Source organism: Peromyscus eremicus, chromosome X (genome assembly GCF_949786415.1).
Source record: "Peromyscus eremicus chromosome X, PerEre_H2_v1, whole genome shotgun sequence".
NCBI classification, from domain to species: Eukaryota; Metazoa; Chordata; class Mammalia; order Rodentia; family Cricetidae; genus Peromyscus; species Peromyscus eremicus.
In genome coordinates, this window is record NC_081439.1 from 114646219 (window position 1) to 114717970 (window position 71752).

Genomic DNA, 71752 nt, shown 5'->3' on the forward strand with positions numbered 1-71752 from the left:
AGGAGAAGAAGAAAAAAAATGCAAACCATGTTCTGACCACAGTGATTAGTTCAGGAATGGGGAAATGTTCAAAACTAGGTCAGTGATATTCCTGCACAAGAATATTCTGCCAGGGCTTTGAGAAAAGACTGACTCAGTTAACTGAAGCTAACAAATTTGTAGTTAAGTCTAAAAATGAAATATTTACCATACTGCATTTAGTAGGTTCACTAAGACCCAAAAACAGCTCAGATAATGCCATGTGATGCATTCCGCACACCATTCAACTATGTCTGAAACTAACCTACCCACAATTTCTTTTACATAAAACTGAGTCCTTCAGTTATTCTTTTACAAGTTTCTGTTGCTTGAAATTGCAAGCATCTTAACTGACATCAGAAGTCCAATGGCTTTCACGGGCATTGTACGTGTCTATTTCTGTGGTTTAAGGTTCACCATGAATGGAACACAAAGCCAGTAACAGGTCTCAAAATTCAGCTCATTTTCATGTGCCTAATGCGAGAATAGCTACTCTACTTTCACTGAAGACTTAGTAATAAGAGATTAATTGTAACAGCAAATGTGATACCAACAGTTAGTTTATCTACTTGGTCTCCAAATTGTTTTATATCAAAATTCCATTGCTGAAACAGAGTTATAATTTGCTGAGTATTTTCAGTTTTAAACTGCTGCCTGTAAAACATAACAATGAGTGTTACAGTACATATTCAGATGAAGAGAATATTCAAAGAAAATTAAATTCCCATATCATGCACTATAAAAGAAAGGACATAATGTCAGTGTCTCCATGGGGTTCACTGCCTCCTCCATTTTAATGTCTGAGGTCTCCATGGGGTTCACTGACTCCTCCATTTTACTGTCAGAGGCCTCCATGAGGTTCACTGCATGCTCTATTTTATTATCAGAGGCCTCCATGGGGTTCACTGCCTCCTCCATTTTAATGTTTTAGGAGTCCATCAGGTTCACTGACTCCTCCATTTTAATGTCAGAGGCCTCCTTGGGGTCACTGCCTTCTCCATTTCATGTCAGAGGCCTCCATGGGGTTCACTTCTTCCTCCATTTTAATGTCCGAGCCTCCCTGGGTTCACTGCTTCTTCCATTTTTCTATCAGAGTACTGCATGGGGTTCACTGCCTCCTCCATTTTAATCATAAGCCTCCATTGGGTTTACTACCTCCTCCTTTTTAATGTCAGAGGTTTCCATGGGGTTCACTGCATCCTCTATTTTATTATCAGTGGCCTCCATCGGGTTCACTGCCCTCTCCATTTTTCTATCATAGGACACCTTGGGTTCACTGTCTCCTCCATTTTAATGTCAGAGTCCTCAATGGGGTTTATTGCCTCCTCCATTTTAATGTCAGAGGCCTTAATGGGGTTCCCTGCCTTGTTCATTTTAATCAGAGGCCTCCATGGGATTTACTGCCTCCTCCATTTTAATGTAAGAGGCCTCCATGGGGTTCAGTGTCTCCTCCATTATAATGTCAGTGTCTCCATGGGGATCACTGCCTCCTCCATTTTACTGTCAGAGGCCTCCATGGAGTTCACTGCGTCCTCTATTTTATTATCAGAGGCCTCCATGGGGTTCACTGCCTCCTCCATTTTTCTCTCAGGTTCTTCCATGGGTTTCACTGCCTCCTCCTATTTTCTATCAGATTTCTTGAAGGGGTTCACTGCCTCCTCCATATTACTATCAGAGGTCTCCATGGGGTTCACTGCCTCCTCCATTTTACTATCAGAGGCCTCTATGGGGTTCTCTGCCTCCTCCATTTTACTATCAGAGGCCTCGAAGGAGTTCACTGCCTCCTCCATTTTAAGGTTTGGCCCCTCCATGGGGTTCACTGCCTCCTCCATTTTAAAGTCAGAGGCCTCAATGGGGTTCGCTGCATCCTCTATTTTATTTTCAGAGGCCTCAATGCGGTTCACTGCCTTCTCCATTTTAATGTTAGAGGCCTCCGTGAGGTTCATTTCTTCTTCCATTTTAAGGTCAGAGGCCTCCTTGGGCTTCACAGCCTCCTCCATTTTAATGTCAGTGTCTCCATGGGGTTCACTGCCTCCTCCATTTTAATGTCAGAGGCCTCCATGGGGTTCACTGCCTCCTCCATTTTAATGTCAGAGTTCTCCATGGATTTCACTGCCTCCTCTATTTTAATGTCACAGGCCTTAAAGGGGTTCAGTGCCTCCTCCATTTTACTGTCAGATGCCTCCATGGGGTTCACTACCTCCTTTTTTCTATCAGATTTCTCAACGAGGTTCACTGCCTCCTCCATATTACTATCAGAGGTCTGCATGGGGTTCACTGCCTCCTCCATTTTACTAACAGAGGCCTCGATGGGGTTCACTGCATCCTCTATTATATTATCATTGGCCTCCATGGGGTTCACTGCCTCCTCCATTTTAATGTTAGAGGCCTCCATTGAATTCACTGCCTCCTCCATTTTAGTATCAGAGGCCTTCTTGGGGTTCACTGTCTCCTCCATTTTAATGTCAGAGGCCTCATGGGGTTCACTGCCTCCTCCATTTTACTATCAGAGGCCTCCATGGGATTCACTGCATCCACCTTTATTTTACTATCAGAGGCCTCCATACGTTTCCTTGCCTTCTCCATTTTACTGTCAGAGGCTTCCAAGGGGTTCACTCCCTTCCTCATTTTACTATCAGGGGCCTCCACGGGCTTCGCTGCCTCCTCCATTTTTCTATCAGAGGACTCCATGGGGTTCACTGCCTCCTCTATTTTAATCAGAGGCCTCCATGGGGTTTACTACCTCCTCCTTTTTAATGTCAGAGGCCTCCATGATGTTCACTGCATCCTCTACTTTATTATCAGATGCCTCCATGGTGTTCACAGCCTCCTCCATTTTAATGTCAGAGGCCTCCATGGGGTTCACTGCCTCCTCCATTTTACTCTCAGAGGCCGCCATGGGGTTCACTGTCTCCTCCATTTTAATGTCAGAGGACTCCATGGGGTTCACTGCCTCCTCCATTTTAATGTCAGAGGCCTCCATGGGCTTCACTGCCTCCTCATTTTTACTATCAGATTTCTCGACGGAGTTCACTGCCTCCTCCATATTATTATCAGAGGTCTGCATGGGGTTCACTGCCTCCTCTATTTTATAATCATTGGCCTCCATGGAATTCACTGACTCCTCCATTTTCATATCAGAGGCCTTCTTAGTGTTCACTGTCTCCTCCATTTTTCTGTCAGAGGCCTCCATGCGGTTCACTGCCTCCTCCATTTTACTATCAGTGGTCTCCATGGGGTTCACTGCATCCTCCATTTTACTATCAGAGGCCTCCATGGGGTTCACTGCATCCTCCATTTTACTATCAGTGGTCTCCATGGGGTTCACTGCATCCTCCATTTTACTATCAGAGCCCTCCATGTGGTTCACTGCCTCCTCCATTTTACTATCAGATGCCTCCATGGCGCTCACTGCCTCCTCCATTTTACATTTAGAGGCCTCCATGGGGTTCACTGCCTCCTCCATTTTATTGTCAGAAGCCTCCATGGGGTTCACTGCTTCCTCCATTTTACTATCAGAGACCTCCATGATGTTCACTGCCTCCTACATCTTGTTTCAGAGGCCATCATGGGGTTCACTGCCTCCTCCATTTTAATGTTAGAGTCCTTCATGAGGTTCACTGCATCCTCAATTTTACTATCAGAGGCCTCCATGGGGTTCACTGCCTCCTCCATTTTACTGTGAGTGGCCACCATGGGGTTCACTGCCTCCTCGATTTTACTATCAGAGGCCTCCGTGGGGTTCAGTACATCCTCATGTTTAAGGTTGGAGGCCTCCATGGGGTTCACTGCATCCTCCTTTTTTTTACTGTCAGAGGCCTCCATGAGTTTTGCTGCCTCCTCCATTTTACTGTCAGAGGCTTCCAAGGGGTTCATTCCCTCCCTCATTTTACTATCAGAGACCTCCATGGGGTTCACTGCCTCCTCCATTTTACTGTCAGAGGCCCCCATAGGGTTCACTCCCTCCTCCATTTAAATGTCAGAGGCCTCCATGGGGTTCACTGTCTTCTCCATTTTACTATCAGAGGCTTCCATGGGGTTCACTGCCTCCTCCATTTTAATATCAGAGGCCTCTATGGGGTTCACTGCATCCTCTATTTTATTATCATTGGTCTCCATCGGGTTCACTGCCCTCTCCATTTTTCTATCAGAGGACACCATGGGGTTCACTGTCTCCTCCATTTTAATGTCAGAGTCCTCGATGGAGTTTATTGCCTCCTCCATTTTAATGTCAGAGGCCCTAATGGGGTTCACTGCCTCATTCATTTTAATCAGAGGCCTCCATGGGGTTTATTGCCTCCTCCATTTTAATGTAAGAGGCCTCCATGGGGTTCACTGAATCCACTATTTTATTTTCAGAGGCCTCAGTGGGGTTCACTGCCTATTCCATTTTAATGTAAGAGGCCTCCATGGGGTTCAGTGTCTCCTCCATTATAATGTCAGTGTCTCCATGGGGATCACTGCCTCCTCCATTTTACTGTCAGAGGCCTCCATGGAGTTCACTGCGTCCTCTATTTTATTATCAGAGGCCTCCATGGGGTTCCTTGCCTGCTCCATTTTACTGTCAGAGGCCTTCATGGGGTTGACTGCCTCCTCCATTTTAATTTTAATGTCAGTGCCTCCAGGGGGTTCGCTGCCTCTTCCATTTTACTTTCAGAGGTCTCCGTGGGGTTCACTGCCTCCTCCATTTTACTGTCAGAGGCCTCCACGGGGTTCACTGCCTCCTCCATTTTAATATCAGTGCCTGCATGTGGTTCACTGCCTCCTCCATTTTAATGTCAGAGGCCTCCATGGGGTTCACTGCCTCCTCCATTTTTATGTAAGAAGCCCCCATGGTGCTCACTGCCTTTTTCATTTTAATGTCAGAGGCCTCCATGGGGTTCACTGCCTCCTCCATTTTACTGTCAGAAGCCTCCATGGGGTTCACTGCCTCCTCCATTTTAATGTCAGAGGCCTCCATGTGGTTCACTGCGTCCTCTATTTTATTATCAGAGGCCTCCATGGGGTTCACTGCCTCTTCCATTTTTCTCTCAGGTTCCTCCATGGGTTTCACTGCTTCCTCCTTTTTTCTATCAGATTTCTTGACGGGGTTCACTGCCTCCTCCATATTACTATCAGAGGTCTCCATGGGGTTCACTGCATCCTCCATTTTACTATCAGAGGCCTCCAAGGGGTTCACTGCATCCTCCATTTTAAGGTTTGGCCCCTCCATGGGGTTCACTGCCTCCTCCATTTTAAAGTCAGAGGCCTCAATGGGGTTCGCTGCATCCTCTATTTTATTTTCAGAGGCCTCAATGCGGTTCACTGCCTTCTCCATTTTAATGTTAGAGGCCTCTGTGAGGTTCATTTCTTCTTCCATTTTAAGGTCAGAGGCCTCCTTGGGCTTCACAGCCTCCTCCATTTTAATGTCAATGTCTCCATGGGATTCACTGCCTCGTCCATTTTATTGTCAGAGGCCCCCATGGGGTTCACTGCATCCTCCATTTTACTTTCAGAAGCCTCCATGGGGTTCACTGCCTCCTCCATTTTAATGTCAGAGCCCTCCATGGGGTCACTGCCTCCTCCATTTTAATGTCAGAGGCCTCCATGGGGTTCACTGCTTCCTCCATTTTACTATCAGAGTCATCCTTGGGGTTCTCTACCTCCTCCATTTTAATGTCAGTGCCTCCATGGGGTTCACTGCCTCCTGTATTTTACTGTCAGAGGCCTCCATTGGGTTCACTGCCTCCTCCAGTTTACTGTTTGAGACCTCCTTGGTACTCACTGCCTCCTCCTTTTTAATATCAGAGGCCTGCATGGGGTTCACGGCAACCTCCATTTTAATGTCAGAGGCCTCCATGGGGTTCACAACTTTCTTCATTTTACTATCAGAGGTCTCCATGGGGTTTACTGCCTCCTGCATTTTAATGTCAGAGGCCTCCATGGGGTGCACTGCCTCCTCCATTTTCTATCGGAGGAATCTATGGGGTTCATTGCCTCCTCCATTTTAATGTTTGACCGCTCAATGGGGTTCACTGCCTCTTCCATTTTAATTTCAGTGCTTGCATTTGGTTCACTGCCTCCCCTATTTGACTATCAGAGGCCTCCATGGGGTTCACTGCCTCCTCTATTTAACTATCAGAGGCCTCCATGGTGTTCACTGACTCCTTTATTTTAAAGTTAGTGAATCCATGGGGTTCACTGCCTCCTCCATTTTACACTCAGAGGCCCCCATGGGGTTCACTACCTCCTCCTTTTTAATATCACAGGCCTCCAATGTGTTCACTGCCTCCTCTATTTTAGTGTCAGAGGCCTCCTTGGGGTTCACTGCCTCTTCTATTTTAATGTCAGAGGCCTCCATGGGGTTCACTGCCTCCTCTATTTTAATGTCAGAGGTTTCCATGGGGGTCACTGCATCCTCCATTTTAATAAGAGAGGCCTCCATGGGATTTACAGCTCCCTCCATTTTACTATCAGAGGAATCCATGGGGTTCAGTGCCTCTTCCATTTTACTATCAGAGGCCTCCTTGGGGTTCACTGCCTCCTCCATTTTAATGTCAATGCCTCCTTGGGGTTCACTGACTCCTCCATTTTAGTATTAGAGGTCTCCATGGGATTCACTGCCTCCTCCATTTTACTATCAGTGTACTCAATGTGGTTCGCTGCCTCTTCCATTTTACTGTCAGAGTTCACGACCGGGTTTACTGCCTCCTCCATTTTCATATCAGAAGCCTCCATGGAGTTCATTGCCTCCTCCATTTTACTATCAGAGGCCTCCATGGGGGTCATTGCCTCCTCCATTTTAATGTCAGAGGCCTCCAGGGAGTTCACTGCCTTCTCCATTTTAATGTAAGTACCTCCATGGGGTTCACTGCCTCCTCCATTTAACTATCAGAAGCCTCCATGGGGTTCACTGCCTCCTCCTTTTTAATGTCAGAGTCCTCCATGGGGTTCACTGTCTCCTCCATTTTACTATCAGAGGCCTCCATGGTCTTCACTGCCTCTTCCATTATAATGTCAGTGCCTCAATGAGGTTTACCTTCTCCTCCATTTTAATGTCAGAAGCCTCCATAGGGTTCAGGGCCTCCAACATTTTAATGTCAATGCCACCAGGGATTCACTGCCTCTTACAATTTAAAGTCAGAGGTATCCATGGGGTTCACTACCTCCTCCATTTTACTATCAGAGGGCTCCATGGGGTTCACTGACTCCTCCATTTTACTATCATAGACCTCCATGGGGTACACTGCCTCCTCCATTTTACTGTCAGAGGCCTCCATGGGGTTCACTGCCTTCTCTATTTTAATGTCAGAGGCCTCCATGGGGTACACTGCCTCCTCCATTTTACTATCAGAGGCCTCCATGGGGTTCACTGCCTCCTCCATTTTCATAAGAGAGGCCTCCATGGGATTTACAGCTTCCTCCATTTTACTATCAGAGGAATCCATGGGGTTCACTGCCTCTTCCATTTTACTATTACAGGTCTCCATGAGGTTCACTGCCTCCTACTTTTTTCTATCAGAGGCCTCCATGGGGTTCACTGCCTCCTCTATTTTACTGTGAGGGCCCTCCATGGGGTTCTCTGCCTCCTCCATTTTATTGTCAGAGGCATCCATGGGGTTCACTGCCTCCTCCATTTTACTATAAGAGGCCTACATGTTGTTCACTGCCTCCTCCATTTTGCTCTCCTCCTCCATATTAATGTCAGAGTTCTCCATGGGGTTCACTGCCTCCCCCATTTTACTATCAGATGACTCCATGGGGTTCACTGCCTCCTCCATTTTACTATCAGAATCCTTTTATTAATGGCCAGGACAAGATCAGGCTCATGCCTCCAAAATGTCTCAGTGCACAAGGTCAGGGGTTTGGGGTATGGTGTTTTGAAAGAAAAAGGCCACAATACATCAGTGCTTTAGGGCAGCACATCAGTGATGGTTTTGAGGTTGCCTACTAACATCTGTTTTATTGCAAAGCTAAAAATTTCCAGATACTACATAGCAACTGTTTTTAATTTACATTTCCTTAAGAGGAACTAACTAAGGTTATTTTAATTTGATGTTTAAGCTTGCACAAACATCAGTTGTTTTGGTTAATACTTCTAGACTATGGTCAGGGGTCCTAGACAGTCCCCAAAACTTTCAAAGGCATATGTGGCTACTAGGGTTTGGGAGTCTCAGAAGTGTCTAGGTAAACACAAAATAAGATTGAAACAGTTTGAAAAGGTGTTTGCCATCAAGCCTGATGACCTGATTTCAGTTGTTGGGGCCCATATGGCAGGGGATAGCAGACTCTCACAGGTTGTACTGTGACATCCAGAAGAGCACTGTGACATCTTGGGTGTGTGTGTGTGTGTGTGTGTGTGTGTGTGTGTGTGTGTGTGTGTTTGCATGACACTACCAAATGAATTTAAATACAATAAAAACCTTTAAATTTAACTTCTTTATTGACTCTTTGGGATTTTCACATCATGCACCCCAATTCTGCTCAACTCCTAGTTCCCCTATATCCTTCCTTCACCCCTGCCACACATCTCAAAAGAAAATAAAACAAAGTAAGCAAAGTAAACAAACACACAAAAGCAAAAACAAAAATCCCCCCAAGTTAAACCAAAACCAAAACAACAACGAAAAATCTCTTCCTTTCTCCTTCTTTCTGTTAGGATCCTGGAAAAGTCCCACAAAAGACCACTATCCATGTATGCAATCAGCAAGAGCATTTATTATTCCAGCATGCTGGGGCCTGCCATCCCACACAAAAGCAAGATGGAGAAGTCCCCAAGAGGGATGTTTGGGCTCCTTTTAAGCATAGCCAAGGGGAGTTCCTGGAGCAGTTAGGTCATTTTAGATATGATTGGCTCAAGCAAGTGACAATCTTCTTAGAACATTCTAATTGGCCAGGGGTAGTTAGAGGCCGGTCCGGCTACAGTTTTCCATTTGGGGGCAGGCCTGCACAAGTCCCTGGCTTTGTCTTTGAGCTGCTGGGAGGCTGGCTGGCCTAGCATGTACTGACTGTGGGGGCTGGCTCAGTGGCCCAGGCTTGGTTTGTCTTATCTCCCTTGTCTCTGTTGTCAGGAGCTCCTGTGATTGATTGCCCTTTGTTTGTGGCTCATCCTCAGAAACTGCCTGTCCAGTCTCAGGAAACTGAAATTGAGGCCTGATCTCTAGAGGAGACTGAGCAGTCTGTTCTGATGTCTGCTCGGTCCTCTCACTTTCCTGCCTCTCCAGCACCTCTTCATTTGTCCTGGTGGCCTTGGGAACCTCGGTGTGTCACACAGTATAGAGCCTTTTGTCCAATCAGCTTTACTAGCCAATGTTCATTGCCGTGAGTCTCTGGTCTGGTTCCAGGCCTCTGGTTTCTGGCACACCATCATCACTGGATCCTCACCGGAACTCCTCTTGGATACCCTGTGGCCACCCTGAGTTTGGAGATCCTGCAGGTATTGTTCCACAGGACCAGTCCCTTCACAAGCTGCCGCAGGTCCTAGATGGGGCAGTTGCTATATTGAACCAACCCAAGGCCCAGCTGTGGGCCTGGGTGGTAACTGAGCTGGTTAGTCCAGGCCACTGGGCCACCCACCTCTGGAGGAGGGCAGAGTCAGCTCCCTTACATGCATGCCATCAGAGCGGGATCACCCTTGCCTGTAGTGAGTGGTGGGGCTATCTCTCACAAGTGCAGGGCCCAGCTCTCTTGCTCTAGTGTCCAGTGAGAGGCAAGAACAGCTTTCCCAGGGCCAGTGAAGTGTGGCTCTGGCTCCGCATGGCCCTCTGATTTCACTCAAATGGTGGCACAGGCCACAGACATTGATGCAGACCCCAGCTGCAGTGGGACCATGGACCTGGACATGGCCCTTGCCAACAACTTGGGCCTAGACAACATCCTGACTCTGGATAGAAGGAATGGCCACTCCGTGGGAATGGTTCTGGTGGCACCATGGCCAATGGACACCATCAAGGCCTCAGGTTGCGGCCCCAACCCTGGGCCTCTATGTGACTTTTGGTGGCAATACAGTTCCCGGACTCCACCACAGACCCCAGCCTCAGTAGGACCATGGATTCTGACATTGTCCTCAGCATCACCGCTGTGTGGCCCTGAGACACCAACATGGCCCTCGACCTCGGGTGTCTGCATGGCCTTTGATGGTAACAGGAGGCTCAGGCATCAGCACACACCCTGACATGGCCCTCAGCTGCAGCTCTGGCCCCAGTGTCACTACGAAATTGAGTAGCAGTGCAGGCCACTCAGTTTTGCATGTATCCTGGCCCTCAGACTCCAACCTGGACTCAGGTCACTGACGTGACCCTGGGCATCCTCATGGCACTTGATGGCAACAGGAGCCACATACGTCAATCTGGACCCTGGCTGTTATAGTACCACGGATCCAGACTTGGCCCTGGGCAGCAGCCTGGGATAGGATGACACCATGGCCCTGGGTGGTAGCACAGGCCACCCATGTCTATATGGTCCCTGCTGTGGCATGGCCCCAGACTCCAACCAAGCCACAGGCTCTGGTCCAGAACCCAGGCCTCTGTGTGGGCCCTAGTGGCAACCTAGGCCACAGACTTCAACACAGACCCCACCTGCAGCTGGGCCACGGACCCAGACATGGCCCCAGGCAGCAGCTTGGCCTAGTCGACATCCTAGCTCCAAGTGGCAGCCCTGGCCACTCACTGAAGGAGGGCTCTGGCAGTAACATGGCTCCTGGACACCAAACAAGGCCACAGGTTGCAGGCCAGAACTCAGGTTTCATGTGGCCTTTGGTGGTAACGTGGGCTGTGGACATCGTCATCAATTTTAGCTGTGGTAGGACCACGGACCTAGACACAATCCTTGCAGCAGCCTATGTCCAGTTGTCATTATGGACCCAGGTGGCAGCAAAGGCTGCCCAGATCAGTAAGGCCCCAGTGGCAGCGTGGCTCATGGACCACACACAGCCCCAGGAGGTGGCCCAGCCCACTGGAATCAGCGTGGCACTCAAAGGCAACAGGAGCCATAGATATCAACACAGAACCTGGCTACTGTAGGACCAGGGACCCAGTACATGGCCCTTGGCAGGAGCCTGGCTGGACATCACCATGGCCCTGGGGGTCAAGCAGGCCTCCCCCCTCAATCTACTCCTGGCCACCTTCACCATGGCCCCAGGTGGCAAACAGGCCTCCAAAATGTGCCTAGTCCTCGCCCTCTTGACTTCTTCCTTTCTATGTCTTTTCCACAGCGCATGAACTATTCCACTTTTCTCTCTCTCTCCCATTTCTCCACCACTTAACTCCTTATCACAATGAGGTCTACCTGCCTGGTGCCTTGGATGTCTTTCCTGGCTGGATAATTCCTGTCTGTGTGGAACTGCATCAGGCAGAGCTGACTGTCTTTCCAGCAGCTGGGGACTCGAGGACTTTGGCTGGCTAGTCCCCATCTGAACAGAACTGCATCAGATAATAAAAAATGTTAAAGAATGTGTGGAAATAATCAGTAAGCCAAAGCTAAAACTCAACAAGACATATCCTTTTACTATCTTCCTTTATTATGAGATTGAGCAGGAAAATTGGCTGGTGGGCAGGGGGGAGTAGACTTGTGAAGGAAAATCAAAGTCAAACTGTTTACTGGGGGCCAGGAAATATGGTCAACATATAGAAAGTGCACCAGGGGTGCAGACAAAACCACTCCTCAGTGACATCGAATCACTCAAATGCCGCTGACCCAAGGTTGCATTTATATTTCATCAAAGAGAAAGAAGGAATTTCATGGAATATAGATGTGAGGTGTTCTGAGACCCTTTACCATAGGAAAACCAACATGAACTTCAAGCAACAGGCTTTGATGTTTTCACCTGATTCATGTATACAGAAAAGCTACTCCTATTCCTAAATTTCAGGAACAGAACATATTTTAATGCATGGTAATGTTCTCATTTAAATGAGCAAATGAGCTCCTAATAGAACATTGAGCAACGTAATAATTATTATTGAACCTGTGCAACACTACTGCACAGTGAATTCAATTACTAAAGTCTTTAACAGTCTCCTGTAGTATTTACCAACTGCTGCAAGATGGAAAACACTCGCCACCTTTATTTATATGGAAGTGAAATACTAGCATAGAAAGAGGTAACATTGGCAGCAAAGTGCATACTTTACTTTATCGTGAGGGCAATTGTGAATGTGACCTGATGGTAAGTTGATTCTTCTACATTTAAGAACCAACTGGGCACATGTTTGAATGGATAGGGCATCTTCCAAAAGTGAATCCATGTCACCAACAAAAAAACCCAAGAGTCTTCAAAAGAAAAAGTCTTGATGCATATATATTTATTTTGCTCATCCATACTACTTTATTTAACCAGGCGTTTCTGCAATGCAGTAATATTAAAAAGGATTAAAAATGATTGGTATAGACAACATCTCCACGGGAATCACAGACACCACTCTACGAGTGTAATGTGATTGAATTCTGTCTACTACAATCACATTAACAACGTCATATAATGCAGGTGTATAACCAGGGTGAGAATGGAGAGAATCCAAAGTAAAAAACATACTGGCTTCCACCACACCGGTTCTTACATCAATAGTGGTAACACAGACCTATGATGGAAAATGAAGGCAATGAGTATGGAGAAGCATAACCCACCACAGATGGCCCTCAACAACCCCTTGGCTCTACTCAGTAGGTCCTTCACTCCATCACTGATTCTCATCCTTGACACACAGGGAAGGCCTGGGTACTGTGTTAATACAATGAGTCACCATCCCACATCACTCCTATTAAATCAGAGAAATAAGACAAACATTGGGTGTCTTATGAAACGATGTGCCCTGCAGGCTACCCAACATGGCCTCACACTCTATCTCTTGTGTGATGTGAAGACATGCCCTTCAGGCTACCCAATATGGCTCCACACTCTTGTCTCCTGTGTGATGAGAAGACATGATTTTCATGCTACCACATGACCTCACACTCTATCTCCTTTGTGATGAGAAGACATGATCTTCATGCTACACAATGTGACCAAACACTCTACCTCCCTGACTTTACATCTCATTCTCAGGCTGTACTGACCAAGGTCTTATCCACATTTATTAGCAGGCCGAACACTTCAAACCCAGTGCACTCAAAGTTTCCCCACAATGGCCTCACAGCCAAGGCGATTTCTAACTGTTGTCCACAGAACATCCTAACATCAAGTAAAGTGCACAAGCTAGGAGTTAACAATGTGTATATTCTACATTATTTTCCGCTTATTTCCTTTTCAATCAGTGAATTTGTCCACTTTGGCAGGGGATACACTACCAAACATACCAAACAAAATCCTGGGCAATAAAACTAACCAGGAAGGAAGAACAGGCAGCTACCTGCCCATGACAAGGGCAACATGGAAGCAAATTACCTCATCCGAATTCTGGGAGCTTAAGTGGCTCATGGTGTGGATGTTCATGTTTGAAGTGCCCGGCTTCATGGAATACTCAACCAGCAACAAGTCTCCTTTGCAAGGCATGAATTCTAAAACAGCCAAGAACATTAGAGGTGTAAATATTATGGCACTCAGGTCATGTCACAATACCTAAGACCCTCCATTACCGCAATATGCTGACAAACATTTCCTGAATGCAAAGTAACTTTTTCAAATACTTACACAGACATCTCAAATAACTTCCTACAGGAAGGGATGCTTAAGGCCCTTTAAACACTGGTTCTCCGACAATGATTTATTCACAGACATGGATAACTAAAAACCGTGTGTCTCAGAGTGAAAGTTACAGCTAGGAGTACTGGATTTTCTCATCAAGTGGTCATTTTGAGATCTCTTTTGGGGATGGAAGCCAGGAACACAGTAGGATCACATGCGTCAACCTTGGTACCTAGGCTAGGGACAAAATATGAGAGCCTATCTGATGAATATTCTGGAAAGAGGACACAGAAAGAAAGAGGCCTGTCTGCACCTTTGCTTTGAAATGGTGGATGTATGTTCAAGATAAATCTCTTATACTTGTGTGATGCTATCATTGATGATATTTTGCATGTATCCTGAGGCAGTGGCAGAAAGATTATGACCTAGGCACTCAGAAGAGTCAGGGATGGGTTTGCTAAGGTCATGGACAATTCTCAGATGCATAGTGAGTTTCAGGTAACTTAGAGGAACCCTGTATGAGAAATCAAAACAGCCAAATGAATCAATTGAGTAGTGAAAACCACATGGATGCATGATGATGGCATTGGGAGGACAGGACTGTTATGTGCCACTTAAAATATTGCCCATTTTCCCCATTTTTATGGTACCTCACTTTCAATTTCAAGGACACTTCCCACACTCTTGCTCTTTGCTTTTATAACTATAAATCTTACCTCCAGAAAAGAGATGGACAGGGAAAGATGTTTCCTTGTCGATATAGATGCTGTCCTGTGTGACGGAGCTGACACACTTAATACAAAGTTCTCTGTCAAGGTCTGATTGCTCAGTACCATCCACAGGGTTAGTCACAGTTTTCACCTATAAGAGAAGGAGACAGTGGTTGAAGGAAAAATAAAAATTACAGGCAGGAGACTGTACACTTACCAAGGATGCCCCATGAAAACAACAGCATTTTAATGAGTTGACCTAACAGAGTTGTAAGGGTGCTTGCAGGACACAGGATTCCTTGTCAGAGACCTGGACTTTATTAGTCATGCCAAAATAGCACTCCTGTGGCAGAAATCTTTTAAGCGACTGTTCTCAAACCTAGACCATACATTACTGATCCACCATGGATCTGAGATGATGACATCAATTGTGTCTGTGCTTGCTCCATGGATTGGCAAGTGCCTTGCAACTGTGAATTTCACACCTATGTTTAATGTTCTCACAAACTCACCTTCTGACCTTAAAAAGACAGTGCTTTTGCTTTCCAGGAACTCAACATCCAATAGTGTAAAATATACTTCTAAGCACGCTATAGCCATGGCTATAACTCAAATTAGAAAAGAATTTCGTACATTTCCACAGGTTAAAAAATTAGACTGAGTGACATTGGTGGTGTAATTGGAGAAATGGACTTTGCGGGGTATGCGTAGGAAGAGAAATGGGTTACCTGGGAGATGGGAGTGGAGTAGAATAAAGTTGACAGAGACAAGAATAAGCAGCACAATTTTGGAGAACAAGGAGGGAGAGCATGTTATTCCCTATCTGGGCCTGGGTACAGAAGCAGGAGATGAAGTGGAAGAAATAACCCCCATCACAAGACATTGCAAAGACAAGGCATGCCAGGGCTCCATTCACCTAAGTGTGGAAGAATACTACTATTCTGGCTTATTGAAGATTATGATTCTTACTGGAGGTAGTTTCCCTTTGAACATTTCTTCATTAAACAATGTACATTCTCTATACAAAAATATAATAGCCACATGAGCACAAAGCAGAAAACCATCTCCCACAAACCATACTGGATAATTTCACTGTCCAGAACAAGTGACTGGTTACCAGTTTTAAAATCAAAACTGAATATTGTGCATGCTATCAAAATATCACATAAAGACACAGCAAAAGGTGGCAGAAAGGGCCATCTGGAATCACAATGGGTACATGCATAATAATTAGTGAGCTGTGTTTCTCATCGTGTGATACTTTGGATGCAATCATCATGCTGGTTATTGTACTCAGAGCCGTGATGAAACTGGATCCACTGATGTCAAAGGCTGTTGCATGTCTTTTCAAAACCTAACTAATTGCTGTTGCCACCTGCCACTCGGTGTATGACCAGTTATCAGGACAGATGGGTGGTCCTTTCTCCAGGATCCTTTGCACTGAGGAGTGAAGAACTTGGCTCCTGTCTGAGAAATACCATTAACAATCATAGCAAAGAACACAGATAAATTCTTAGACTTGTAAAGAAAAATCCTAAGATACTGTTGGTACCCACAACCAAATGGAGTAGAGTGGATGGTACAATTCATGGTATAGGACCACTTGGAAGCCAGTTATAAAGCAAGGTGTGCATCCTCTAGCACCCTTATATTAAATTCAGATGACTTGTATGTTTACATGCCAATTTGTGTATAGATCCCTGAAAGAAATAGGAGTGAATATAGACAGTAGATGAGGCCTGTAATTCCAGCACTTGGAGTCAGAGACTAAGAGGATGGCTGCAAGATTGAGGCTAGCCAAGGGATCACACTCAATTTGAGGATATGTGATAGAGAGAAGAAGACTTTGTTACATAAAACTTAAATGAGCAAATAGGTAAGGCAAAAATCATTTATCAGGTGGTTTGTTTGTTTAAAACAAGGCCTTATATTGTATTCCTGGATGACCTGAACATATTATGTAAGCCAGTCGAACTTTGAACTCAGAGACATTCCATCTGCATCTGCCTCTCAAATATTAGGACAAACCTATGAAACTCACTCTATGTCTACATTAATGTCTGTCTTAATCCAAGGGAGAAATCAAAATTGCACTAGGTTAAGAGACTCTGGGTGAATTCAGGCATACCTTGATTGCTTTTTGGATATGAGTTGTTTCGTTTTCTTCCACGAGAGCAATGACACTTGTCCTAGTGTTCAGGCGGACATTGCCACACAACATGTCAGTATTGAAAAAGATAGATTCATTAATCCAGACATAGTCGGTACAGAGATAGGTCACAATTCCTCTGACAGACTTCAAATTGGAGTTATCTATGACACAGATAAACAAAGGGCACAATGGTTCATATCAAATGCAAACAGTCTCTACACAGAAGTCCTACTCTGAGCACCTGTGTAGATGTGAGCACATATCATCATTTCTCTGACCATAACAACCATTCCTGGGCCCTAAGATTGTGACTACTGAATGGCACCTCCATGGCATTTGTGGGTGGCCTGTCCCAGTAAGCCTCTTTAAACTCCCATTATTACTGGTATATGCCTGCCTCAGCAGCAGCAGCAAATGCATAGCCATGGCTCTAAATTCAGACCAAGCATTAAAGATATGTGCAGAAGTAAGGACATGTTTCCAAATTGTCTTTTATTCTTCATGAGCATAATGGGTAAGTAATGTTTTGGGATCTGGCTCCAGTATCCTGCTGGGACAACCGGCCACCTTCCTTCGTGGTACCCTCCTTATGACTGACTGCCTCCTGGCTTCAGAGACATGTGTGCATGGGGAATAAGGCCAAATTCAGTCTCCAAGTGAGATGTTCCCCTTTTCTGGGGAATACACAAAGGTGTCTTGCAAGGGGAAAGGCAGAGACAGTACAGCCCGCTAAGACTTGTGTCACGTGTTCTTTGAGTTGATCTACACACCCTCTTGCTTTGGCCCACCAAGGGAGCTTGGGGCACAGTTCAGTGTTGGCCTAACTCTTGGGAACTCAGGGACACTCTCATGCTCAACAGCCTCTCAGGATGGCCGCAGGCCCTTCTCTGCTATCCCTGTCCCACTGCACCTCATGGTGGAGAGAGACCCTTTTTGAGGAGTCTCTTGAATGACAGATAAAGGGACTCTAAGAGGTTTTTCCTGTGGTGTCTCTTCAGACTCTGTCTTCCACTGAAAGATGACAGAAATCCTCCATAGAAGGTTCATCATGGTGGTGTCACTACTGGCCTGGGCAACACTGAGGGTTACAGTGAATCACCAGGCCTGCTTTTCTGACTCTCAGGACCTGTGCAATGGTAGTGATTAGCTAAAGGGCAGTCCTCAGGAGAGCCAGGGACAGGGTACTGGCCTGGCTGCTGGCAGCTTCCCTTCAAGCTCCCTCTCCAGGAAGAGTCCACCTCTTTCCACTGCCCAGCCAATGAAAGCCAATGGGATGCTTACATCACTGCCAATGAGAGGCCCTGGGTGCAGGCATTTGGCCCTGCTCACCCATTGTGAGTGCATCAATAGGAAGGTCTTTGGGGGGGCCCACCACCCTATTCTTAATTATAAATGTCCAACCTTAGCTTGGCTTGTTTCTACCCATCTTTTCTTAACTTAACCTATCCTATTTACCTTTCGGCCTTAGGCTTTTTTTCCTTACTTTTGTGTATCTTACTTTCGCTCTGGCCTCTAGCATCCTTCCCCCTCTCTCGTTCCTAAACCTAGGGATGTAAAAAGAGTCTTGACCACTGTCAGAGCAGTCTCTCTACAGATAGCAAAGGCTTCCACCCATCGGGAGAAGGTGTTCACAAACACTAACAGTACTTATACTCCATGTGAGGAGTTTTCTTCTTTGTAAAGTCAATTTCCCATTGTTCACTGGGGGCAAGTCACTTCAGACGAACAGCAGGAACTCCTTTTACCCCGTGCTTTGGGTTGACCTGTGTGCAGGAGAGACATTGAGAGGCTGAGAGACATTGAGAGAGGTGGTCACCTCTCAGAGCTGAGGAGCTGGGGAGGGATCTATAAATAGGAAAAGTCGTGGGCAAGACAGAAAGGGGCTCCATAGGCATCTCTACTGTCTGTCAGGCTACCTGGTCTGCCTTACAGTTTCCTTGAGCTTCAGGTGTGCTGCCGTATGATGCCCCTTGTCATGGATAACAGCTACCTCCTTAGGGAGCCAGACTGCTTTAAGGACAGCTAGAATTTCCTCTCTGTTTTAGAGTTTTTCTTCCAGCAGTTAATATCTGTGGTGATATTTTGTTGGTGCCCTAACAAATAAAGCTTGCCTGAAGATCAGAGTGTGGAGCTAGCCACTAGTTAACCACAGAGGCCAGGCAGTGGTGGCACACATCTTTAATCCCAGCACTAGGGAGGAGGAAACAGGAAGTGATATGGCTGGGCAGAGAGAGGAATATAAGGCAGGTGGAGACAGGAACTTGCCCCCCTCCACCTTCAGGCTGAGGAATTGGCAAGGTAAGAGGTGGCTATAGCTTGCTCCTTTGTCTCTCTGATCTTTCAGCAGTTACCCCAATATCTGGCTCTGGGTTTTTATTATTAAGATCAATTAGGATTCATGCTATACACCTCTCCTATATAAATCATAACATGGACATGAAAGGTAGCAAAAACATACCTGCGGTCTGTATAAATGTTCACTTTCCCCAGCGTAGGGTCTGAGTGAGACCCATCAGCTCTGCGTTTTGGTTTGATGTGCCCTGTGGCAAGGCTTGTGCCCATATGGTGTCCCATTGGTTAGTTACTGCTGCTCCAGTACTCCTGACTCCATTAATGACTAGGCTGCTTCCATCAGTAAAGAGATCAGCCTCTGCCTCAGACAGGGGACTGTCCTGGAGGTCTGGAAAACTGGCCTGAGGAATTTCCAGCAAGTCCTCATAGTTATGGAATAGGACCTCAGGGTCATCATCAGGCATCAATGTCACAGGGTTGAGATTGTGCACAGCAGCAACTGTGAGATGGAGCAACAGACTCTGATACTGGCATTTGACACCCACTAGCCATTTGCCCCTCTTAAGAGGGTTTCCACAGCATGTGGAGCCCTTAAAGTCAGGACCTGGACCAGGGTGAGTTTGTCAGCTTCTCTTCCTGGTATAGTGGTTTGGGCTATGGCACACAAACAGGATGGCCGACTGGAGAACACCAGGGTTTTAGGGTCTGAGTCAAAATGCCCTTTGCAATGCTCTGAGTCTCATGACTGAGAAGGTGAAACAGTTTAGTGACATCTGGTCGGGCCAAAGCTGGGGCTTAGGTTGGAGCCTGCTTTAGTTCCCAGAAAGCTTGTTCCTCTGTTTCAGTCCACTTCCAAGAATCATCTCCCACAGTAGGAAAATAAAGGGGCTGGGCTATTTCAGCAAAAGCAGGAACCCAGAGCCTACAATATACAGACTCCCCCAGGAATTTGCATGCCTGCTTCTTGCTTTAGGAGTGGTGGTCCTGAGGATAGCTTCCTTCTGGGAAGCCACTGAGAGTTCTCCTACCTAGAGCAAATTTGTATCCAAGATACAAGACCTCTGTTTGTAAGTTGAGCCTTTTTCAGAGAGACACGTTGTCCCAAAGTCTGGAGCAGAAAAACCTTTGGTCTTTCGAACGTCTAGTGGTGTTGGCTGCTGCCAGTAGATCATCTACATACTGGAGCAGAGTTGAATGAGGATTGAATTAAGGATTTTTTGTATTCCATCCACAAAAGTCATAGGGGAACTTTTGAACTTTTTGGGTAGTCCTGTTCAGTTTAGCTGGCTAGTCTCAATGGGCATTGGATCATTCCATTCAAAGGCAAATATGGCCTGGCTCACTGGTGCCAGGGGAATGGAAAAAAAAGTATCCTTAAGGTCCAGGACTGTGTAGACCTGGACAGGGAGCCACAGGTATGATTAAGGACTATCACCACACACTTATAATAACAGTTTACCTGAGCCACAAACAGATGACTCATTCTTTCATGGTGGTCCCAGACTGCCCTTTCAACCTTCTAGGCAGAGATCTGCTTTGAAAATTAGGCACCAACATTGCCTTTACTCCTCAAGAAACTAAAATTTCCTGTGCAGCTGCCTACCAACTCAGATAAACTACCCCTCTCTCTGAATAATATTTCCCAACTTTCCAGACTCCAAAGCAGAAATAAATCCTGATCCAGTACTTGCAATAACAGTTTCTCAAAGTATGGGCTGAGAAAAATCATCCATGCTTGGAAGAGCACCGCCCACCACTCCTGGGAAGAATCGTGACTACTGCCACACCTATAAGGATCCAGCAATATCCCTTTAACCAAAAGGCTAGACTGGGAATTGCTCCTTGTATCAAGAGGCTGTCAGATGCTAACATTCTCACCCCATGCCAGCTGGCTTGGAATATGCCTTTCCTCCCTGTCCATAAACCAGGGACCTCAGATAATTAAGACAGTTCAGGATCTCTGGGAGGTAAATAAATGGACTGAAATCATTCATCCTACTGTTCTAAATCCTTACACTTTGCTCAGTCTCCTACTGCCAGAGGACCACGTTTTTAAAAACCCAGTAAGTCCAGTTACCAATGAAAACAGCTCTGCCCCAGCATCTACCAAAAATTTAGCTGTGTGGCCTCCTATTGTTGCAGTAACCAAGGGCTCTTAGAGTCTGAAGAGTGTAGAGCCCTGGTCCCTTCATCCTGATTCACTATCCATCTCAGTTGTGATTGGAGGATCATTGCTTTCCCAGGCAACTTAATTCCATCTGGAATGAACTAAGACCTAAATGATGGGCACATCTGTGAGGGAACTTTTATTAATTAAATCATCTGAAGTGTAAAGACCCACTAGTAATCTGGATATTTGAAGTGGGAAGATATATCTTTAATCCAGACTTTTGGAGTGAGAAGAGCCGCCTTTAATCTGGACCACACCTTCCGCTGGCAGTCTATATAAAATACATGGAGGAAGGAAGCTTGCTCTCTTTGCCTGCTTGCTCTTGCTCTTAATAGCAAGTCCATTCTTTCGCTGGCATTAGAGCCCACTACTCCGGGATTCTGGTATATACTGAAGACCAGCTGAGACATCCAGCCTCATGGACTGAACAACCACTGGCTTCTTGGACTTCCATTGGTAGATAGCCATTGTTGGACTAGCTGGACCACAGCCTGTAAGCCATTCTTATAAATCATATATATATATATATATATATATATATATATATATATATATATATACATATATCATATATATACATGAATATATGTATATGTATATCCCCATAAGTTCTGATCCTCTAGAGAACCATGATTAATGCCGATTTTGTTACCAGAAGAGGTTTTAGAGCCACAGAAATATAAGGATAATTTTGTTGTTGTTGTTTTTTGACAGGGTTTCTCTGTGTAGGTTTTAGTGCTGGTCTTGGATCTCACTCTGTAGACCAGGCTGGCCTCAAACTCACAGAGTTGCTCCTGGCTCTGCCTCTTGAGTACTGAGATTAAAGGCATGTGCCACTGTCACCTGGCATAATTTTTTAAGCATATGGCATAGGTTTTCCAATTTGTCAACACCTGTAGTCACTGAAGCCTCTCCTGGAAGCTCAGAGAGTTCTGAAAGCCCATGGTGTGACTTAAGGAAACAAATGCATTTCATTATTCTGATTCACCAGCTGTGAGCAGAAACAGATTTGGTGACTCTACAGAAAATGTTTGACAATTTGTGGAAAAACAAGGAAAATGATGATACTGGTTGGTTGGTCCTACCATTTCTGGATAAATTGACAAAGGAAAAGACTGGGATCCATGATCAAATTAAACAACTTGGAGCATCTTAGAATATCTTCAAGGGCAACAATAAAATTAGTGGTAAAATTGACTGGCTTCAGATGTGCACAAACAGTCTAAAGACTTCTGTTTTGTTTTAATTGAAAGTAGATTCATCTCTCATACAATTCATCCCATCCAGTTTCCCTTCCCTCCCCTTCTCCCAGTTCCCCACAACCTCCCCTTCCCCCAGATGCTAATCCCCCTCCATTTCCATTCAGAAAGGAGCAGGCCTCCCAGAGACCACAACCAATCATGACAAGATACAGTAAGCCAAGGCAAAAGCTTTCATGGAGGCTGAAGAGTCCCAAGAGCAGACAAAAGAGTGAGAGATCCACCTACTCCCACTGTTAGAAGTCCCACAAGAACACCAAGCTAACAGCCATAACATGTACACAAAAGACCTGGCGCAGACCCGTGCAGGTCTGGTGCTTGTCACTTCAGTCTCTGTGAGCACATGTGAGCCCAGCATAGCTGATTCAGTAGGCCATGTTTTCCTAGTGTCCTCCAGCCCCTCTGACTCCTACAGTCTTTCCTTGCCCTCCTCTACAGGGTTTCTTGAGCTCCCAGGGAAGGGACCGAATGGAGACCTCCAATTTAGACTCCATACTTCTGGTTCTGGGTCTCTGCACATGATCCCATCTGCTGCTGGAGGAAGTGTCTCCGGTGAGTATAGCAGAATATCATTGAGAATCATTTCATTGATTTTATTTATTTACTTTTCTAAATGAATGAATGAATGAATGAATGAATGAATGAATTCGTTTAGCCTGTCATGTCTGGTTCTATCCTAGGTCTCTGGGCTATCCAGGCATTGTTGGGCATGGGCTCCTGCTCATGACCTGGACCTCGAGTTAAACCAGACATTAGTTGAGCACTCCCACAAGCTCTGCACCATCATTCCCCCTCCCCCTGCACATCTTGCAGGCAGATTGTAGGTTGAAGGTTTTGTGGCTGGATTGTTGTCCACGTTTCTCTTTCAGTGGCCTGAAAAGTACCTTCCCACACTAGAGACTAGACCATAGGTGTAATGGCTCCATGCAGGCGCCAGCTCAAACTCTCTACATTCAATGAGCTGTGTGGATATTGTCCTCTGTAATAAGGCCACCCTGCTATCTGTTTTTGGAGGGTGACCTTCTGTCCTAGCATGAGCCTGGGTTTTTTGGGGATTTCCACAGAACCCCGTCAGCCAAAAAACTTGACTGAATGCAATCCCAGCTCCTTACTGGAAGCCTTCCCTGGCTACAAAAGATGTCCAGTTCAGATTCTGTATCCTCCATTACTAGGGGTCCTCACTAGGGTCACCCTCATAGATTTCAGGAAGTTTCCACTGCACTAGGTTTCCACACTACCCATCCAGTTCCCCCCAATTCCAGTTGCCTCTCCCTGCAATATCTCTCTCCATATACCCCCAACCAGATTCCTCCTGTTCCCCTCCCCACCAGCAAACTCTACTCTATTTCCCTGTTCCAGGGGATCCATGCAACTCTTATAAAGCAAAGCATTTAACTGGGGCTCGCATACAGTTTCAGAGGCTCATTCCACTATCATTGTGGCAGGGAGCATGGCAGCATGCAGGCACACATGGCAGTTTAAGTTATTGTTAGACACAATTTAAGGGTTTTTTAAAGTAAATTTTATAAATCAAAGAATATTTTCTTTCCCTCAAATTGGATTGATATTTTACTAAACACAAAAAGAGGGCATACATGTAAAATGGGGTTCTTCAATATTTTCCTTCAAAAACAAAAAAAAAAAAAAGCTCAATACTGTGACACACACCTGTAGTACAAGGTATCTAGAAGGCTGAGATGTGAAGATCACTTGAGCCCTGGAGTTCAAGACTGGTTTGGGAAACATGGTTAGAATCTGTCTCAAAAAACAAGACAAGACAGAAAAACCTATAACATAATACAATATCCAATTTAACATTCCATAATAGTATGTTTGTACCTGTTATGAGTGATTAAAAAATATGCGAAAGCCAAAACTTAAATACACTTTATTGATGATAAAATGATTTGACAGTGTTATAGAAAAAATTCACTTTTACAATAAAAGAGTTGAAACCTTGCTACAGAGGAACGGCTGCCAGTCACATGCCTTCCTATATTTTATTTGGACAGTACAATAATAGATTTAAAAAGTTTTTGAGAATTTGCAATCTTTTGCTGCTGCCTTTTCATGAAGAGGCACATAAACATGTTCAATTTTGAGATAAGTATTATACATATACTACATACACATAAATACTATACATATATCAGCAAATCAAAATTTAAAATCACAAGTACTTTGGAGGCTGAGCTGTGAGGATCACTTGAGCTCAGAAATAGGAGACTAGTCTGGGTCACATGGTAAGATCACGTCTCCAAAATAAAAGGAAGCAATATGCTGATGGCAAAAGAAAGAAACTAATTTTTATTCACAAAAGTGAATTCACACTGCTGGAGAGAAAAACCTCACTAATTAACAACAAAAGAGTTAAACCCTGGAAACACCAGAATAGGTGCTAGCTATGTGCCTGTTTTCATTTTATTTAAACTTGAATTTCCACCATAAAAACATGCTTTTTCATCTAACATTAGAAATATATTGTTCCGCCGGGCGGTGGTGGCGCACGCCTTTAATCCCAGCACTCAGAAGGCAGAGCCAGGCGAATCTCTGTGAGTTCGAGGCCAGCCTGGGCTACCAAGTGAGTTCCAGGAGAGGCGCAAAGCTACACAGAGAAACCCTGTCTCGAAAAACCAAAAAAAAAAAAGAAAAAAGAAAAAAAAAAAAGAAATATATTATTCCACACAGGTCCAAGATTTCTTCAAAGAATCATGAAAATAGTATGGATTGAAGAGACTTTCGAATGTTTGCAATCTCTTGCTGCTGCTGTCTCATAGAAGGAGAAAATAAACACAATGAATTTTTAGTTGTTATGCATAGTTTAGTAAATAAAATACTTCAGCGCTTCTGCTAAATTTTATATAATATAATAAAATTATATAAAATAAAATTTATAAAATAAAATTTTTATTTTATAAAATAAAATAAAAATATATAAAATAAAAAATATATATATATAAAACTTCAAGATTAAAATATAACTTACAGTTTCCATCCTGTATTTCTTTTGATACTCAGCTATTTCTTTTTTAAGTTCATCAAATGAAGCAGTCGATCGAACATTATTATTCTTATTCTCAATGTTCTTCAAAATCTAAAACACAAAAGGCAAGTTGACTTATAATCCATAGTGTTTCATCTTAGATTCTAAATTGTGTAATTCATTTTCACAAGTGAGAATTTATTAATACTCATCAATGGTTATTATTAATTCCGTTTTTCAAAACATTGTAAATTAGAAATGAATAATAATAATACAGAACAAAGTAAAATACATCAGACATGAATCAAATGTTGTTAAAGAGGCTAAATTAGCATACTTTTCCCCAAAGAGTGGTTTAATGAACTGTTAAGGTCAAGATGAAGCAAAAACAAACAAATAACCAACAAAAATGCTGTGCAGTTTCACATGATTCCTAGGTATCTGGAGGCTCAAGAAGGAGAACAGGGATCTAGAAGTAAGCCTGAGCAACACAGTGGGACCCGTTTCAAAGAAAAGCAAAGACAAAAGATATAGGATTAAGACTACAAGGTCCCATCAGTATGATAATTTTGAAATTTTCTAGTATGTTTCCAAATGTCAGGTTATATTTTATTTGGACTAGTGGTAAATGTGACATGAATTCACTAAGGTAAGAAAATGATCTGTACTGTGGAGATCTTTTTAATTTACATAAACTAAAAATTACATTTTAATCTGTATATGGTGGTGCATACCCTTAATCCAAGCACTTGAGGGCCAAGGCAGGTGGATCTCTGTGAATTCAAGGCTTGTCTGGCCTACATAGCAAACCCCAGGCCTGATAAGGCTGTATAGTGAGACCTGTCTCAAAAATATCAAGTTTTATCATTCAGGGATTTTTATACTTAAAAAACTTCATATATATACAGCATTTTTTTAAGGCAGAGTCTCACTCTGTAGCTCAGTCAAGCCTCAAATTTGATATCCTCCTATCCTACCCTCCCTAATACTAGCATTATAGGCATGTACCATCACATCCAGCCAGAAGAAATAAATTTTAAACCTTTACTATCCACTCAATAAACTATTATTCCACTTCCTATTGTCCCCAAAAGTACTTAATGTAGTAATAATAATAACAATAACAATAGTAATAGGAGATTGCTTCGTTTTTCTTCAATGAGGAAAAACATAAACAACAGTACAAATAAGTTAAAATACAAATAGAAATGCAGCTTTCTGTATATACAGAGTATAGATTGATTGGTAAATGATTTTACTTTAGCTGGCAAATGAACAAGACATCAATAGATAAGGAGGAATTAAACATATTGGAGAAAAACACTCCCAAAGCACAGGAGTACAGTCTGTGGGGTCAGACAAAGCAGTTGTGTAGAGGTGGGAATAGTAGGTACATGTAGTAAATGGTGCTTAAAACGAGACTCAGTCATGGGGAATCTAAATAGCTAGAATGTATTTAAGAAATTTATAAAAACTGAGAAATGACTGATGGATGTGCAGGAAGAAAGAGATGTTGTAGAAAGACAACCTGACAGACCTATGAAGGATGGACTGAAGAACAGAAATCAGTTAAGAGTTTTCACAGTACAAAGATGATAAGGTTTACTAGCAGAAAGAATGAACTAAGGTTAATAGCGATAGGAAAGATTTGACGAAATGATGAGCCACTGCACAGAAGCTCAATTTGAGAACCTAAAAGATATGGAAGAGTTAAACATTACACTAATGTTCCTAATGGTAAATGGGAACATTTAGTGATGATACTATTTAGGCGAAAGCTTGATTAGTGCTTTATCAAATATTGATACCAATCAAAAAACTGTTCCTAGGGAACATTAGGGAAAGCTGACAAGTCCTCTGCCTGAAAACACTTAAAATAACTTTTGTTTTCATGAAAGATATTTTAAAAAATTTAAAAACATACCTTTTAAAATCCTTTTAAAACTATTTAATACTGAGACCCATGTTTGGTAATATGCTTATGTATAAACAGGCAACTGTCAATCTAAAAATCTCCTCAACAGTCTAGTACTTTCTTGGTTATCTCTAATGATTACAAAGTAGCATTACAGTCATTTTTGGTCAGTGTAACAGTTCCAGAACTGAGGAGGTCAGAAAGCACTTCTACAATACATTTGAAAACAAAAAGTCCACAATTTCAATTCAGTATTTCCTATTCAACAAACACTGGGATGCAAATACAGATGACAATGTAGAAATGATTCACAGACTTGGTCTCAGATAAACAGAAAATGGTGACTCAAGTGTTCATCAGCTATGAATATGATGCATGGCAAGTACATTGTTAGGTAAAATTACTAATTTGCATTTCCTATCTTGAATAATCATCACAAAACAATTAAAGCTCCACAGCTATACTTAACACTTTTGTCCATAACAATTTAAACTGAAAAGCAGTTGAAATTTCTTATTAAAATGTTTCCCTAATCAAATTGCAAAAAAAAAAAACAACCATTATACACATAGTGTCTGAGGTGTTACGTTTCTGTGTACCACATACCTGTGTGTATCGTGTAACCATCTGTATAATTAGTTTCATTCTCTGGTTCTTTTTAATTTTGCACTGTCTTAGCATCACTTGCTGCTGGTGGAAAATATTCTACAAATATAAAAGAAGCTTATATATTTTGGTAAAATATTTCTGTTGTTCTTCTAAGCTTTATCTATTATAGGTGAACGCTGTATCTCTAAGCTACATTCTCATCCTTAAAGCAAAAGAATAATTCCATACTGAAGTCAAAAGAAATAATTTTAAAATGAATACATTTAACATTTTACTTTGACAAAAAATTATGTCTAAGTTTAAGCAATTTTAAAAATAATTAATATGCAATATAATGATCCTACCAGTCATGGAAAAGGAATTATTTAACTTTTTGATACAGGGCCACCCTATATTGCACATGCTGTCTGCGACTTGTACTTCTTCCTCAGTCTCCCAAATATCTGGCATAACCGGCATGCACCACCACACGAGAACCAGTAGAAAATCCTCATATCCAAGTAAAAGCTCATTCTCTGAAATCTCAATGTCTACAATATAATTAATTTTAACTCTCTCACTGTTACTTTTCTAAACCCCGAGTCTGGAAAATTCAACTCTAGCTAGTCTACTTGGTGGAAACATTTTCACCACCTGGTGACCTTATTTCACTACGTATACAGAAACATCATAAAGAAGACATCGAGTCTTCTTTACCAACCTGCATCTGTCTATGCTCTCATTTCTCAGGATACAGCATACTTGCTCTTTACCACTTCTGTCTCATGCCCATTCAAACACAAGAATTCAGCTTTTACCTCCTCTACCTTACACTTGTAATTTGACTCTCTAGCCAGGCCAGCTAACTTCAGTCTGCCATATCAGCTGCTTGGGGGGATGAAGCCTGAGGATCACAAGGACAAGGCATGCCTGAACCACAGGCCAGCCTGGGAAATTTCATGAAACCTTGTCTCATAAGGAAAAGTAAGAAATGTCTGCGGATATAGCTCAGTGCTAAGACGCATTTGCTACCATGGATGAAACCCTAGGTTCTAATTTCAGGCCCCCAGGGCCACAAAAAAAGTAAATGATTAATTTGTTCTACAGATTATTCCTATTGCCAGGCAGTGGTGGCACACACCTTTAATCCCAGCACTTGGGAGGCAGAGGCAGGTGGATCTCTGTGAGTCCGAGGCCAGCCTGGTCTACAGAGGGAGTTCCAGGTTAGCCAGGGCTGTTACACAGAGAAACCCTCTCTCAAAAAACCAAAACAACAACAACAACAAAAAGATTATTCCTATTAACACACAAACACGTTATCTCTCTTAGCTCAAAAAGCCAAATCAAACAAAAAACTCTACAAACCTCTGTTTCATTTGTTCTCCTTCTAAGCAGTCCTTTCTTTCCTGTTCTGTCCTGTACCCATTCTAATTCGTTTTCATTTTATTTTTCAGACAGTCTTACTGTCTTGTCTGGAGCACACTCTGTAGACAAGGCTGGCCTGGAACTTAGAGATCTACCTGCCTTGGCCTTGCAAGTGTTGGAACTAAACTTGTCACACCTGCTTCTAATTAGTTTTGTACTCATTTTTCCAACCAAATCATTCTATCCAATACACCAATGACTTCCTGTTGTTAAATCTAGCTTACGTGGTCTATAAGCAGTGTAAGGCACAGCTAAGGGTCTTTTCTTTATTAATACTTCCTTCATTTGGGGTAGTTTAATTTCTACCAACTAGGCCTCTAATGGCCTATCCTCAGACTTCCTATTTACATTTTTAATCACTGCCTTGGTGATTTCATCCAGGTTTATGGTTAAAAAACCTGCATTTAAGCTGAGAATTTTAACTTTGTTGCTTTAGTTCAGCGTTCTCTCCTGAATTTCAGATTCATATACCAGTGGCCTGTTCAACATCTTCCTAGACAAACTTTCTTGTGTACCTCAAATTGAACATTTGCAAAACTAAGCTGATCTATGAACTCCACAATTATTTGATATGACCTGTTTCCCCAGATCTTAGGTATAAATTTTTTGATGATTATAAGCAATGAAAGAAGAAAATATAAAGAATAACTAATACAGCTATATAATGTGTGAGTGGGACTTGAGTTGTGTTACAGCTCTGGACATTGAAAGTAAATCGTTTTCTGGACTGGTGCTGTGGTTTGGCTGTGGTGTGCTTCACTAGTCTGTAAAAGGCCCTGTCTTCAGTTTCAAATCACAAGAAGCGGGGAGCAGGGGTATGGGGGAGCAATGGAGAAGGGAGAGAGACAGAAAAGAGAAAAAAAGAAAGTAAAGAAAGGAAGAAGGGAAGGGAGAGAGGGAGGGAGAGAGGAAAGGAATAAAGGAAAGAAAAGCTAAACCAAATCATAATCTAAGTACAGTGTGTTTTTTCAGGAATGGGCAAATGACCACAACGAACTCGGTGATGCTGCTCTACCAGCAGTAGTGAGAAAGTTTGTCTCAGTCCACTGCATGTTCTAATGTTGGAGTAAAGACAGGATTGGAAGGATTAACTTAGTAACCCCAAGAAGAACTTGCAACAACATCGTCGAGAAAGATAGTACCTCAAGTCCCCCCGTTTTCCATTCAACTGTACCTGAATCTAACTTACCCACGATTGATTTCACAGCAAGAAGTAAACCACCTTCAGTCTCTCAAAAGTTTCTTTTGTTTGAAATGATAAGAATCCCAGTTACTATAAGGAGCCCAGTGGAATGTGTGAGTATATTTGCCTATACTTCTGTGGTTTATGGTTCTGCAGGACAAGAACTGGGTAACAGTGGGTAATGCACCTTGGGTTAGTTCCCCAGGCCTAATGGAAGGCAAGCATCTAGAGTCCTACTTGAAATCTTGCTATAAAAGATTAATTATAAAGCTAATTGCGATACCAACAATTAGGTTTTCTTGCTGTTTCTTGTATTTCTGCTTCTCCAAATCCCACTGCTTAAACAGATCCATAAACTGCGGGTAATACTTATTGTTAACTTCCAGCCTGTGAAACATAAGAATAAAGGCTCACATTTTATACCAATATGAAAATAATTAAAACAAAATTGAATGCATATTTTATACTATGAAAAAGAAGGAAATCATAACAGTTTAACAGTTTAAATATTCTCGTGGGAACCCAAGAAATAAAAGTAGATTAATATAGATTCTAAAAATACTTCTTTTCCTTACAAAAGTCTTCTCATATGGTTTGCCTCTTGAAATCCAAGGAAATTTTATCATAATATATATATATATAATATAAGGATACATATATCATATATATATATTTTCTATATATACATACACACATATACATATAAACACACACACATATTTCAAGGGAAGATTAATTTCATCTCCAAATAATTTTTCATGTTTTCTATAGGTTCCAATAAAAAGCAAATTACTTTAGCTGGGTGGTGGCGGCACATATCTTTAATCCCAGCACTCAGGAGGCAGAGGCAGGCAGATCTCTGTGAGTTCGAGGCCAGCCTGGTCTACAGAGAAAGCTTCAGGACAGCCAGGGCTACACGGAGAAACCCTGTTTCAAATAACAAAAAAACAAAAAAAAAAAAAAGTAAATTATTTCTAAGTAGAAATATTTTACTAAGCCCTTTTGACAGATACGATTCAGTACAAAGAATAGTTAGGTAAATTAAAATAACACAAATTATTTTTGATGTAAAATGAACTATATTTTACATTGCCCACACAGTTAACTAAAAGACATTTAATAGTTTTTGTGTCATCTACCATTTACTTAATAAATGTTTTTCCAGAGTGAACATGAATTACTTTTAAAATAATAACTCTCTCAATTGTTATTTGGAAGGAAGAGCATGTAATCTTCACTGACTTCCAAGAAATATGTCTCAATTCTATGAAGGCATGGGATTATTGTTAGGATTCTGCCACTCCTCCAGTTGTATGACCACACATGCGCAGTTCAGTAGCTAAGCAAGGGGACTTACATCATCACTATGCTGCGCGATTACACAAATGTGTGCAGTGCTGTCAGGTAATCTGCACATGCATGGCATAGTTCCCTAAGCCCACATGCGCATGTGCAGGGAAATCCTTAAAAAGCTGGTCACAGATTCTTCCCCTCTCTTGTCTCCTCCCACCTCTGTCCCTTCTCCTCACGTGTCTCTTCCATAGGCCTGCCATGCTCTCTTCTGTCCGGCCCCAAAATAAAGTTCTGAGACTGGGTTTTGTCATGCCTCCTGACCTTTCCTCACAGAGTAAAAGCACCGTATTTAAAATCAACAGTTGTAGTACTACTCGCTTAGAGTAAATTCAATTGAAACATTTTCACTGGAGATTCCAACACACAGGTGATACTATTTTCATAAGTAATTTGCACCAATATATACTCAGAGATGATATAAACTTGGCGCTTAAAAATGCCAGCAAACTTACATTCGCTGTTGTTTGGTTCCCCAAACTTGTTTCATCTTGTAGCTACTCTTTTTGGAAACAGTTTCAGAGTACATTTGCATTCTTCTTCTCTTTTCAAGAAGAGAATTATTAATCCCATCTATATCGGAAATAAAGGTTAATATTCAAATAACTTCAATTGTTCTAAATATTCAAGTGTATAGATATAGATATAGATATATAGATATGGCTAAAGATTATTAAACAATATCAATGACACTTAAAATTAAATTGAAATATATCACCAACATGGTGCACAAAAAGTTTCATACTTTAGAGTATTTAGAATTTTGCATTTTCAGACTAGGGATGTACAACCAGTGAAGTCAATGCAAATAAAATAAAATACACAAAACTCTGAAATCTGAAATATTTTTGGCCCTATATATTTTGGATGGGAAATGTTCTAACTTACCTTAGTTCTGATTTTTCTAATGGAAGATAATTTTAAAATTAGGCACAATAATAATGAACCCAGGAGAAAAAAGGTTGGGGATAAATTTTAAGTACTTGACAAACAAACAGCTTAGCAGAAGGGAAATACTTCTAAGTTAAAAAAAAAAATAATGTCCCACTGAAATGATATTAGTGAGCTTTTGAACTGTGGTTAGAAGTCAAACTTTAATTACAGAAATGATCCTGAAGTATAGTCTTATAACTCGTTTTAAAATACATAAAATTACTCTCTTGAATATTATAATCCAAGTCATGTTTAAAACAATAAGATATTTGTATAAAATATTGTCAATGGTAAGCCTAAATATATTTTTTATAAAAATTGTCAAAATACCAAAGATGGAAAAATCGCTTTGTTCTGGGGAGATGGCTCAGTGTTTAAAATGCCTGCTATGCCAAGCATGAGGCCCTGAGTTTGAATCCCCACCACCCACATAAAAGCCAGATACCCCCACAACAGACTGCTGGCAATGGTCGAGAGACAGCCCAAACTGACCTACTCTGGTGATGGGATGGCCAAACACCCTAACTGTCATGCTAGAAACCCCATCCAACGACTGAGGGATCTGGATGCAGAGATCCATGGCTAGGCCCCAGGTGGAGCTCTGGGAGTCCAATTAGCGAGAATGAGGAGGGTTTATATGAGCGAGAATTGTTGAGACCAAGGTTGGATAAAGCACAGGGACAAATAGCCAAACGAATGGAAACACATGAACTATGAACCAATGGCTAAGGGGTCACCAATTGGATCAGGCCCTCTGAATGGGTGAGACAGTTGATTGGCTTGATCTGTTTGGGAGGCATCAGGGCAGTGGGACCGGGTCCTGTGCTCATTACATGAGTTGGCTGTTTGAAACCTGGGGCTTATGCAGGATCGCTTGGTTCAGCCTGGGAGGAGGGGACTGGACCTGCCTGGACTGAGTCTACCAGTTTGATCTCAGTCCTCGGGGGAGGCTTTGCCCTGGAGGAGGTGGGAATGAGGGGTGGGCTGGGGGGAAGGTGAGGGTGGTGGGTGGGGGGAACAAAGGAATCCGTGGCTGATACGTAGAACTGAGTTGTACTGCAAAATAAAAATTAAAAAAAAAAAAAAGCCAGCTGTGATGTTGTGTGTCCCTGACAACAACACTGAGGGGCAGAGACAGGCAGCTCCTTGGGACTCCTTGGCCATTCAATCTCTCTGAAATGATGAGGTCCAGATACAAAGAGATCCTGTCTCAAAAAAAATGGAGGGGCTGGAGAGATTTCTCAGTGGTTAACAACATTGGTTGCTCTTCCAGAGAACTCGGGTTCATTTCCCCCCGCACACACACATGACGCCTCACAACGATCTATACCTCCATTCCCAGAGGAATAAATTCTTTCTTCTGGTTCCTGACGGCAAGAGGCAAGCTTGTGGTGCATGCATATATGAAGGCAAAACTCTCTCTCTCTCTCTCTCTCTCTCTCTCTCTCTCTCTCTCTCTCTCTCTCTCTCTCTCTCTCTCTCCTCTCCCTCTCCCTCTCCCTCTCCCTCTCCCTCTCCCTCTCCCTCTCCCTCTCCCTCTCCCTCTCCCTCTCCCTCTCCCTCTCCCTCTCCCTCTCTCTCTCTCTCTCTCTCTCTCTCTCTCTCTCTCTCTCTCTCTCTCTCACACACACACACACACACCCATGAAGTGACTGAGGACGACATTCCAATTTCAACTTCTGGCTGCCACATGCATCCACATACTTGCTCATACAGGTGCATACCTGTATAACATACACACAAATAAAAGTGAAAACTACTCATGTAAATATGGAGAAAATTTAGGAATAGTTTAAAATAATTTCATGGAGCTTTTTATACAGGGGATTTTACTACTAAGTACAGTAGTGCATAAAAATTCAATATATTAAATAATGTTGCTGAATATATATTTTCTATCATAAATAGTAACCATTTAGTAACTATAATCAATCTATACATACTATGACATAAAATTTTATACTTTCAGGATCTATAACCTTCACTTTATGTAACAGATTAGAAAACAAACTCTTTGTCACTACCAAACAGAAAAAAACTCTCTGGGAAAATTTCATGATATCAATAATTCCTACAAAAGAATCAATTATTATTAACTCTTCTAAAAAGAATACCCTTTCCCAAGCTGGGTGTGGTAGCTCATGCCTGTAATTCTAGCACCCAGGAAGCTGACACAGGAGATCTACAGTTTAAGCCTAGACTGGGCTTCAGATCAAGTTCCAGATCAACTCGAACTACATAGTAAGATCCTGTCTTAAAAACAAGGAAGCAATACACAAAATTAACAAAGGAATTGACAAACTACTATATAAAAAGGAGTTTATACAACTGATGAACAGTATTTAAATTTCAGATCTTTCCCTTTCACAACTTTTATTTTAGATTTTCTTCATTTGATGTACATGAATGTTTTGCATGCATGTATGTATATATAACTTGTATGTGCCCACAGAGATCAGAAGAGGGAGCAAGATCCTCCAGAACTGGAGTTGTAAATGGCTAGGAGCTACCATGAGGATGCTGGGAACCGAACTCAGGTCATTTACAAGGGAAGCAATCAGCCTTAACTGATAAGCCATTTTTCCAGTACCCTCACATTTTTGGATATAAAAGTAATTATACAGGGGTTGGAGAGATGGCTCAGTGGTTACAAGTGCTTGCTGCTCTTCGTGAGGACTTGAGACCATTTCCCAGTTCCGTGTTATACAGCTCACAACTGCCTCTAACTCCAGCTCCAGGATATCCCACACCATCTTCTGAGCGCTGCAGACACTTACATGTGACATACACCCCCACACAGAGACGCATAATTAAAAAGAAAATAAATCTTAACAAATAATAATGAAGGATTTTATTAGTCTTCAGGATTATTCTCTCCTTCACAGAAAAGGGAATTCAGCAAGAGTCTTACAAAATAAATTTTGTAAATGAAAACCTGATACATAGAATCACTTGTGTGAACTATTAGTCTGTGAATAGAAAGAATTGTAAAATTTTCTCCATCTATTTTTTTCTTCTAAAATTCTATATGAGACTCACAGGTCTACAAGCGTCATTTTTACTTTTTTTTAATCATGGAAAATTTTAAGTGGAAAAATTTATGTTTTTAAATCACAACATTCATGTGAAATCCATTGCTAAGTGAGCATTAAATGACAGTTATAAAGAACACTGATTAACATTTCCTTTCACATAAATTAATATATAGTTTTAAACAATTTTCTGTTAACATACTTATCTCCAAAAACATACCTCCGAATTTATCCAACATAGTGTGTATTTCATCTCTGTGAAGAAATTACAATAAAAAATTAAAGCTGGAAATATAGTTCAGTGGTAGACCATTTACACACACAAAACTTTACACAAAAGTTCTTTTAATTATTATAATATATAGCATATGGGTTGGAACAAATGTCACATGCAACATAACATAACATATTTCTTAGACAACTAAAGTAAACCTTTGTTATTACCTTAGTGCTGACAAGTCATACACGTATATCCCCATTACTTTCTTTTATTTGTCTCCCACTCTTGCTGAACCCTTTCTTCCCAACTAGTCTCCTTCCTATTCTCGTGTGAGTGTGTGTGTGTGTGTGTGTGTGTGTGTGTGTGTGTGTGTGTGTGTGAAGGTCTTATGCAGGTAGCCATAGTCGCTATGTGTTTGTGATTACGAGGTCTCAAGGAGTCCAGGCTAGACTTGAAATAACTATATAGCTGAGGATGACCTTGGATTTCTGATCTTCCTGCATTCACCTCTCTAGAGCAGGAATTACAGGCACTACATTTGAAGTACTCTATTGAACTGGCAAAAAAATTATTTGAAAATATTACCCCATAGCTTCATCTACTTCTGCAGGAGGGCACTTCCTCTCATCTTTGTTAAACACTGGGCTCTTTTCTGTATTAACAATACAGATGAAAAACATATTGGAATTTAGTTATGTTATATTAGTAATAGTTAGCAAAGTGCTATCTTCATTTGCGTTTCTCTGGAACTTTTCTCAATGTAAATTTTTGAAGTAGCTATAGAAATGAAATAATTTCTTTGCAGATTTTATGAAATCAATTCACAATTTGCCAACATTTTATAGGAACACTTTTCAAGTCTTCCTGGGGTAAAACCATTTTAAGTTATTAATCAATTCTCAATATACTGGGACTACAGAGCCAAGAGAAGCAATATGCATCACTAAAACTGGTACAGAAATGTACATCTAAAATTAGAAACGAAAGTATCAGAAAATCTGAGACTAGGTAACAATCAGATGAACTCCAGGACACAATCAATGCCCAACATTGGATACGCTGTACCTTCAGACCGAGCCTTCTTCAAAACACTCAGACCATCTTCTTCATCATCAAATTCAAAAAGCACTAAGTGCTCCTGCTTTCGTACCGACATAACTCTACCAAAATTCCTTCTTCTGTTGGCAAAAGGTCAGATGTTTTCTTAGTTAAAATACAAAGGAAAAGAATCTCACAAGTCATGTGAATCCAATGGTATCATTTAAATAAATGGCAAAATTTAAAATGTCAAAAAATCAAATAAGAATTATCTTAGTTCATTGAAAGTAAGCTTTTTCCTCTTTTTACATTGTTTTTTAATAATTTTCCTTTACTACTGAGAATTTCATACACATATTCAATGAAATGTGATATATATACACATTTCCCCCTCTCCATCTCCTCCTGTATCCTACTAAACATGTCTCTCTCTGAACTTTGTTTTTTTTTTAAAAAAGTATACTTTTGAACCAAAGTAAACAATTTGTCATTTCTCAATTTTAAAAGTGCAACATTGGCCACAACCTACAGTATATGAGTCCCCCCCCCCCAAAAAAAAAAAGAAAGAGCAAAATGTGTCAGTTCATAACCTCTAGGACATCTGAATTTTGGTCCTATGTCTCACAGATTCTTTTTAAAAAATTGAGCAAGTCTGTATCTCAGTTTTAAAGTAAAATCATGGTGCTATCCAGAAAGATAATCAACGTGGGCAAATATGTATTCATGGTAAAAGAGCTTATGCTCTATTCACAACAAACACCCACCACCATTACCACCACTCACACAGAAAGGCCTGCTATTTGAGAAGCTGGGGATTTCAAACATCAGAAGATTGCATGTTCAAGGCCAGCCCAAGCTAGACAGGGCCTGAGTTACAAAGGGAGTTCCCACCCTACAGAAACAAACCAAAAGTGACAGAAAAGGCTGAACGTGGTGGTGCAGGGCTGTAATCCCAGTACATGGGTGACTGAGCCTGGAGGATCAGTGGTTAGAACCCACCCTGGGTTACTTATTAATCCCTTGCAATGTCTCCTCTTTTTTTTCTCTTTTCCTTCGCCCTCCCCTCTCTCCAACATCCAGACAGTCCGTATCAAACTAGCACACCCTATGGAGGAAGACGAAGATGGGTCCTCAGTTGGTTTCTAAGGGATTCTGGGCACCACCCAGAAGCATGGAGGCAGCCTACAGCTCCTCGCCCTGGGCTCCTGTTCCGCAGACCCCGGTCCTGCACACCCCACCCCTGTCCCTCACCCCACCCCGCTGTCGGCTTCTATCCCCAGGCTCCGTGACCGTGTCCTGCAAGGGCTCCCCATCCTCCACAGCCTGTTCATCCCTTTAGTGAGGTCTCTGCCTCCCTTTTCCTGTCAGAAGTCACAGGAACGACCTCCTGTCAGAAGTCACAGGAACGACCCCTGTCAGAAGTCACAGGAACGACCCCTGTCAGAAGTCACAGGAACGACCCCTGTCAGAAGTCACAGGAACGACCCCTGTCAGAAGTCACAGGAACGACCCCTGTCAGAAGTCACAGGAACGACCCCTGTCAGAAGTCACAGGAACGACCCCTGTCAGAAGTCACAGGAACGACCTCCTGTCAGAAGTCACAGGAACGACCCCTGTCAGAAGTCACAGGAACGACCCCTGTCAGAAGTCACAGGAACGACCCCTGTCAGAAGTCACAGGAACGACCCCTGTCAGAAGTCACAGGAACGACCCCTGTCAGAAGTCACAGGAACGACTCCTGTCAGAAGTCACAGGAACGACCCCTGTCAGAAGTCACAGGAACGACCCCTGTCAGAAGTCACAGGAACGACCCCTGTCAGAAGTCACAGGAACGACCCCTGTCAGAAGTCACAGGAACGACTCCTGTCAGAAGTCACAGGAACGACCCCTGTCAGAAGTCACAGGAACGACCCCTGTCAGAAGTCACAGGAACGACCTCCTGTCAGAAGTCACAGGAACGACCCCTGTCAGAAGTCACAGGAACGACCCCTGTCAGAAGTCACAGGAACGACCCCTGTCAGAAGTCACAGGAACGACCTCCTGTCAGAAGTCACAGGAACGACCCCTGTCAGAAGTCACAGGAACGACCCCTGTCGGAAGTCACAGGAACGACCCCTGTCGGAAGTCACAGGAACGACCCCTGTCAGAAGTCACAGGAACGACTCCTGTCAGAAGTCACAGGAACGACCCCTGTCAGAAGTCACTGCCCATCAGGAGGAGTTTCCTCACTAAACACCGTCTCCTCACGTGACCCCCAACCCTCAGCAGGCGAACACGGCTTACTGGTCGTCGGACAGGTGAGCACCTCACGTCAGCGCCCTCCAGCACTTGGGCCTCGACCGTGAAAGCTGCTCGGCCGGCCTCGGAGGACCTTTGTGATTTGAGCGGGAGGAAAGGCAGGCTCCCACAGGGAGCTCGCTGATTGGCTGAATGGGCCCCGCACATGCGCACAGAGAGTGCCAGGCTGACTCTGGTTCAAGGGCAAACTGGTTTATCCTGATGGCGTCTTCAGGCACTGGGATGGACTACCGACTTCAGGGCAAATGTTTTCCAGTTTTAGGTGTATACTCCTTTACACACTTGAAAATTAAAAGAAAACATGGAAAATGCGAAGTGAAGCACGATACTCTGTCAGTTTCTAGGTTTATACTCCTTTACATGCTTGAAAGTTAAAGGACAACAGCTGAGCCATTTCTCCAGACCAGTCTTGTACGCACTTTATGTGAACTAGGGCATTTCTCCCAAAAGCTGTTTGCTTTCACTGTTTTCCTATTTGTGCACTGTTTAAAAAAAAAGGCTAAACTTTGAAAAAAGCAAAGAGAGCTCTATGGGATGGTACAGTGGGAGGAAAAGGAAGGGGGAAGTTATGTAATTATAGTATAATCACAAAAAAGGAATTTTTTTTTTTTTTTACGGTTTTTCGAGACAAGGTTTCTCTGTGTAGCTTTGCGCCTTTCCTGGAACTCACTTGCTAGTCCAGGCTGGCCTCGAACTCACAGAGATCCACCTGGCTCTGCCTCCCGAGTGCCGGGATTAAAGGTGTGTGCCACCACCGCCCGGCCTTCTTTTTTTTTTTTTTTTTTTTGCGAAAAAAGGAAATAATTTTAATGGCCCTTTTTGTAACACTTTGTGTCCAGAAAAAGACAATAACTGATGTAGTTTTTACAGGGACTACTTTAAGTTGATTAAGAAAAGAATGACATCCTGATAATTTTGCAACATCCTAACGAGAAAAAAATTGACTTTTCCCACTAAGTAAAAAATTTTGAGTTCTGAGTATGTGTGCACACATGTTGCTGTGAGTACACATATGTTTTCCTCTCTCTCTCTCTCTCTCTCTCTCTCTCTCTCTCTCTCTCTCTGTTTCTCTGTCTCTCTGTCTCTCTCTCTGTCTCTCTCTGTCTCTCTCTGTCTCTCTCTCTCTCTCTCTCTCTCTCGTGTGTGTGTGTGTGTGTGTGTGTGTGTGTGTGTGTGTGTGTGTGTAGGCAGATATCATGCATATACTCATCATTCTCCATCTTAAATCTTGAGACAGGGGCTCACTGAACCTGCAGGTCATCAATTCCACTAGCCTGGCTAGCCAGCAAGCTCCAGGGATCTATCTGCCTGTCTCCACCTACCAGCAATGGCCTGCCAGCCTGGATTTTTAGAGTGGATTCCAGGGCTCCCACATTAAGTCCATACGCTTGCAAGGCAAGAACTTTACCAAAAGAGCCATCTCCCTAGCCCCACTCTGTGAGTTTTGTTTTGTTGTTAATGCCATTGTTTGCTTGTATTTCTCTAATAACTCCTAAGATTAGGCACGGAAAATGTTAGCGATGATTTTGTTCCTGTTTTCACAAAACAGCTAATTGGGTTTTTTGCTCACTTTACAGTTTGGACTTAACTGTATGAATTGCATACATCAACTTTAGATTTGTAGTGCTTATTGCTGGTTTTTTCACCACTGAAGATCAAACTCATGTTTTTGTTTGTCTGTTTGTTTGGTTTTTGTTTTTTCGAGACAGGATTTCTCTGTGTAGCTTTGCGCCTTTCCTGGATCTTGCTCTGTAGACCAGGCTGGCCTCGAACTCACCAAACTCATGTTTTTTACACTGCGCTCTACCACTGAGCTACATCACCAGCTGATTTGTAGTTCTGTATGCTGAGTATTCGCCTCTATGTGTTTTAAAGAAAACTACCATGAATCATAAAATTATTCCCCTCTACTATAGGGTCTAAAGGGATTTGGTGCCCTCTTCTGGCCTCTTTGGAAGATACCAAGCACACACATTTGGTACACATGAATACATGCATGCAAAACACCCATACACACAAAATGCAATTCCCCTTTTTGGTTTTTCAAGACAGGGTTTCTCTGCGTAGCCCCAGCCATCCTGAAACTCACTCTAGAAACCAGGCTGGCCTCGACCTCGGAGATTCACTTGTCTCTGCTTCCCAAGTGCTGGCATTAAAGGTGTACACCACCACTGTTATGCCCAGATCACGACCCCAAAGAGACCAATGAAGACCGTCGATGTCCAGAATGCAGCAGCAAGATTTATTCTGTAGATACAAGCCTAGGCAGGGAACTGATTCCTACACCCAATACAGTGAGGCAGGGAGGAATTGCTCTTTCTTTGTGAGGCTAGCTATTTAAAGGCAAAAACCACAAGCCTTTCAGGGTGGTTGTGGGGGGGTTGGCACAGGTGCAACTCAGATTGGTTTATTTTTATCTCTGTTCGCTTTTAATTGGATGAGGGTATGTAACTTTTGAATTTACTGGTTGGGGGTTACAATTATCATTTTGGGGGCTGTCCAGGACAAGTCCCAGGCTTTGTCCTTGAGCTGCCATGGGGGCCGGCTTGCCTAGCACGTACTGACTGTGGGGGCTGGCTCAGTTGTCCAGGCTCTCTCCTTGACTCACGCACATAACTCTAAGTTGGTGAAAGGTCCCAGACAGTAAACAACTGGCTGAACTTTGAGCAGAGTACGAGTACGTGCAGAAAGGGAGCTACTGCAAGGACTATGTCTTTTGTTCATGGCCTTCCCAGAGACTGCTTGCTCAAGTCTCAGGAAACTGAAATTGAGGACTGATCTCTGAGAGAAGACTGAGCAGCCTGTTGTGGCATCTGCTTGGTCCTTTCAACCACCACCTGGCAATAAATTTAAAAAAATTAAAATAATCTCCTAAAAATCTTTTCCTTCTGTTGGGTTGCCTTGTCCAGCTTCAGTGTGAGGGCTTCTGCCTGGTCTTATTGTATCTTGTTTTGTTGTCTCTTGCAGATCTGCTCTTTTCTTATGGGAGACTGAGGGGGAGTGGATCCGGAGGAGAGGGGAGGTGGTGGGGACTTGGGAGGAGCGGAAGAAGGGAAACTGTGGGAGGGATTTATTGTATGAGAGAAGAATCTGTTTTCTTTTCTTTTGGGGGGAGTTGGTTTTCACATTTTTATTGGGGGGCAACAAGGAAGGGTCATCATCCATCAGTGGGATTATTTGCAGGTTCTTCAGCCTTTCCAGGCATGGGCCCTGAGGGTCCTGGGAGTGGCTGGGTACATCAGGCATGTTCCCATTATTTTGCACAGGCACTGGGTAGTTGTAGGGTGGGTGTGGCCTGGTTGATCAAAACTGCATACTTGGTGTAAGGGCTGGCTGTGGGCATAATTATAGCAAGGCCCAGACACCACCATCACTGGCTCCTTCACGCAGGCATCTTGAAGGCAGAGAGTGTCCTGGCTATCTTGGTCTTTGCCAAAAAGAATCTATTTTCAATAAAAATAAGTAAAATAAAATAACATATTCCCTCATAATGTCTGTAAGGATTTTATTTTCATTTTTGTTCATCTTAATTTTCATGTCTGGTATCAGAAAAGGCACCAATTACTTTTAACCTTCATATGGAAACCAACTGTTGCAGGAATTTCTGGGAAGCTGAATTTTCTCTAGTCCCAATGTGAACACCATCATTTTTTTGCAGCCTTTCCTAGTTAACATCCACTTTGATGGTGATGTCTATAAATTGCTCAGGATGTGTCTCTGTAAATCCCGCTAGCATTTGGGGCTTCCAGTGAGTATTTGTTATCACCTGTTGGGCAAAAGCTGTGTTGACCACTGTCCAGTGCACAGGAGCCTCTGAGACAAAAGGCGTGTACTGCCCTTAACTGTCACAGAGCTGGTCATAGAATTGGTTCAGGGACTCATCAGAGCACTGAGTGACTTTTCAAATTTTGACCAAGATTGTGACTCCACAATCTCCATTGTGAACTCCTCCAACCCGACTTATCATTCTGAGAAGTGCCTGGAAGACCTCTGGTGTATTGGGGTTACATTTGGGACACTTATCAGGAAGGAAGGTGTCATCAAATCACTTCAGGTTACCAGTGTTTGGGATGCTTGAATGATCAGCCAGGCAGGTGCTGCCTAGCAGACCCTACACTCTGCATCTGGAGGTAAAAAGGGCAATAAGGAGCTGTTGGCAGTTGTTCCAAGTAAGTTAGTGGCTGTGCATAATGGTAGACATAAGGTTGACTGTTGTTGGTTGCTTTCTCTACTCTTTTGGGGGGCCTACCACCCAGTTCCCACATAAATGCACAGAGGCTTTTTCTCACTTTTAAATGCCCTGCCTTAGCTTGTTTCTATCCAGCTTTTCTTAACTTAAATTATCCCGTCAACCTCTTCCTTCTGGGCTTTTTTATTTTCTTACTTCTGTATATCTTACTTTCACTCTTACTCCATGGCTGGCTGGGTGGCTGGGTAGCTGGGTGGCTGGGCGGCTGGGTGGCTGGGTGGCTGGGCGGCTGGGTAGCTGGGCGGCTGGCCCCCAACACCCTCCTCTCCTTGTTCTCTTGCTCTTTCTTTTTTTTCTCCCAGATTTTCTCATTTTATTTATTCTCTCTGCCTGCCAGCCCCGCCTATTATTTCTCCTGCCTTGCTATTGGCTGTTCAGCTTTTTATTAGACCACCAGGTGTTTTACACAGGCACAGTAACACAGCTTCACAGAGTTAAACAAATGCAACATAAACAAAAGTAACACACCTTAAAATAATATTCTACAACACTTTATGGCTGCTCTAGGTATGGTGGGGTGTGATGTCACTTGTTCAGGAGATCAGTAGTGGTGAATGGCTGATAAACATATTGAACTGGGTCTGGTCTGAGAATCCCATCCTCCTGGAGGTTGGCTGGCCATGGAGTTTGACACCACAGGCACAGGGCACTCGATGGCTGGTCACTGGGAAGCCTTCAAGAGACCTGGACCTTAAGCATACTGAGGTGGAGGATACCCTCCAGCGCTCTGTGGGAAAAGGGGCCAATGGCAGCTGTGGCATGAGCCATCAGACGGGAAGTCAGAATACAAAGCAGACATTGCCACTTTGTGTTCTGAATTCTTAGCGGGGGATGGGCACCCTCAGGAGAAGGGGTAGAGGTGGAAGTTGCAAATCTTGATCCTCTAACTGGAAGATAGGTGGCTTTTTCGGGGTCGAAACTCTCTTAGAGATCAGGACTGCAGTGGATACCCAAGAGGCATGGAATTGAACTCTGTCTTGTGGGTAGAGGGCCAGACTACACCAGATATTGATGTAAGGAAACTGGTCCAGGTGGCCTGGCTCCCCAGTGCAGGCATCCTTCACTCTGCAGATGTTGGAAAGGTCCAGGATTCCTTCAAAAGGGCAAGAAATGTGGAAGGAGGGCCAGTTAACTTCACAGAAGGTCCTCCTCAGTATAGAAAGGACTTTGCGGGGCACCGCCTCTCAGAATACTAAGAGTGTACTCTCATCTTTCTGTTTGAAGTAGACCTGAGTCTGGTCTTTCATTTCTCTGCATTGGCATATTTGGTACACTATCATAGGAAGAGGATCCACAGATAAACACTAAGTTTACCAAATGGAGTAGCTGGTAGGAAATAAAAGATATTGTAGAGAAATAAACTTTAGAAAGGCATAAAGAGACTCAAGCTAGAAGGCAAGCTGTAATGTTAAATCATACCTGGTCACATTCGCCTGCTTGCTCCTGGAATCTTGACTTAAATGCTTTGCTTCTCCATGCTGCTTAATGGCCCACAAGGCCAGTGCCAACACAGAAGCTGCTCTTGCTTTTGGAAAATGATGCATTTACCCTGAGTGCAGGGCCATTTCTTTGGTAACATCATGTTCCAATAGGGCATGGTTTTGAATTAGCAAGGTACCTTCCTAAAGTGACTTTATGTTCCTAATTAAGTCACCAGGATGTTTAAAAGAAGAGTCTTAGTTCATATCTTTAGATTACATGCTCATTTTGTTTTATTAAACCAGAGCCTTATAAATAATGGTGAATTACAAGGCTTGGTCAATGCACATTTCCACTGGGATCATTGACACTGCTCTCCAAGAACAGTTTGGTTGAATGCTGTCCACAGCGACCACATTCACGATGTCATACAACTCCGGAGTATAATCAGAAGGCTTCTGGATGGAATCCACAGTAAAAAAGACACAGGATTCCACCACACCAGTTTTTCCATCAGTACTGGTAATACATACCTAAGATGAGCAATGAAGGCAATGAGTATGGAGAAGCATAACCCACCACAGATGGCCCTCAACAACCCCTTGGCTCTACTCAGCAGGTCCTTCAACACATCACTGATTCTCATCCTTGACACATAGGGAATGCCTGGGTACTGTGTTAACACAATGAGTCACCATCCCACATCACTCCTATTAAATCAGAGAAATAAGACAAACATTGGGTGACTTATGAAAGGCTCTACTCTTCATGTTACCCAATATGGACCCACACTATCTCCTGTGTGATGAGAAGACATGCCCTTCATGCTACCCAATATAGCCTCACATGCTATCTCCTGTGTGATGAGAAGACATGCACTTCATGCTACCCAATATGGACCCACACTACCTCCTGGGTGATGAGAAGACATGATCTTCAAGCTACTCAACATGGCTCCATATTCTCTCTCTCCTGTGTGAAGAGAAGACATGCTCTTCATGCTACACAATGTGGCCTCACACTCTATCTCCATGAGTTTACATCTTATTCTCAGGCTGTACTAGACAAGATCTTATCCATCCTTATAAGCAGGCTGAACACCTCAAACCCAGTGCACTCAAAGTTTCCCCACAATGGCCTCACAGCCAAGTTGCTTTCTAACTGTTGTCCACAGAACATCCTAACGTCAAGTAAAGCACATAAGCTAGGAGCTAACTTGTGTATATTCTACATCATTTTCTGGTTATTTCCTTTTCAATCAGTGAACATGTCCACTTTGGCAGGGGATACACTGCGAAACGTACCACACAAAATCCTGAGCAAAAAGTGACCAGGAAGGAAGGATAGGCAACTACCTGCCCATGACAAGGGCAACATGGAAGCAAATTACCTCATCCATATTCTGGGAGCTTAAGGGGCTCACGGTGTGGATGTTCATGTTGGAAGTGCCCGGCTTCATGGAATACTCAACCAGCAACAAGTCTCCTTTGCAAGGCATGAATTCTAAAACAGCCAAGAACATTAGAGGTGTAAATATTATGGCACTCAGGTCATGTCATAATACCTAAGACCCTCCATCACCACAATATGCCGACAAACATTTCCTGAATGCAAAGTAACTTTTCCAAATACTTACACAGACATCTCAAATATCTTCCTACAGGAAGGGACACTTAAGACTCTTTAAACACTGGTACTCTGACAATGATTTATTCACAGACATGGATAACTAAAAACCATGTGTCTCAGAGTGAAAGTTACAGCTAGGAGTACTGGATTTTCTCATCAAGTGGTCATTTTGAGATCTCTTTTGGGGATGGAAGCCAGGAACACAGTAGGATCACATGCGTCAACCTTGGTACCTAGTCTAGGGACAAAATATGAGAGCCTATGTGATTAATATTCTGGAAAGAGGACACAGAAAGAAAGAGGCCTGTCTGCACCTTTGCTTTGAAATGGTGGATGTATGTTCAAGATAAATCTCTTATACTTGTGTGATGCTATCATTGATGATATTTTGCATGTATCCTGATGCAGTGGCAGAAGATTATGACCTCAGCACTCAGAAGAGTCAGGGATGGGTTTGCTAAGGTCATGGACAATTCTCAGATGCATAGTGAGTTTCAGGTAACTTAGAGGAACCCTGTATGAGAAATCAAAACAGCCAAATGAATCAATTGAGTAGTTAAAACCACATGGATGCATGATGATGGCATTGGGAGGACAGGACTGCTACGTGATACTTAAAATATTGCCCACTTTCCCCATTTTTATGGTACCTCACTTTCAATTTCAAGGACACTTCCCACACTCTTGCTCTTTGCTTTTAAAACTATAAATCTTACCTCCAGAAAAGAGATGGACAGGGAAAGATGTTTCCTTGTCGATATAGATGCTGTCCTGTGTGACCGAGCTGACACACTTAATACAAAGTTCTCTGTCAAGGTCTGATTGCTCAGTACCATCCACAGGGTTAGTCACAGTTTTCACCTATAAGAGAAGGAGACAGTGGTTGAAGGAAAAATAAAAATTACAGGTAGGAGACTGTACACTTACCAAGGATTCCCCATGAAAACAACAGCATTTTAACGAGTTGACCTAACGGAGTTGTAAGGGTGCTTGCAGGACATAGGACTCCTTGTCAGAGACCTGGAATTTATTAGTCATGCCAAAATAGCACTCCTGTGGCAGAAATCTTTTAAGCAACGGTTCTCAAACCTAGACCATACATTACTGATCCACCATGGACCTGAGATGATGACATCAATTGTGTCTGTGCTTGCTCCATGGATTGGCAAGTGCCTTGCAACTGTGAATTTCACACCTATGTTTAATGCTTTCACAAACTCACCTTCTGACCTTAGAAAGACAATGTACTTGCTTTCCAGGAACTCAACATCCAAGAGTATAAAATATGTTTAAAGCATACTTCTAAACAAGCTGTAGTCATGGCTGTAACTCAAATTAATTTTTAGACTGAGTGACATTGGTGGCATAATTTGAGGAAATGGGCTTTGCAGGGTATTTGAAGGAAGAGAAATGAGTTACCTGGGAGATAGGAGTGGAGCAGAATAAAGTTGACAGAGACAAGAATGAGCAGCACGCTTTTGGAAAACAAGGAGGGAGAGCTGTTTTTCCCTACCTGGATCTAGGTGCAGAAGCAGGAGATTAAGTGGAAGAAATAACCCCCATCGCAAGAGACTGCAAAGGAAAACCAAGCCTAGGAACTTACCACACACACCAGAGCAAATAAAAGGTGCAACTCCCTCCATTTGAACCACAGAACAAAGTGTACACCTATCACTATGGTGGTGATGGCCCCCACTCACCTGTTAACTGATACTTGATGTGTTAGCCAAGGACAGACATGGACAAACAGAGAAAGTCCTGTGTCCTCAGCTGAGCTCAGACCTTGCTGGTGATAAGGCCTACTTATCTGCCTTTCCCAGCCCCTCTGAATACCCTCGGTGTCTTCACTCATTCAGTCTACCCACTCTTGAACCCGGAGAATGTTCTGGTTTTTGCCTCTGGATCTGGACATGCATCTGTATTTTTGATGAAAACTCCCTGGTCCACAACAATTGATAGTACAAAACAGCTCCTTCACTAAAGCGTGTTTCAGTTTCTATTCTTATCAATAAAGACTGTATTTACATTTTTGAAAAATTATTTTTTTTTAATTTATTTTACATCCCGACCTCTGTTTCCCCTCTGTCCTTTCCTCCCAGTCCATCCCTCTACCTCCCCTCTGCCCTCCCCCAATTCACTCATCTCTTTCTATTCACGAAAGGACAGGCCTCCCATGAGTATCAACAAACAGCATATCTAGTTGCAGTAAGACTAAGGATCTGCCCATGTAGTAAGGCTGGACAAGGAATCAGAAGAGAAAGTGGGAAATAGTCTTGAACATACTGGCACAGGAGACAACTTCCTGAACAGAACACTCATCTTGCAGGCACCATGATCAACAATTAATAAATGGGACCTTATGGAATTGAAATGTTTCTGTAAGGCAAAAGACACCATCAATAGGACAAAACAGCACCCTACAGAATGGGAAAAGGTCTTCACTAACCCCACCTCCGACAGAGGGCTGTTTTCCAAAATATATAAAGAACTCAAGAACCTAGATATCAACAAACCAAATAATCATCCAATTGAAAAATGGAGTACATCTAAACAGAGAATTGTCAACACAAGAATCTCAAATGGCCGGGAAAAACTTAAAAAGATGTTCAATATCCTTAGCCATCAGAAAAATGCAAATCGAATGACTCTGAGATTCCATCTTACAGCTGTCAGAATGACTAAGACAAAAAAACACAAGCAACAGCTGATGCTGGAGAGCACGTGGTGAGAGGGGAACACTCCTCCATTGCTGGTGTGAGTGCAGACTTTTACAGCCACTTTGCAAGTCGGTGTGGTGGTTTCCCAGAAAATTGGGACTCAGTTTACCAGAGACCCAGCTACACCACTCTTGGGCATATACCCAAGGAATGCTTAATCATACCACAAGGACACACGCTCAACTACGTTCATAGTAGCTTTATTCATAACAGCCAGAACCTAGAAACAAACCAGATGTCCTTCAACCAAGGAATGAATAAAGAAAATATGGTACATTTACACTGAAAGTGATTACTGGAAATGGGGTGCATTTGGGGGTCAGGTTAAAAACCTGCACAAGGGAATCTCCCAGGAATCTACAAGGATGACCCCAACTAAGACTCTTAAGCAACAGCAGATAACGTAGCCTGAACTGGCCATCTTCTGTGACCAGATTGGTGCCTAGCCCAATTGTCACCAGAGAGGCTTCATCCCACAACTGATGGAAAAACAGATGCAGACCCACAGTCAAACATTAGGTAGAGTTCAGGGAATCCTGCAGAAGAGGAGTAGAAAGGATTGTAGGAGGCAGAGGGGTCAAGGACACCACAAGAAAACTCACAGAATCAATCAACCAGGGCTCATAGGGGCTCACAGAGACTGAACCGACAACCAGGGAGCCTGCGTGGGACTACCGTAGGCACTCTGAACGTATGTTACAGTTGTGTGGCTTGGTCCTTTTGTGGGACTCCTAACAGTGGGAACCAGGGCTGTCTTCAACTCATTTACTGGCTTTTGGGACCCTACTCCATTTACATCTTTTCCATCCATTTGAAACCTCCTGAAACTCTGCTCCTGCCTCTTTAATCAGTTGTACTCATCATGTAACCTGTATTTTCTGTGTATTACATATTGACTGTGGTGCGTTATATGAGAATTAGGAATAGCAACTGAGACTGAAATAAAAAAAAAAAAACCCTGTGGCCAGGCGGTGGTCGCACATGCCTTTAATCCAAGCACCTGGAAGGCAGAGCTAGGCAGATCTCTGTGAGTTCGAGGACAGCCTGGTCAATGGAGTGAGATCCAGGACAGGTACCAAAACTACACAGAGAAACTCTGTCTCAAAAAAACAAAATCCAAACAAACAAAAAAACACCTGTGTAATCTTGTCCAGATTACCAAAGTAAGCAGGATTTTCTTGCAAATTGCTGCCATTGAAACTACTGTGTCTTATGAATTTATTGTCATTCAACAAATTTTGACATTGTGAAAGACACAAGTGTTCACCTATGTTCCTGACAGAGTGCACTAATGACATAATTGATATTTTTAAAATATTTGAAAAACAAAAAACTGGAAGTTTTAAAAAAATCAGTGGGAGAACACATTCCTAATTTCCTAATAAATATATTCTCACAAATGTGGAAAGGTCTAGGATGGATCTGTGTGTGAGAAGAACAAGAAGTGAAAATGATAACTTTATCATTAAGATGATAAAAATCTCAAAATAAGATCAGGAGCCTGCTTCAGCTTTTCAATTTTTACCATGATTTTACAATAACAGTCTTCCAGAGTTTTCCAATACTGGCAAAGGTATCTTCTGTGGCCTGCTGTTGAGACTCTCAATCAGAACAACTTAAGTAAGAGTAATTTGACAACAGCCATCAATATGTAAAGAGCTGAATGGAAGTGATGATTACAGAACCCACATGGAGGCTCAGCACCTCCTCAGGCAGCAGGGACACATGTGGTACACAGATGTACACGCAAGCCAAACACTCATGCACATAACATAATATAAAGAAATCTAAAAAAAAATAAAGCAAATAAACACATACACTAATTGACGCAGAAAAGAGTGTGAACAATACAGTCTTTGTCATATCAATTCTTCTAGTTTGGGTACTGAATAGAAAATGGCTGGCCACTATATGATGGAAGTTGCAGAATCATACAGAATCAATTCCATGTTTTTCAAATATTAAGAGAGCTGACACAAAATATTTAGAAACAGAATAAGCATCATTGCATTCAAATACTATAACATCAAATCCACTAAGCTCAGAGAAATGGGATGTCAACTTTGACCATACATCAACATTTTCTTAATCTTTTTGGGAAAATTTTATTTATACATAGAAGAGAAGTTTTAAGGTTATTAAAGTTTATGCTCTAAAAAAGAAAAGCAAGGAAACCTTTTTATCTATTTTCAGCAAGAAACTGTACATCTCTAATTTTTTATTCACATGTACAATGTAATTTGATCAAAGTGTTACTAAAATGCATAATAGTATTACACTTTTCTTTTTTTCCTCTCATATATTACATCATGAACACAGTTTCCCCTCCTTCCTCCTCTCCCAATTAGGCCTCCATCCACTCCTTTCTCTTTTCTGAATCTTTTTTAAAAATATGTTTTCACCATGTAACTCTGGCTGTCCTGGAACTCACTATATAGATCAGGCTGTCCTTGAACTGAGAAAATGTCCTTCCTCTTCTTCCTGAGTCCTAGGACTAATGCCACTGACCACCATTCCCATCAAACACAGTGGTTTGAATGAGAATGTCCCCAATAGACTCAAGGTGTTTGAAAATTTGGTCCCTAGTTGGAGGGACTGCTTGGGGGAGTTTTAAGAGGTGTGAATTTATTGGAAGAGGTTTGAAAATGTAAAGACTAACAATACATCTAGTTGTGTCTCTGTGCTTTGAGACTGCATTTGAAGAGGTAAGCTCTCAGCTTCCTGCTTCTGTTACCATACCTGCTGCTTGCTGCCTACCGTACCTACCTGCCTTGATGGACTCACCCATCTTTCTGGAACCATAAGAACAAACAAACACACTTCCTTAAGTTGCTCTCACCATGGTATTTTATCACAGCAACATAAAAGTAAATAATACACCAAGAGACTCTGGGTGAATTCAGGCATACCTTGATTGCTTTTTGGATATGAGTTGTTTCGTTTTCTTCCACGAGAGCAATGACACTTGTCCCAATGTTCAGTGGGACTTTGCCACACAACATGTCAGTATTGAAAAAGATAGATTCATTAATCCAGCCATAGTCGGTACAGAGATAGGTCACAATTCCTCTGACAGACTTCAAATTGGAGTTATCTATGACACAGATAAACAAAGGGCACAATGGTTCATATCAAATGCAAACAGTCTCTACACAGAAGTCCTACTCTGAGCACCTGTGTAGATGTGAGCACATATCATCACTTCTCTGACCATAACAACCATTCCTGGGCCCTAAGATTGTGACTACTGAATGGCACCTCCATGGCATCTGTGGGTGGCCTGCCCCAGTAAGCCTCTTTAAACTCCCATTATTACTGGTATATGCCTGCCTCAGCAGCAGCAGCAAATGCATAGCCATGGCTCTAAATTCAGACCAAGCATTAAAGATATGTGCAGATGTAAGGACATGTTTCCAAATTGTCTTTTATTCTTCATGAGCATAATGGGTAAGTAATGTTTTGGGATCTGGCTCCAGTATCCTGCTGGGACAACCGGCCATCTTCCTTTGTGGTACCCTCCTTATGACTGACTGCCTCCTGGCTTCAGAGACATGTGTGCATGGGGAATAAGGCCAAATTCAGTCTCCAAGTGAGAGGTTCCCCTTTTCTGGGGAATACACAAAGGCGTCTTGCAAGGGGAAAGGCAGAGACAGTACAGCCCGCTAAGACTTGTGTCACGTGTTCTTTGAGTTGGTCTACACAGCCTCCTGCTTTGGCCCACCAAGGGAGCTTGGGGCACAGTTCAGTGTTGGCCTAACTCTTGGGAACTCAGGGACACTCTCATGCTCAACAGCCACTCAGGATGGCAGCAGCCCCTTCTCTGCTATCCGTGTCCCACTGCACCTCATGGTGGAGAACCTTTTCTGAGGAATCTCCTTGAGTGAAGAATGAAGGGACTCCAAGAGGCATACCTTCAGGTTTTTCCTGTGGTGTTTCTTCAGACCCTGTCTTCCACTGAAAGATAGCTGAAATTCGGCGCCAAAGTCTCTGCATACTGGTGTCACCACCAGCCTGGGCAATGCCTTAGCTTGTGAGTGAATCACTATGCCTGTTTTTCTGAATCTCAGGGTCTAGCTCTGATTATCTTCTCCAGCCTCTGTGAGATGCTAGTGACCAGCTAAAGGGCAGCCCTCAGGAATGACAGGGACAGGGTACTGGCCTGGCTGCTAGCAGCTTCCCTTCAAGCTCCCAGGGAGAGTCCACCTCTTTCCACTGCCCAGCCAATGAGAGTCAATGGGATGTTTACATCACTGCCAATGAGAGGCACTAGGCGGAGACTTTTGGCTCCGCCCACCAATTGTGAGCACATCAATAGGAGGGTCCACGGAAAATTTGCTTGTAGGTGTGCCCTTGGGGGTACTCAGTTTGGATATATGGGGTCTCCTTCTTACATTTTCCTGATAAAGCGTGGCTTTTGTCTTAGGAGGTGTGACAGAAGCCTGTGCCCCTGCTCTGCCCCCACCCCCTAAATTATGCTTGGTGATAAAATAAGCACTATCCACATTGTGGCTTTGTTTGAATCAGGGGCAGTGTGTGTGTGTGTGTGTGTGTGTGTGTGTGTGTGTGTGTGTGTGTGTGTGTGTGTGTGTGTGTGTGCGTGTGTGCGTGTGTGTGTGTGTGTGTGTGTGTGTTGGTCTTCTGTAATATAAAAATTTGAGGATAGTCTTATCTAATTATTATCTAATTAGTTATTATCTAATTATTCTTTATCAATAAAAATTGAGAGTCAGATATCAGGGTAAGAACCCCGAAAGATCAGAAGATCAAGGGAGCCGCCGCCAGTCGCCTCTTAACTCTTTTGTTCCTTCCTCCAAAAGGATGGAGACAAGCATGGGTGACTATAATTCGGTAAGTCTTATCTACCTAAATAACCTAAGGACTAAGGCTTCACATTAACAAGGTAAACAGTCTGTAAATAGATGTACAATATAAGGATAATGACCTTAAAATTGTGACGATTCACAAAATATCTTAAACAGAGGTAGAATTGCACAGTGCAATATAATAACAATATCCTTAATATGTATCAATATATAAACTATCCTAAACAGAGGAAGAACATACACACAGTATGACAAATATAGTTTTACATTTGTATCAATATACAAAATATTTCAAATAGGAGTAGGAATATGTGTACAATATGACGATTATAGTTTTAAATTTGTATCAATATACAAACTATTTCAAATAGGAGTAGGAATATGTGTACAATATGACGGTTATAGTTTTAAATTTGTATCAATATACAAACTATCTTAAATACTATTATAAAGATGGTTTACATTTATATCAATATATAAGACTCCATATCAGTGCGAATTATCTAAGGCTGATATTTTACTAAAATAGTTTACTAGTATATGTAATAATCTACCTTAATATACTAAACCTAGCTATTTCCTTTTAAAGAGCCTCCATGGATTTCTTGCTGTATCTGGCACCCAGGGTTAAGTCAAGGATACAGAAGGAGAAATGGAAGAAGAGAAAGAAGGTAGGAAAGGGGATGGAAGGCAAAGGAGAGGGAAAGAAGGAGAGGAACATGGAGAGGAGAGGAAGAAAAAAATGCATACCATGTTCTGACCACAAGTGATTAGTTCAGGAAATGTTCAAAACTAGGTCAGTGATATTCCTGCACAAGAATATTCTGTCAGGGCTTTGAGAAAAGACTGACTCAGTTAACTGAAGCTAACAAATTTGTAGTTAAGTCTAAAAATGAAATATTTACCATACTGCATTTAGTAGGTTCACTAAGACCCAAAAACAGCTCAGATAATGCCATGTGATGCATTCCGCACACCATTCAACTATGTCTGAAACTAACCTACCCGCAATTTCTTTTACATAAAACTGAGTCCTTCAGTTATTCTTTTACAAGTTTCTGTTGCTTGAAATTGCAAGCATCTTAACTGACATCAGAAGTCCAATGGCTTTCACGGGCATTGTACGTGTCTATTTCTGTGGTTTAAGGTTCACCATGAATGGAACACAAAGCCAGTAACAGGTCTCAAAATTCAGCTCATTTTCATGTGCCTAATGCAAGAATAGCTTCTCTATTTTCACTTAAGACTTAGTAATAAGAGATTAATTGTAACAGCAATGTGATACCAACAGTTAGTTTATCTGCTTGGTCTCCAAATTGTTTTATATCAAAATTCCATTGCTGAAACAGAGTTATAATTTGCTGAGTATTTTCAGTTTTAAACTGCTGCCTGTAAAACATAACAATGAGTGTTACAGTACATATTCAGATGAAGAGAATATTCAAAGAAAATTAAATTCCCACATCATGCACTATAAAAGGAAGGACATAATGTCAGTGTCTCCATGGGGCTCACTGCCTCCTCTATTTTACTATCAGAGGCCCCCATGGGGTTCACTGACTCCTCCTTTTCAATGTCAGAGGCCTCCATGGGGTTCACTGCCTCCTCCATTTTACTGTAAGAGGCCTCCATAAGGTTCAGTGTCTCCTCCATTATAATGTCAGTGTCTCCATGAGGTTCACTGCCTCCTCCATTTTAATGCCCGAGGCCTCCGTGAGGTTCACTGCATCCTCTATTTTACTGTCAGAGGCCTCCATGGTGTTCACTACCTCCTCCATTTTAATATCAGTGTTCCATGGGGTTCACTGCCTAGTCCATTTTAGAGTCAGAGGCTTACATGGGGTTCACTGCCTCCTGTTTTACTATCAGAGACATCCATGGGGTTCATTGCCTCCTCCATTTTACTATTAGAGGACTCAATGGGGTTCACTGCCTCCTCCATTTTAATGTCTATGGCCAGCATGAGGTTCACTGCCTCCTCCATTTTAATTTCAGTGTCTCCATGGGGTTCACTGCCTCCTCCATTTTACTGTCAGATGCCTCCATAGGGTTCACTGGCTCCTCCATTTTAAAGTCAGAGGCCTCCATGGGGTTCACTGCCTCCTCCATTTTAAAGTTAGAGGCCTCCATGGGGTTTACTGCCTCCTCCATTTTAATGTAAGAGGCCTCCATGGGGTTCACTGAATCCACTATTTTATTTTCAGAGGCCTCCATGGGGTTCACTGCCTCCTCCATTTAACTAACAGAGGCCTCCATGGGGTTCACTGCCTCCTCCATTTTTCTATGAGTGGACCCCATGGGGTACACTGCCTCCTCCATTTTACTGTCAGAGGCCTCCATGGGGTTCACTGCGTCCTCTATATTATTATCAGAAGCCTCCATGGGGTTCACTACCTCCTACATTTTAATGTTAGATGCCTCCATGGGTTTCACTGCCTCCTACTTTTTAATATCAGAGGCCTCCTTCTGGTTCACAGTCTCGTCCATTTTAATGTCAGTGTCTCCATGGGGTTCACTGCCTCCTCCATTTTACTGTCAGAGGCCCCCATGGGGTTCACTGCCTCCTCCATTACTGTCAGAATCCTCCATGGTGTTCACTGCCTCCTCCATTTTAATGACCTTGGCTGCAATGAGGTTTATTGCCTCCTCCATTTTAATACCCGAGGCCTCCAAATTGTTCACTGCATCATCCATTTTACTATCAGAGGCCCCCATAGGATTCACTGCCTCCTCCCTCTTACTGTCAGAGGCATCCATGGGGTTCACTGCCTCCTCCATTTTAATGTCAGAGGCCTTCTTGGGGTTCACTGCCTCCTCCATTTTAATATCACTGTCTCCATGGGGTTCACTGCCTCCTCCATTTAACTGTCAGAGGCCTCCATGGGGTTCACTGCCTCCTCCATTTTACTATCAGAGGTCTCCATGGCGTTCATTGCCTCCACTATTTTAAAGTCAGAGGCCTCCATGGGGTTCACTGCCTCCTCCATTTTAATGTCAGTGTCTCCATGGGGTTCACTGCCTCCTCCATTTTTCTATGAGAGGACTCCATGGGATTCACTGCCTCCTCCATTTAACTGTCAGAGGCATCCATGGGGTTCACTGCATCCTCCATTTTACTATCAGAGGCCTTCATGGCATTCATTACCTCTTCCATTTTATTATCAGAGGCATCCATGGGGTTCACTGCCTCCTCCATTTTACTGTAAGATTCCTCCATGGGGTTCACTTCCACCTCCATTATAATGTCAGTGTCTCCATGGGGTTCACTGCCTCCTCCATTTTACTGTCAGAGGCCTCCATGGGGTTCACTGCCTCCTCCATTTTACTATCAGAGGCCTCCATGGGGTTCACTGCCTCCTCCATTTTACTGTCAGAGGCCTCCATGGGGTTCACTGCCTCCTCCATTTTACTGTCAGAGGCCCCCATTGGGTTCACTGCCTCCTCCATTTTACTATCAGTGGCAGCCTTGGAGTTGACTGCATCCTCCACTTTAATGTCAGAGGCCTCCATGGGGTTCACTGCATCCTCTATTTTATTTTCAGTGGCCTCCATAAGGTTCACTGCCTCCTCCATTATTCTATCAGAGGACACCATGGGGTTCCCTGTCTCCTCCATTTTAATGTAAGAGTCCTCCATGGGGTTCACTGCCTCCTCCATTTTAATGTCAGAGGCCTTAATGGGGTTCACTGCCTCTTCCATTTTAATCAGAGGCCTCCATGGGGTTTTTGCCTCCTCCATTTTAATGTGAAGGACCTCCATGGGGTTCACAGCCTCCTCCATTTTATTTTAGGTGGCCTCAATGGGGTTCACTGCCTCCTCCATTTTAATCAGAGGCCTCCAAGGGGTTTACTGCCTCCTCCATTTTAATGTCAGAGGCCTCCATGGTGTTCACTGTATCCTATATTTTATTTTCAGAGGCCTCCATGGGTTTCACTGCCTCCTCATTTTTACTATCAGATTTCTCGACGGGGTTCACTGCCTCCTCCATATTATTATCAGAGGTCTGCATGGGGCTCACTGCATCCTCTATTTTATAATCATTGGCCTCCATGGAATTCACTGCCTCCTCCATTTTTATATCAGAGGCCTTCTTAGTGTTCACTGTCTCCTCTATTTTAATGTCAGTGTCTCCATGGGGTTGACTGACTCCTCCATTTTTCTGTCAGAGGCCTCCATGGGGTTCACTGCCTCCTCCATTTTACGGTCAGAGGCCTCCATGGGGTTCACTGCCTCCTCCATTTTACTATCAGACGCCTACATGGCGCTCACTGCCTCCCCCATTTTACATTTAGAGGCCTCCATGGGGTTCACTGCCTCCTCCATTTTACTATCAGTGGCCATCATGGGGTTCACTGCCTCCTCTATTTTAATGTTAGAGTCCTCCATGAGGTTCACTGCATCCTCAATTTTAATGTCAGTATCTCCATGGGGTTCACTGCTTCCTCCATTTTACTATCAGAGGCCTCCATGGGTTTACTGCCTCCTCCATTTTACTGTAGAGGCCTCCATGGGGTTCAGTGCCTCCTCCATTTTAATATCAGAGGCCTTCTTGGTGTTTACTGTCTCCTCCATTTTAATGTCAGTGTCTCCATGGGGTTCACTGCATCCTCAATTTTACTATCAGTGGTCTCCATGGGGTTTACTACATCCTCCATTTTACTATCAGAGCCCTCCATGGGGTTCACTGCCTTTTCCATTATACTATCAGGGGCCTTCTTAGTGTTCACTGTGTCCTCCATTTTATTGTCAGAAGCCTCCATGGGGTTCACTGCTTCCTCCATTTTACTATCAGAGACCTCCATGATGTTCACTGCCTCCTACACTTTATTTCAGAGGCCGTCATGGGGTTCACTGCCTCTTCCATTTTAATGTTAGAGTCCTCCATGAGGTTCACTGCATCCACAATTTTAATGTCAGTGTCTCCATGGGGTTCACTGCCTCATTCATTTTAATATCAGAGGCCTTCTCAGTGTTCACTGTCTCCTCCATTTTAATGTCAGTGTCTCCATAGGGTTCATTGCCTCATCCATTTTAATATCAGAGGCCTTCTTAGTGTTTACTGTGTCTTCCATTTTATTGTCAGAAGCCTCCATGAGGTTCACTGCTTCCTCTATTTTACTATCAGAGACCTCCATGATGTTCACTGCCTCCTACACTTTATTTCAGAGGCAGTCATGGGGTTCACTGCCTCCTCCATTTTAATGTTAGAGTCTTCCATGAGGTTCACTGCATCCACAATTTTAATGTCAGTGTCTCCATGGGTTTCACTGCTTCCTCCATTTTACTATCAGAGCCGTCCATGGGGTCACTGCCTCCTCGATTTTACTATGAGAAGCTTCCATGGGGTTCAGTACATCCTCAAGTTTAATGTTGGAGTCTCTATGGTGTTCACTGCATCCTCTATTTTATTATCAGAGGCCGCCATGGCATTCACTGCCTCCTACATTTTAATGTTACAGGCCTCCTTGGGGTTCACTGCCTCCTGCATTTTACTATCAGAGGCCTCCTTGGGGTTCACTGCATCCTCCTTTATTTTACCATCAGAACCTCTGTAGGTTTCCTTGCCTCCTCCATTTTATTATCAGAGGCTTCCATGGGGTTCACTGCCTCCTCCATTTTACTGTCAGAGGCTTACAAGGGGTTCACTCCCTCCCTCATTTTACTATCAGTGACCTTTTTGAGGTTCACTGCCTCCTCCATTTTTCACAGAGGACACCATGGGGTTCACTGTCTCATCCATTTTAATGTCAGAGGTTTCCATGGGATTCGCTGCCTCCTCCTTTTTAATGTCAGTGCCTCCATGGGGTTCACTGCATCCTCTATTTTACTATCAGAGGCCTCCATGGGGTTTTCTGCATCCTCCATTTTAATGTCCGAGCCTCCATGGGTTCACTACCTCCTCCATTTTTCTATCAGAGGACTGCATGGGGTTCACTGCCTCCTCCATTTTAATGTCAGAGTCCTCCATGGGGTTCACTGCCTCCTCCATTTTAATCAGAGGCCTCCATGGGGTTTACTACCTCCTCCTTTTCAATGTCAGAGGCTCCATGGGGTTCACTGCATCCTCTATTTTATTATCAGAGACCTCCATGGGGTTCACTGCCTCTTCTATTTTAATGTTAAAGGCATCCATGGTGTTCACTCCCTCCTCCATTTTAATATCAGAGGCCGCCATGGGGTTCACTGCCTCTTCCTTTAATTGCAGAGGCCTCCATGAGGTTCACTGCATCCTCTATTTTATTATCAGTGGCCTCCATGGGGTTCACTGCCTCCTCCATTTTTCTCTCAGAGGACACCATGGGGTTCACTGTCTTCTCCATTTTAATGTCAGAGTCCTCGATGGGGTTTACTGCCTCCTCTATTTTAATGTCAGAGGCCTTAATGGGGTTCACACCCTCCTCCATTTTAATGTCAGAGGACTCCATGGGGTTTACTGCCTCCTCCATTTTAATGTAGGGGCCGCCATGGAGTTCACTGCATCCTCTATTTAATTTTCTGAGGCCTCAATGGGGTTCACTGCCTCCTCCATTTTAATGTCAGAGGGCCTCCTTGGGGATCACTGCCTCCTCCTTTTTAATGTGAGTGTCTCCATGGTGTTCACTGCCTCCTCCATTTTACTTTCAGAGGCCTCCATGGGGTTCACTGCCTCCTGCATTTTAATGTTAGAAGCCTCCATGGGGTTCAGTCCCTCCTCCATTATAATGTAAGAGGCGTCCTTGGTGTTCACTGCCTCTTCCACTTTAATGTCATTGTCTCCATGGAATTAACTGCCTCCTCCATTTTACTGTCAGAGGCCCCCATGGGGTTCACTGCATCCTCCAATTTACTTTCAGAAGCCTCCATGGGGTTCACTGCCTCCACCATTTTATTGTCAGAGGCCTCCATGGGGTTCACTGCCTCCTCCATTTTTCTTCAGAGGACACCATGGGGTTCACTCTCTCCTCCATTTTAATGTCAGAGTCCTCCATGGGGTTTATTACCTCCTCCATTTTAATGTCAGAGGCCTTAATGCGGTAAACTGCCTCCTCAATTTTAATCAGAGGCCGCCATGGGGTTTACTGTCTCCTCGATTTTAATGTCAGAGGCCTCCATTGGGTTCACTGCCTCCTCCATTTTAATGTCAGAGGCCTCCATGGGATTCACTGCCTCCTCCATTTTATTATCAGAGGCCTCCATGGGTTTCACTCCCTCCTCCATTTTACTACCAGAGGCTTCCATGGGGTTCACTGCATCCTCCTTTATTTTACTATCAGAGGCCTCCATGGGGTTCACTGCCTCCTCTATTTTAATGTTAGAGGCCTCATTGGGTTCATTCCCTGCTCCATTTTAATGTCAGAGGCCTCCTTGGTGTTCACTGCCTCTTCCATTTTAATGTCATAGTCACCATGGAGTTCACTGCCTCCTCCATTTTACTCTCAGAGGCCCCCATGAGGTTCACTGCCTTTTCCAATTTACTTTCAGAAGCCTCCATGGGGTTCACTGCCTCATCCATTTTAATGTGAGAGGCCTCCATGGGGTTCACTGCCTCCTCCATTTTACTATCAGAGGCCTCCATGAGGCTCACTGTCCCCTTCATTTTAATGTCTGAAGCCTCCATGGGGTTCACTGCCTCCTCCATTTTAATGTCAGAAGCCTTCATGGGGTTCACTGCATCCTCCATTTTAATGTCAGAGGCCGTCATGGGGTTCACTGTCTCCTCCATTTTACTATCAGAGGCCTCCATGGGGTTCACTGCCTCCTCCATTTTAATGTCAGAGTCCTTGATGGGGTTCACTGCTTCCTCTATTTTTCTATCAGACGACTACATGGGGTGTACTGCCTCCCCAATTTTAATGTCAGTGTCTCCATTGGGTTCACTGCATCCTCACTTTTACTATCAGAAGCCTCCCTGGGGTTCACTGTCTCCTCCATTTTACTATCAGAGGCCTCCATGGTGATCATTGCCTCCTCCATTTTAATGTCAGTGTCTCCATGGGGTTCACTGCCTCTTCACTTTTAATATCAGAGGTCTCCAAGGGGTTCACTGCCTCCTCCATTTTACTATCAGAGGCCTCCATGGGGTTCACTGCCTCCTCCATTTTAATGTTAGAGGCCTCCATGGAATTCACTGCCCCCTCCATTTTAATCTCAGAGGCCTTCTTGGGGTTCACTGTCTCCTTCATTTTAATGTCAGTGTCTCCATGGGGTTCACTGCCTCCTCCATTTTACTGTCAGAGGCTTCCATGGGGTTCACTGCATCCTCCATTTTACTATCAGAGGCCTCCATGGGGTTCACTGTCTCCTTCATTTTAATGTCAGTGTCTCCATGGGGTTCACTGCCTCTTCCATTTTACTATCAGAGGCCTCCATGGGGTTCACTGCCTCCTCCATTTTAATGTTAGAGTCCTTCATGGGGTTCACTGCCTCCTCCTTTATTTTACTATCAGAGGCCTCCATGGCATTCACTGCCTCCTCCATTTTACTGTCAGAGGCTTCCAAGGGGTTCGCTCCCTTCCTCATTTTACTATCAGAGGCCTCCTTGGGGTTCACTGCCTCCTCCATTTTTCTTTCAGAGGACACCATGGGGTTCACTGCCTCATCCATTTTAATGTCAGAGGCGTCCATGGGATTAGCTGCCTCCACCATTTTTCTATCAGAGGCCTCCATGGTGTTTTATGCCTCCTCCATTTTAATGTCAGAGGCCTCCTTGGGGTACACTGCCTCCTCCATTTTTCTATCAGAGGACTCGATGGGGTTCACTGCCTCCTCCATTTTAATCAGAGGCCTCCATGGGGTTTACTACCTCCTCCATTTTAATGTCAGAATCCTCCATGGGGTTTACTGCATCCTCTATTTCATTATCAGAGGCCTCAATGGGGTTTACTGCCTCCTCCATTTTAATGTTAGAGGCCTTCATGGGGTTCATTCTCTCTTCCATTTTAATGTCAGAGGCCTCCTTGGGGTTCACTGCCACCTCCATTTTAATGTCAGTGTCTCCATGGGGTTCACTGCCTCCTCCATTTTAATGTCAGAGGCCTCCATGGGGTTCACTGCCTCCTCCATTTTTCTATCATAGGCCTCCATGGGTTTCACTGCCTCCTCCATTTTACTGTCAGAGGCCTCCATGGGGTTCCCTGCCTCCTCCATTTTAATGTCAGTGGCCTCCTTGGGGTTCACTGCACCCTCCATTTTAATGTCAGAGGCCTCCATGTGGTTCACTGCCTCCTCCATTTTACTGTCAGAGGCCTCCATGGGGTTCACTGCCTCCTCCATTTTAATCAGAGGCCTCCATGGGGTTCACTGCCTCTTCCTTTTTAATGTCAGAGGCTGCCATGGGGTTCACTGCCTCCTCCATTTTAATCAGAGGCCTCCATGGAGTTTACTGCATCCTCCATTTTTTTTTTTTTTTTTTTTGGTTTTTCGAGACAGGGTTTCTCTGTGTAGCTTTGAGCCTTTCCTGGAACTCACTTGGTAGTCCAGGCTGGCCTCGAACTCACAGAGATCCGCCTGGCTCTGCCTCCCGAGTCCTAGGATTAATGGCGTGCGCCACCACCGCCTGGCTATGCCTCCTCCATTTTAATGTCAGAGGCCTCCTTGGGGTTAATTGCCTCCTCCATTTTAATGTCAGAGGCCTCCATGGGGTTCACTGCCTCCTCAATTTTAATGTCAGTGTCTCCATGGGGTTCACTGCCTCCTCAATTTTACTATCAGAGTCCCCCATGGGGTTCACTGCCTCCTCCATTTTACTATCAGAGGCATTCATGGGGTTCACTGCCTCCTCCATTTTACTATCAGAGGTCTCCATGGGGTTCACTGCCTCCTCCATTTTAATATCAGAGGCCTCTTTGGGGTTCACTGCCTCCTCCATTTTACTATCAGAGGACACCATGGGGTTCACTGCCTCCTCCATTTTAATATTAGAGGCCCCCTATGGGGTTCGCTGACTCCTCCGTTTTACCATCGAGGCCCAGGGAATGCCCACAGGAATTTGCCTCATAGGTAAAATGGACCCCAGCTTCCCTGGAGAGGACTCACTCCTCCCCTCCTTATACTCCTTCCTTCTCACACTCCTTCCCCACACTTATCCCCTCCTCACACCTGAACTAACCCCCCTGGCTGAACCAGGCTTACCAGTCTCCCAACAAAGCAAATGCCCTCAACAACTGTGGCATCCTACGCCTCAAAGCTGCTTCAGCAAAATGACTGCCTGAGCCAGAGGAAAGCCAGTCTCAACCACTTTCCTTGCTCTTTGGCTGAAGAGTGTGCGCATGCGCATTTAGTATTGCACTTGTGCATTTGGTGTTGGGCATGGGCACTCTTGGTGCCCATGAACACTCCTGGTGGGCATGGCACCTAGGCTGGCAATAATTAGCTAAAAAGTTCTTCTGGTTTTCCCTTCACAACCCTGCCACGAACTGCTGAGATGTTAGGAGATTTGAAGTCCCTTGCTTTCCAGTTTATTAGGTTTATAGGACGATTGCCCCTGCAGAGGGGCAGACTTTGGTTCCCAGAACACAGATGGTTTTTTGTTGTTCTTTTCTACGTCATTTTTGTTTGTTTGTTTGTTTTTTCCTAGCCACAGGCACCTGTTCATACAGCGACACATATGTACACATAAATAAAACTAAAAGTAAAATATTTTTTACTATTTTACACTTCAAGAAAATGAGTCAAATACGAAAAATGAACACCCCCCTCTTGTGAACGAGCATTTTGCCAGTATTCACTGAAACACTTAGGTATTATCTGACACTTCTCTGGAGCTTCCACACTGCAAGAAGAAGGCTTCTCAAGAGGCCTATCTCTGTTAGTTCCTAATAAGGCTCCTCAAGAGGCCTATCCTTCTCCAGAAAAAGGCTCCTGTAGTTTTGTTGGGACTGCTAGTCAGCTCTGTCCTGCCAGCCATTCCCAAGTAATCACATGGAGATTTCTCATTAATTATGAAATCTCCGTCAGTACTCTAGGCTTGATTTTAGCTAGCTCTTCGAACTTAAATTATGTCATTTCCACTAATCTTTTCTGCTGCACCAAGGCTTGTTTACCTCATCTATGTACTCTTCATGTTGCTTCTTGTGCATCTGGCTGGCCAATCCTGAGACTCTACCCTTCTTCCCAGTGTCCTCCCAGTAGTCTACTCCCCCACCCAATCTCTTTCTGCCCAGTTATAGGCCAGTCAGCTCTTTATTAAACAATGAGAGTAATACATGTTCACAGTGTACAAAAATTGTTCCACAGCAGGCTTCCTCAAAGGCCTATCTATCTTAGTCTGCCAGAGGACTCCTCAAGAGGCCTGTCCTTAATCAGAACTGAATTCAGTATACAGACTTTCTCCTAGGAGTATCAGAAGGACTCAGTCAGTTTCAGTGTGAGGGAACAGGGCAGTCATCTCAAACCTCTCCAGCCTCAATGGGAGGCACTGGATCCTTGCATGTCTCAAGTGGGCATCTACCCTGAATCCTCTCCACTAGCTGTGGAGGTCAGGAGTGAGGCTGAGTCTCGTGTGCACGGGGTTTTCTCATTGGGGTCTCCAAAAGTATACCAAATCCGGGTGAAAAAGATACAGACTACCACACTAATCAAGCCGATTAAGATTACCAGAGTCTAATTCCAGCCACCTCAAAGTATCTTGGTGCTGAAGCTCAGGGACCCAGCATCTTTTTCGTTGTGGGGGACACAGGCTCCTAGGTATCACTTTATTTAGAAAGCCAAGTTCAAATGTCAAGCCAATAGCTGTTTTGTCATTTGTGGTTATTTCCCAAAATAGTGGAAATATTTCAAATAGAATGTACAAGCCACTTTGCTTGCATTATAGTAAATTCAGAAAAAGAGAGCAGAATTTTCTATCTGCACTTTTTTTTGTACTCTCTTCTCCCTTTGATTTCTCTCATTTGGAGAAAACCCCTTTATTTCTGGTGACAAGGTAAAGGAAGATTTTTCATCCTGCAGTCCTATGAATAATGGCTTTTGCCTTTCCTTCAAAGGGTATAACGCTAGAACCCACTGAAATTTTAGTCAAGATCCATGCTGATTATAGTTGGGGGGGTGTTGTTTTCATTTATTTAATTTTTTTACATCATGCCTGCAGTTTCTCCTCCCTCTTTTTTATCTTACTACTTCTTCCTGCACCCCGCCCCATATCTCTTCAGAAAAGGACAGGCCTCCCAGGGATATCAACAAAACATGGCATATCAAGTTGCAGTGAGACTAGGCACCTTCTCTTCTATTAAGCTTGCATTAGGCAACCTGGTAGGAAAGGGTCCCTGAAGCAGGCAACAGAGTCAGACACAACCCCTGCCTCCACTGCAGGAGTCCCACAAGAAGACCAAACTACACAACTCTAACATATGTGCAGAGGGCCTAGGTCAGTCCCATGCAGGCTCCCAGGTTGGTAGTTCAGTCTCTGTGAGCTCCTATGAGCCCAGGTTAGTTGATTCTATTTTTTTAAAACTCTTTTTTTGGGGGGGGGGGTGTTGAGACAGGGTTTCTCTGTGTAACAGCCTGGCTGTCCTGGAACTTGCTTTATAGATCAGGCTGGCCTTAAACTCATAGAGATATGCCTGCCCCTGCCTCCTGAGTACTGGGATTAAAAGTGTGCACCAGCAAGGCCAGCATGGAGCACAGAATTTTTAAACACAAAAGCCACAAATATATCAATGTTAGATGAGCATCAGAGTAACCTTGCAATATTTGTTTTGACAGAGCATAGTAGTTATTTCAGACACAGTATGACTCTTATTTAGACTTATACCCTCTTCAGTTATTTTAGTTTAATTTTGTATAAACATTAATTCTTTTCGTTAATATTTTAATGACTCAATTTTCTTTCCTACTTCTTCAATTCTGTCCCAAGCATTCAAGGCTGCTGTGCGGCATAAAGCCATGGTGTGGTCATTATATAAAGATTGTCTTTATACATCAGCATAATTGCCCTCTCCAAGAAGTTGATCTTGGCAAATTTCAATACCCCTAGCCCTATTCTGTTGTTCAATGGTCTTAGCCTCATCCTTCCACAAGGTCCTCCATTGTAATTGGGGTCCAGCCTCCAAGACTGCTATAACCAAGTCTCTTGGGTCTTGAGGGATAAATCTGTTACAAGTTGACTACGAGATTAACATCTGCTTCACAAAAGGTGAGTACATGCCATATGAGACTATGACTTCTTTGAATCTCTTCAAATCTAACATTTGCACAGGAGTCCATTTAGCTCATACACAGTCTGGGGATATGTATCATTTGGCAGTTCCTGTAAGGTTACTATATAAATTAAGGTTGGCTGTTTGAAAGCCTTAGGTTGTTTCTCTGTATCCTTGTAATAAAATGCTGAGATTGATTCTCCTTTAAATTCCTCTGTCTGGGTCTGAATATCTCTATGATCTATTTTAATAAGTTTTTCTAAGACTTGTATCTTGGCACTCATATCAACCAACTTGACACCCATAAGCCAACTTTTTTAAGGATAAAACAAGAATGATTAAAATGACAATGTTTATAATTGACATTACATCAATCCCATCTAAGTTAATTATCCTCTCATTTAATTGTTCCATTTTCAAACCGTCCAGCCTGTTATCAAACAGAGACCAAACTCCTTCCATTGTAATAATGTTTCCTATGTTTTAATGTGGGAAAAATCTCTCTCTGACTTTTTTTAACTAATTTCCCCCCTTTAAGAAATCCCAATTGACTTCACCAAGTCTGCTGACAATGACAGTTCAGATGACGGTGAAGTGAGGCAGCTACCTAGTGTGGCAGCAGCCCCAGGAGGGGGTCCAGGGAAAGCCACAACCCACTGGGAGAAGAAAGAAGTGAAAGAGCCAGCTGTCTGCATGGGGGAACTTGCAAAAGCGGCTAACTCCCACGGCTTTTGAAGGCCAAAAGTCTATGGAGTTTGCTGCAGAAAGGCTGCAACAGAAACTTAGCTGAGAGCCAATTTCTGTCTCCTCCTGCTTTATATTCCTTTCTCTGTCCAGCCATATCACTTCCTGTTTCAACCTTCCTAGTCCTTGGATTTAAGGTGTGTGATCCCAAGTGTAGAATTAAAGGTGTGTGCCACCACACTGCTGTTTCTTTTAGACTGAATTAATCTCATGTAGCCCAATGTGGCCTTGAACTCACAAAAATCCAGACAGATCTCTGCCTCTGCCTCCAGAGTGCTAGGATTGAAGGTGTGTGCCACCACTGCCTGACCTCTATGGCTAACTCTGTGGCTAGCTCTGTCCTCTGATCTTCAGGCAAGCTTTATTTCCTGGATTACCAACAGTGTATCACCACAGTCAAGGTCATAAAAATCCCAAATGTGTTGGGGGCCAAGGCAAATGTGACTGTTGTGGGTGTAGAGGGCTGAGAAGTTTCTAAGCAGGACAAAAAAATGGAGTCAGCACAAGGTTGGAGTTGCCTTAATAACTTCAGAATAATTAAGGTGAAAGATATAAATCTAATTTTATTCTTCTTCAGGTAGAAATCCAATGTAAGGAATGGATGTAATTTTGTCTCATTTTTAAATGACTCTTTACATATCTGAACATAATTTCTTATTATGTCCATTTTTGTCTCTTAATTTAATGTATCATCTTTTTATACCGTACTAAATCAGCTTGTGAATTTCCCACTTTGCTGATCTACCTATGTATGCATCAGCACCACTTCCAAGTTCTAAAATGCTTGTATATATTTGAATATATTCTGTTTTTAAACATATTTTTAATTGATTCTTTGGAAATTTCTCATTATGCACCCCAATCCCACCCACCTCCCTCCCTCCATGTTTGCCCTCCACCCTTGTAGCCTCCCCCACAAAAGAAAATAAAAATAAATAAAAATAATTAAAACAAAGGAAAAAAGTAAAAACAAACAAAAATACTACTTTGCCCCTCTATCTTTCTTGCCTGTCCATCACATATTCATTTGTCGTAGTGGCCTTGAGAGCTGAGGTGTGTCACACAGTATCTACCCTTTTGCCCAAACATCTTTACTTACAAATGTTCATTGCAATGAGTTGTTGGTCTGGTTCAAGGCCTCTGGCTTCTGGGACACCATCAATACTGGACCTTCACTGAGACTTCTCTCAGATATCCTGCTGTTGCCCGAGTCATGGAGATCATGTGGCTGTGGTTCTGTAGGACCTGTCCCTTCATATGCTCAAGCAGGTCACAGATGGGGTAGATGGTGGGGTGGGACATCTCAAAGCCCTGGATGTGGGTCTGGGTAGTAGCTGAGTTGGTGAGTCAGGACCTCCACCTGGACTGTCCCCCTCAGGCGAGAGGTGGAGCCAGCTCTTCTGCTTGCAGGGACAATTTTCCCATTGTGGCACATGTTGAGAGGCGGGGTGTGGGTGGCCCCAGGGCTGTCAAGGTTCATGGGGATTACAGGGCCAGCTCTTCCACGCCCACAACACTGGGTCTAGTTCTCCCAGGAGTTGGGGAGGGGCAGCTCTCCAGCTGAGGCAGCCGATGAGGGTCAGGACCAGCTCTCATGTGCCCAGGCCACCAGGACCAGCTCTCCCATGGCCCTCAGTGGTAACTCTGGCCACAGACATCAATACCTACCCCAGCTGTGGTAGGGCCATGGCTGGGCCCTAAGCCACAGCTTGGACCCCAATGTCAACATGGCCCTGGGTGGCATCTCAGACTACTCAGTTCAATATGGCCCAGGTGGCAGCATGACCCTGGGATATCAACATGGTCTCAGGCAGCAACCCAAACCAGGGGCGTCTCTATTTGCCCTTGGTAGCAACACAGGCCACAGACATCAACGAAGACCCCGGCAGCTGCAGTAGGGCCATGGATCCAGACATGGCCCTCGGCAGCAGCACAGGCCCAGACATCACATGGCCCCAGATGGCAACATAGTCCACCCATATCAGGCTGTTCCTCACCACCATCATGTCTTCAGTTCCTCTTTTCTCTACAGAGCACAAACCACTCTGTTTCTCCTTCTCTTCCATTTCTCCACCATATACCTGTTCATCATAGTGGCACCTGCCCACCTGAGCCACTTGTCGTGACTGTCAATATATTCTAAGCTGGCTCTCCTGATAGGTGTTTGGTTTTAATACTCTTTCTGCAATACTTGCTTTTACATTTTAAAACATGACACTTTACCAGCAGTGGTGTCGCATGCCTTTAATCCCAGCACTCAGGAGGCAGAGGCAGGCAGATCTCTACAAGTCCGAGGTCAGCCTGGTCTACAGAGGCAGCCAGGGCTACACAGAGAAACCCCGTCTTGAAAAAAAAATATGGCACTTAGTATCATATTGTCTCCTCTAAAAAAAATGCTGCATTTGTGCTGAGAATTGATTATTGGTATGATTATATTAAAACATCCTACCAAGGAATAAGGGACGTTTTTCAATTAAGTAAAAAATGTTTTGTGTCTATATATTTATACAGGCACATACATGTTGTACATAGAGCCCAGAAGATGTCACGGGTATCATTCCTCAAGTGTAGTCCACGTTATCACGTTATCTTGAAGCTTGCTGATTAGGCTAGTTTGGATGGCCAGTGAGCTCCAGGAATTTTCCTGTCTTCATCCTCCGGCCCTCCCACATCCTTGAATTACAGACATGCAGCACCAAACTGGGCTATTTCACCTGGTTCTGGTGATCCAATTCAGGTCTCATGCTTGTATGGCAAGCACTTAACTGATTAGGTCTCTCCAGATCCTACTTCTGAACTTTAAAAATCATTGTGTAGACTGAACTTTATTTGTGTGTATGTGTGTGTTCTACCAGGCCATATTTAGGCAGAAAAATTACATGTGTTGATCATTTGGTTTTTTTGTTTTGTTTTGTTTTTGTTTTTGTTTTTGAGACAGGTTTTCTCTGTGTAGTTTTGGTGCCTGTAAACCAGGCTGGCCTCGAACTCACAGAGATCCACCTGGCTCTGCCCCCGAAGTGCTGGGATTAAAGGCATGCACCACCACCACCTGGCACATGTGTTGATTATAATGAACTTGATTTCCTTCATTTTTTCATTTCTGAAAATGCAATGCTGGATCTACTTGGTCTGAGACGGTGCATGGAATGCTTCCTTGAAAATGACTGGGCCCGATGATTTCCTGTGGAATAGTGGCTTGATTGTTGTCTTGAATTTTTCCCATTCTTTTGTCTCTATTGAGGTACACTTTAGTTAACTGTCATTTTCTGCCCAATTCTATATTACATTTAGGTTTGAAAGTTTTTGTAGAGATCTAATAAATTATAACAATAAAATATATTTGGTTTTAAATTTCTTCTTGTGTTTAAGTGAACAATGAAGAGTATGACACGGTATGATAAAATCTCCTTTGATTTATGAGTTTTTGTTTTTTGAGACAATGTCTCTGTGCCATTGTGTCATAAAGCTGCTTTTGTCAGAATATTTATTATTACTGTTGTTAATGATACTGGAATTTGAATTTAGGGCCTTGGCACTTTCTAGGCAAGCACTCTACTCTAGCTCTATTTGAGGCCCTTAAAATATTTTTGTTGAAGGATCTCACTTTACTGTCTAGAGTAGATTTCAACTTGCTCTGTAGCCATGGAAGACCTCAAATACAAGATGTCCTGTTGTTAGAATCTTAGATGGTCTTTTAATAAAAAACCCAGAGCGCAATATCGGGCTGAAAGCTGAAAGATCAGAAAAGCAGAACAGCCAGCTACTAGTTCTTACCTTTATGAAATCCTCAGTCTAAAGAGTGTGAGTTCCTGTTTCCTCAGGCCTTATATACCTTTCTCTGCCCAGACATCACCTCCTGGGATTAAAGGCATGTGTGCTTTCCAGTACTGGGA

General features: G+C 43.3%; 3 protein-coding genes across 3 annotated transcripts; all 3 read right to left on the reverse strand.

Moving 5' to 3' along the window:
• Positions 1-12356: 12356 nt before the first annotated feature.
• On the reverse strand, positions 12357-17530 carry LOC131900209 (cancer/testis antigen 55-like). Its single transcript, XM_059251558.1, has 5 exons — positions 17452-17530; positions 16457-16644; positions 14335-14479; positions 13379-13491; positions 12357-12575 (listed from the first exon to the last, which is right to left on the reverse strand). Exons 1-5 carry the CDS (start codon positions 17528-17530, stop codon positions 12357-12359), a joined length of 744 nt encoding a protein of 247 aa, XP_059107541.1.
• Positions 17531-18192: 662 nt separating this feature from the next.
• LOC131900210 (synaptonemal complex protein 3-like) lies at positions 18193-39221 on the reverse strand. The gene is made up of 9 exons (XM_059251559.1): positions 39152-39221; positions 36896-37033; positions 36416-36482; positions 35831-35865; positions 32101-32218; positions 30583-30682; positions 27706-27804; positions 25188-25295; positions 18193-18243 (listed from the first exon to the last, which is right to left on the reverse strand). The coding sequence occupies exons 2-9, from the start codon at positions 36984-36986 to the stop codon at positions 18193-18195; spliced, it is 669 nt and encodes a 222-aa protein (XP_059107542.1). The 5' UTR covers positions 36987-37033; positions 39152-39221.
• Positions 39222-45103: 5882 nt separating this feature from the next.
• LOC131899352 (cancer/testis antigen 55-like) lies at positions 45104-53420 on the reverse strand. Its single transcript, XM_059250786.1, has 5 exons — positions 53092-53420; positions 52090-52274; positions 47180-47324; positions 46225-46337; positions 45104-45367 (listed from the first exon to the last, which is right to left on the reverse strand). Exons 1-5 carry the CDS (start codon positions 53171-53173, stop codon positions 45161-45163), a joined length of 732 nt encoding a protein of 243 aa, XP_059106769.1. The 5' UTR covers positions 53174-53420; the 3' UTR covers positions 45104-45160.
• Positions 53421-71752: the final 18332 nt, after the last annotated feature.

What these genes read in the sequence shown, in the direction of transcription:
- LOC131899352 (XM_059250786.1), bottom strand. Translation starts at nt 53,173, where the DNA reads ATGCAGAGACTTTGGCGCCGAATTTCAGCTATCTTTCAGTGGAAGACA. An exon ending in ATATCCAAAAAGCAATCAAG is followed by an intron (nt 47,325 to 52,089) that starts GTATGCCTGAAT and finishes CTTCTCTTATAG; the next exon opens with GTGAAAACTGTGACTAACCC. An exon ending in TGTCCATCTCTTTTCTGGAG is followed by an intron (nt 46,338 to 47,179) that starts GTAAGATTTATA and finishes TGGCTGTTTTAG; the next exon opens with AATTCATGCCTTGCAAAGGA.
- LOC131900210 (XM_059251559.1), bottom strand. Translation starts at nt 36,986, where the DNA reads ATGTCGGTACGAAAGCAGGAGCACTTAGTGCTTTTTGAATTTGATGAT. An exon ending in GGAACCAAACAACAGCGAAT is followed by an intron (nt 30,683 to 32,100) that starts GTAAGTTTGCTG and finishes TATGTTTCACAG; the next exon opens with GCTGGAAGTTAACAATAAGT. An exon ending in AGAAATACAGGATGGAAACT is followed by an intron (nt 18,244 to 25,187) that starts GTAAGTTATATT and finishes TCCTGCACACAG; the next exon opens with GTCAACCCAAAGCACGGGGT.
- LOC131900209 (XM_059251558.1), bottom strand. Translation starts at nt 17,530, where the DNA reads ATGATGAACCTTCTATGGAGGATTTCTGTCATCTTTCAGTGGAAGACA. An exon ending in TGTCCATCTCTTTTCTGGAG is followed by an intron (nt 13,492 to 14,334) that starts GTAAGATTTATA and finishes TGGCTGTTTTAG; the next exon opens with AATTCATGCCTTGCAAAGGA. An exon ending in GCTCCCAGAATTCGGATGAG is followed by an intron (nt 12,576 to 13,378) that starts GTAATTTGCTTC and finishes TTTCCATCATAG; the next exon opens with GTCTGTGTTACCACTATTGA.